Here is a 72,089-nt window from a genome sequence, read left to right as displayed (position 1 = left end):
ATGCATATATATATATATATATATATATATATATATATATATATATATATATATATATATATATATATATATATATATATATATATATATTTGTAAATTTCATTTTGAGCGGCTTCCCTGTGTAAAAACGGAACTTTGTGCGACGGCCATTAGCCCTGTGTTCCGCAGCGCTCTCAGCTGTAAATAATTCAGTCCACCGATTCTCAAAGCTTATTTGTTGTTTAATGGTGGAGATGAATGACCGTGTGGGGGGGAGGAGAGGTGTGAAAGAGAGCAGGAGAGAGGATGGGGAGGTGTGAGAGGAGAGGAGAACGAAAAGAGGAGGAGAGCGAGGATGAGGAAGAAGACAGCGAATGGGTGGGAACGCATAAGGATTAGGAGGAGGAGGAAAGGGAAGAGGAATATAAGAAGAAGTAGGAAGAATAAGAGAAGGAAGAGGAAATAGGAGGAGGAAGAGAGAGGGAGGAGAGGAGGGAGGAGGAGGAAAGGAAGGAGGAGGAGGAGGAGGAGGAGGAAGAGGAGGAGGAGGAGGAGGAGGAGGAGGAGGAGGAGGAGGAGGAGGAGGAGGAGAGGACCCGTACCAACATGCGCCTTACACAACCGTCATTCCAAGGTCTTTCAGGGATCATTCACATATCTCCTTTTGCTTCTAAAGGTTTCAGTAGTTGCTGCATGTTATGCTTCATATCTCTAGTGGTCTTACAATGAACGATCTGTCCATGTCTTTTCTATCAGGAATCCTGTCGATTTCTCTCTGATATCTTTGTCGTAAAAATCCTGAGTGGTATTGAGGACTTGATAATTCTTCATCTTCCTCACAGAAATGCTTTCAGATCTAACACGTTATTCACAATGCCCTCAACCTGCCATCAAAGATGTCATCATGTATAATTCCCTTCTTTCTAGGCTGTAAAGCTTGAGCTCCTTTTCAAAACCTCTCATGGTACTTGATTTGTTCCTCACCATCAATTTTTTGTACTTTGTGAAGTGTTTCTGACTTGTCTCTAACTTGTTTTTATGTTCATTTCTTTCACTGGCGACCATTCGGGGTTAGGTTATTAAATTTTGCGTTTGTATACATTAGATATTCAAAACTTATCTTGCTTTCACTTGTTAAAGTTCTCATTATCATACCACTCATTGTTTGGCTTGATAGTACCATCCCATCGTTGTGCTCCCTGAATTCATGTCTCTCATTTATGATGATGAAACCAAGATATTTGACCTTTTCTTCACCTTCTCGTTTAACCCTGTTGGCCTCTGAAGGGAGTTGCCAATATACTGTTGATCGTTTAGTGACAAATTTGCTTGAAATTCCTTTCATTAAATTCTGTCGAGCTCTCTTCTGTCATTTTTTTCGTGTTAGCCGAGACAGCATGGGGAAAAATCTCTTTGTATAAAGGGCTAATTGTGGAAGAAAGGCGACCTCCCATGGAAATACCAAATTTTTTGTGAGCAAGACTCACCATTAAATTCAAATTTACCATCCTTTATGTCGTCTAATAAGTCTAAGAAAATTGCGTCAGATATTGGTGAATCAACATCAGGCAGAGAATTCAAGAAATCATCCACAGGAACATCAGTGAATAGAGAAGTAACATCAAAACTGACCACATCAACAGCATTAAGCTTCCTCTCTGGTCGATGTATCTCTGTGGTTGTTGATGGATCAGCCTACCCCCTTTTCTCCTTCAACATCGGTGTCCCTCAAGGTTCTGTCCTGTCCCCTACACTTTTACTCCTTTTTTTTCAATGATTTCCTCTCCTTCACAAATAATCAAATGAATTCATATGCTGACGACTCAACACTGCATTCATCCACATCCTGCAATTTTGCTCCCTCTTCTCTCACTCGATCTGCATCTCGTCTTAACACCGCTTCCTCAATACATTCAGACTTGGACAGGATATCTCAGGAGGTAGACGAAATCTTGTTAGGTTTAATGCCTTTAAGACCCACTTTCTTCCCATCTCTCTATCTCAAACTCCATACAAATCTCGTCTCTCTTTTGACGGTTCTGTAATTCCACCTCTTGACTCAATGAACATACTTGGTATTACTGTAACATCCACTCTTTCTTGGAAACCCACATTACAGGAATAGCTACGTCTGCCTTTAGGCCACTGGGAGTCCTGTTGAAATGTGGAAAGTTCTTCTCTTCTGAATATTTGTCCCGTTTATAAAAGGGATTGATTAAAGCTTGTATAAAGTACTGCTCTCACATTTGAGAGATACTCTGTATCCTTACTTGACAGAATCGAGTCGAAAGCTTCCCGACTTATCAACTGTCCAAGGGTAACTTCCAAACTTGTCCCCCTTACCCTACGCCGAAATGTTGGTTCACTTTCCCCTCTTCTATAGGTATTACTTTGGTTTTTGATCCCGAGAGCTGGCTGCTTGTGTACCCCCACCACTAGCTAGACCACGTAATACTCAGCAAACTGCAGCGTCACATGATAATTGTGTGGCCATCAGCTACTCAAGGGTCGGCCGTTTTGATACCTGCTTCTTTCCTTACACGTCGAAGCTTTGGAACTCTACCCTCTCATGTCATTCCGAATTAGTACGACCTGGCACATTTCAAAAGACAGGTCTGTCACTTTTGCAAAATTTCGTTAATACTTCCCCCTTGTCTTTTCTTTTCCCGTGTCATAATTCTCTCTATATTTCAGTTAAGATCGGACTTAAAGTGGGCTTTTGTCGGTTTTTGGAGCCTTCGACATCAAAATATCAACTAAGTCGACACCATATCTAATATGAGAACTAGAGATTGTTCCAAATAAAAGACCGAGCAAGGACACTAGCCATTTGGATAAATTTACTTGAGACAGAACCAGCTGAACTGAAAATAGGTCGAGGTGGAATGTTGGTTTTATTAGCCTTGATTACACCTTACTTAAATGGTAAAGTAGGGGACCTTGAGGAAACATTTTCATTAATTGGTCGCTGCCTTTGAGTAAGTGTTTGAAGTAGAGGAAGACTGTTCACTGCTTTTTCTGGACTGTCAGATCCACTGGGTTGGCAGCTAGTTTAGATTTGACATTTTTTCGGGGATCTACAAGTAATAATTTCTCATATGCACGTTATCATTCTGCACTTCATGAAAGGACTAAACGCTCTGTTTTGTCATCGATTTGTTTAAGAGCTTCATGCATATGTGACGCTACATTCCTGGATAAAGAAACTGATACCATGCACAGTATTGGCAGTAAATTGCAGTACCCTAAGTGGTTTATTGAAGAAAATCCCTCTCAAATGCTAAGAAGACAATTTCTTGAATTAAACCTATAACTGAGAACTCTACAAAGAATAAAAAGGACACTATCAGTTTTAGTTTATGATGACCGTCCGTCAAAAATTAATCTATTGCTGGAAAAATTTAATGTACATGTATGCAAAAATAATTGCTATTTCAAAGGTAGAGTTATTAAGAATTCTCTTGTTGAGGTCACTGGGTTCAGTGTACGAATAACGGTTACAGAAATATAATAACATCCAGTATGATCAAACATCATGATCATGATATACTAGACGTGAGTCAAGGCACCTACGAATTGGGTTCAAATTGTAAAACGCCTTACTGCCTGTTCCTAAGTTTATGTTGCGTTATGTAAGTCAATCTAATATCCGGTTTTACCCTAGTGACGTCATCTGGGAGATGTCAGGTCAAGGTCAGGGTAAAGAGTGGGTTACGCAGACCCTTAGGTTAACCTTCTCTCGCACTAATTACAAGGTTATTTGACCCTATTCCACGTTTCCTCAGGTTCTGTATACATAACCTCAGTTTTATCCATTTTCCTTCTCTGTAACTAATGGGGAGGTAATAACAAGTAGTGGTGATGTGAGAAGGAGATATAGTGAGTATTTTGAAGGTTTGTTGAATGTGTTAAATGGTAGAATGGCAGATGTAGGGTGTTTTGGTCGAGGTGATGTGCGAAGTGAGAGGGTCAGGGAAAATGATTTGGTAAACAGAGAAGAGGTAGTAAAAGCTTTGCGGAAGATGAAAACCGGCAAGGCGGCGGGTTTGGACGGTATTACAGTGGGATTTATCGAAAAAGGGATTGACTGTGTTGTTGACTGGTTGGGGAGGATATTCAATGTGTACATGCCTCATGGTGAAGTGCCTGAGGATTGGCGGAATGCATGCATAGTGCCACTGTACAAAGGCAAAGGGAATAAAGTTGAATGCTCAAATTACAGAGGTATAAGTTTGTTGCGTATTCCTGGGATATTATATAGGAAGGTATTGAGTGAGAGGGTGAAGGCATGTACAGAGCATCAGATTGGGGAAGAGCAGTGTGGTTCCAGAAGTGGTAGAGGATGTGTGGATCAGGTGTTTGCTTTGAAGAATATATGTGTGAAATACTTAGAAAAGCAAATGGAATTGTATGTAGCATTTATGGACTGGGGAACACATATGATGGAGTTGATAGAGATGCTCTGTGGAATGCATTAAGAGTATATGGGATGGGAGGCAAGTTGCTGGAAGCAGTGAAAAGTTTTTATCGAGGATGTAGGGCATGTGTACGTGTAGGAAGAGAGGAAAGTGATTGGTTCCCAGTGAATGTAGGTTTGCGGCAGGGGTGTGTGATGTCTCCATGGTTGTTTAATTTGTTATTGGATGGGGTTGTTAGGGAGGTGAATGCAAGAGTTTTGGAAAGAGAGGCAAGTATGCAATCTGTTGTGGATGAAAGAGCTTGGTAAGTGAGTCATTTGTTGTTCGCTGGTGAGATAGCGCTGGTGGCTGATTCATGTGAGAAACTGCAGAAGCTGGTGACTGAGTTTGGTAAAGTGTGTGAGAGAAGAAAACTGAGAGTAAATGTGAATAAGAGCAAGGTTATTAGGTACAGTAGGGTTGAGGGTCAAGTCAATTGGGAGGTGAGTTTGAATGGAGAAAAACTGGAGGAAGTGAAGTGTTTTAGATATCTGGGAGTGGATCTGGCAGCGGATGGAACCATGGAAGCGGAAGTGGATCATAGGGTGGGGGGAGGGGGCGAAAATTCTGGGAGCCTTGAAGAATGTGTGGAAGTCGAGAACATTATCTCGGAAAGCAAAAATGTGTATGTTTGAAGGAATAGTGGTTCCAACAATGTTGTATGGTTGCGAGGCGTGGGCTATGGATAGAGTTGTGCGCAGGAGGATTCTTTTTCACTCCATCTTTCCACCACCAATTTGGTCTCCCACTTCTCCTCGTTCCCTCCACCTCCGACACATATATCCTCTTAGTCAATCTTTCCTCACTCATTCTCTCCATGTGCCCAAACCATTTCAAAACACCCTCTTCTGCTCTCTCAACCACGCTCTTTTTATTTCCACACATCTCTCTTACCCTTACGTTACTTACTCGATCAAACCACCTCACACCACACATTGTCCTCAAACATCTCATTTCCAGCACATCCATCCTCCTGCGCACAACTCCACCCATAGCCCACGCCTCGCAACCATACAAAATTGTTGGAACCACTATTCCTTCAAGCATACACATTTTTGCTTTCCGAGATAATGTTCTCGACTTCCACACATTCTTCAAGGCTCCCAGGATTTTCGCCCCCTCCCACACCCTATGATCCACTTCTGCTTCCATGGTTCCATCCGCTGCCAGATCCACTCCCAGATATGTAAAACACTTTACTTCCTCCAGTTTTTCTCCATTCAAACTTACCTCCCAATTGACTTGACCCTCAACCCTACTGTACCTAATAACCTTGCTCTTATTCACATTTACTCTTAACTTTCTTCTTTCACACACTTTACCAAACTCAGTCACCAGCTTCTGCAGTTTCTCACATGAATCAGCCACCAGCGCTGTATCATCAGCGAACAACAACTGACTCACTTCCCAAGTTCTCTCATATATATATATATGATTTGGTAAACAGAGAAGAGGTAGTGAAAGCTTTGCGGAAGATGAAAGCCGGCAAGGCAGCAGGTTTGGATGGTATTGCAGTGGAATTTATTAAAAAAGGGGGTGACTGTATTGTTGACTGGTTGGTAAGGTTATTTAATGTATGTATGACTCATGGTGAGGTGCCTGAGGATTGGCGGAATGCGTGCATAGTGCCATTGTACAAAGGCAAAGGGGATAAGAGTGAGTGCTCAAATTACAGAGGTATAAGTTTGTTGAGTATTCCTGGTAAATTATATGGGAGGGTATTGATTGAGAGGGTGAAGGCATGTACAGAGCATCAGATTGGGGAAGAGCAGTGTGGTTTCAGAAGTGGTAGAGGATGTGTAGATCAGGTGTTTGCTTTGAAGAATGTATGTGAGAAATACTTAGAAAAGCAAATGGATTTGTATGTAGCATTTATGGATCTGGAGAAGGCATATGATAGAGTTGATAGAGATGCTCTGTGGAAGGTATTAAGAATATATGGTGTGGGAGGCAAGTTGTTAGAAGCAGTGAAAAGTTTTTATCGAGGATGTAAGGCATGTGTACGTGTAGGAAGAGAGGAAAGTGATTGGTTCTCAGTGAATGTAGGTTTGCGGCAGGGGTGTGTGATGTCTCCATGGTTGTTTAATTTGTTTATGGATGGGGTTGTTAGGGAGGTAAATGCAAGAGTTTTGGAAAGAGGGGCAAGTATGAAGTCTGTTGGGGATGAGAGAGCTTGGGAAGTGAGTCAGTTGTTGTTCGCTGATGATACAGCGCTGGTGGCTGATTCATGTGAAAAACTGCAGAAGCTGGTGACTGAGTTTGGTAAAGTGTGTGGAAGAAGAAAGTTAAGAGTAAATGTGAATAACAGCAAGGTTATTAGGTACAGTAGGGTTGAGGGTCAAGTCAATTGGGAGGTTAGTTTGAATGGAGAAAAACTGGAGGAAGTGAAGTGTTTTAGATATCTGGGAGTGGATCTGGCAGCGGATGGAACCATGGTAGCGGAAGTGGATCATAGGGTGGGGGAGGGGGCGAAAATTCTGGGAGCCTTGAAGAATGTGTGGAAGTCGAGAACAGTATCTCGGAAAGCAAAAATGGGTATGTTTGAAGGAATAGTGGTTCCAACAATGTTGTATGGTTGCGAGGCGTGGGCCATGGATAGAGTTGTGCGCAGGAGGATGGATGTGCTGGAAATGAGATGTTTGAGGACAATGTGTGGTGTGAGGTGGTTTGATCGAGTGAGTAACGTAAGGGTAAGAGAGATGTGTGGAAATAAAAAGAGCGTGGTTGAGAGAGCAGAAGAGGGTGTTTTGAAGATGTTTGGGCACATGGAGAGAATGAGTAAGGAAAGATTGACCAAGAGGATATATGTGTCGGAGGTGGAGGGAACGAGGAGAAGAGGGAGACCAAATTGGAGGTGGAAAGATGGAGTGAAAAAGATTTTGTGTGATCGGGGCCTGAACATGCAGGAGGGTGAAAGGAGGGCAAGGAATAGAGTGAATTGGAGCGATGTGGTATACCGGGGTTGACGTGCTGTCAGTGGATTGAATCAAGGCATGTGAAGCGTCTGGGGTAAACCATGGAAAACTGGGTAGGTATGTATATTTGCGTGTGTGGACGTATGTATATACATGTGTATGGGGGGGGGGTTGGGCCATTTCTTTCGTCTGTTTCCTTGCGCTACCTCGCAAACGCGGGAGACAGCGACAAAGTATAATAAAAAAAAATATAATATATATATATATATATATATATATATATATATATATATATATATATATATATATATATATATATATATATATATATATATTACCCCTGGGGATAGGGGATTAAGAATACTTCCCACGTATTCCCTGCGTGTCGTAGAAGGCGACTAAAAGGGGAGGGAGCGGGGGGCTGGAAATCCTCCCCTCTCTTTTTTTTTTATTTTCCAAAGGAAGGAACATATATATATATATATATATATATATATATATATATATATATATATATATATATATATATATATATATATATATATATATATATATATATATATATATATATATATATATATATATATATATATATATGGTGTGGGAGGCAAGTTGTTAGAAGCAGTGAAAAGTTTTTATCGAGGATGTAAGGCATGTGTACGTGTAGGAAGGGAGGAAAGTGATTGGTTCTCAGTGAATGTAGGTTTGCGGCAGGGGTGTGTGATGTCTCCATGGTTGTTTAATTTGTTTATGGATGGGGTTGTTAAGGAGGTGAATGCAAGAGTTTTCGAAAGAGGGGCAAGGATGAAGTCTGTTGGGGATGAGAGAGCTTGTGAAGTGAGTCAGTTGTTGTTCGCTGATGATACAGCGCTGGTGGCTAATTCATGTGAGAAACTGCAGAAGCTAGTGACTGAGTTTGGTAAAGTGTGTGAAAGAAGAAAGTTAAGAGTAAATGTGAATAAGAGCAAGGTTATTAGGTATAGTAGGTTTGAGGGTCAAGTCAATTGGGAGGTGAGTTTGAATGGAGAAAAACTGGAGGAAGTAAAGTGTTTTAGATATCTGGGAGTGGATCTGGCAGCGGATGGAACCATGGAAGCGGAAGTAGATCATAGGATGGGGGAGGGGGCGAAAATTCTGGGAGCCTTGAAGAATGTGTGGAAGTCGAGAACACTATCTCGGAAAGCAAAAATGGGTATGTTTGAAGGAATAGTGGTTCCAACAATGTTGTATGGTTGCGAGGCGTGGGCTATGGATAGAGTGGTGCGCAGGAGGATGGATGTGCTGGAAATGAGATGTTTGAGGACAATGTGTGGTGTGAGGTGGTTTGATCGAGTAAGTAACGTAAGGGTAAGAGAGATGTGTGGAAATAAAAAGAGCGTGGTTGAGAGAGCAGAAGAGGGTGTTTTGAAGTGGTTTGGGCACATGGAGAGAATGAGTGAGGAAAGATTGACCAAGAGGATATATGTGTCGGAGGTGGAGGGAACGAGGAGAAGAGGGAGACCAAATTGGAGGTGGAAAGATGGAGTGAAAAAGATTTTGTATGATCGGGGCCTGAACATGCAGGAGGGTGAAAGGAGGGCAAGGAATAAAGTGAATTGGAGCGATGTGGTATACCGGGGTTGACGTGCTGTCAGTGGACTGAATCAGGGCATTTGAAGCGTCTGGGTAAACCATGGAAAGCTGTGTAGGTATGTATATTTGCGTGTGTGGACGTATGTATATACATGTGTATGGGGGTGGGTTGGGCCATTTCTTTCGTCTGTTTCCTTGCGCTACCTCGCAAACGCGGGAGACAGCGACAAAGAAAAAAAAAAAAGAATATATATATATATATATATATATATATGTATGTATGTATGTATGTATATACATGGTTTAAAATACACAGTTGAGGTATTACAGATATTACAGAACTGGGAGGCCATGATGGTCACTACTAATTATACAAGACCGTAAGATTAGGATGAGCTGGATAGTTCCACACTTTGGATAAGCACATGGTTGAGGTACAGCCAGATGGCCAGGCTGGCAGAGATACAGGAATGTTTACAGAGTAAATGGTATGGTTTATACGTTACGAACTTGACTGAACATGAAGCGTTGTATTGTTACAGTAATGCAGTATTGACTAATACAGTTGCCTGTAGTACTCCCGATGGAGTAGGAGGGGGAGAGGAAAGGGAGATAAGGGAGGATAGGAGAATGAGGGGTGGGACAAGGGGACCTGGGTGGGATGACTCGTTGGGGGAGGACTTGGAAAGGTATGAATGGATGGGGGAGGACTGGGTCGGGGAGGGAGAAGGGACAAGAAGGGGAGAATTGGGAGGGAGGAAAGAAGGGATGAGAAGTTGGAGAGAAGGAAGAGGAGAGCAGGGAAGGGAAGAGAGTGGGAGAAAAGGGTAGGGAGAAGAGGAAAGTGGAGACGTGTTTTAGCGTCTGTACGCACATATTTTTTGTCATTTTTATAGCGGGAGAAGAGGAAAGGGGAGATTATGGAGCGGGAGAAGAGGTAGGGGAAGCAGTGGGAGGGGTCGGGGGAGAGGAAATGGGTCAAGTGACATAATGTAGAGGAATGGGGTTGGATGAGTGAGGAGATGAGAGGGGATCAGTGTTGTAGGGAGGAGGGAGAGTAATCATTGGGAGAGGGGATGAAGAGGGAGTGGGGTTGGTGTATAGGAAGAGGGAGCTGGTGGGACAAGTAACAGGGAAGGGTCAAGGGTTAAAGAGTCAATGTGAGGATGGAATGGGTGGTGTGAATGGGATGGGAGTCGACGGCTGGGAAGCGGTTGGAGGATGGGGGCACAGGTCAGGAGAGGGGTCGTGGGAAGGTCGTGGTAGAGGCTGTGGGAGGAGAGGTTGGCTTCCTGCAGGAGGCAGGTCTCTCCCTTCCCTCTAGTACCATGTATCGCTTAAAAACGTAATTTTCGGAAAACGTTTCAGAATAAAGGAAAAATTACTCTTGTAATTCCTTATCATACGAAGTCGTCAGGAGGCTAATAATTCAGTAATCGGACACCATGAAAGCCAGAGTGGTAGGAAGGGGGGGGGGGGTTTGATGGGGGGTTTGAAACTGTTGTATATTTGAGTCGTTACCTCATCTGGGAGCATGAATGGCCAGAAACCTGTACTGAATTACCAAGTCTATCTATTCATGGAATGTGGACGATACAGTGAGAGCGGAGGGTGAGGGATCCACTCAGGTAGAGGAGAGGTGGAGTGCGGGTGGAGGTGGTGGAGACTGTCAGAAAGGGTAGGAGTGGGAGACGGAGGTGGTAGAGGGTGACAGGTTATGAGGGTAGAGGGGGACTGGAGGTGAAAATGGAACGGGGAAGGAGAGGATGTATTGGGGTGGAGGAAGGTAGAGAGGATGGGTGGAAGATGAAGATAGTGAAGATGCATTATGATGGAGGTGGAGGTGGTGAGGATAGGGAAGGGGTAGTCAGGTGGTGGAGGTGGAGGTAGTGAGGATAGGGAAGGGAGTGACAGAGAGAGGTTAATGGCGGACGGTAGCTAATTATCCTTGACGATAATTGTTTTAGACGGAGACAATTATCTGCTGGCAGGAGCGTCCGGGTTCAGAGGGATCTGTTTTTTCCCCGAGAGTCTGTTTTTTCCTCCCAAAGTTATCTGTTTTTTTTTTCTTGGGGACTAGTTTTCCGGTTCTTTTCTTTGCAGAAGTCAGTTTTTCCCTGACAATAATTTCTTTCTCCCGAGGGTCAGTCTTTTCTCCAGGGCTTACCTTTTGCCGCAAACTATTTTTTCTCCACCACATTTAGCATTTCGGTAAGTTAATCCTTCAATTTATATACTCTTTAGACTGTAGTGTTTCCAGGGACATCAACTTTCTCTGCAACTCTTGAAAACCTCGGCTCAAGGTGCGTCAGACACAACTAGTGTACGTCGTTACAAATACCTACCAAAGTAGCGAATATCATACCCAGAATCCAAATTCAGGTATCGGTTTCTAGTTGACACTCGTAATCGATTCTTGGGGTTCGACTCCCAGCTGTCTATTTCTGAACCCTCACTTCAGAGGTCTGAGTACCAGTAGTTACGGAAACTTGACGATCATGAGTTTAGTTCACAGTTGTCACCAGTACTTGATTTCAGAGGTTGGATTTCCAGTCACCACCCACAGTCGCCATCAGGGGGTTCGAACACTCACTGGCACTCGACATCAAGGGTTCGCGTCTCAGTAAAATAATTGCCAACACTGTCTGAAGGTCATGACTCTGACCCCCATGTGATGCTTCTGGCGGGAGGGATGTCTAATGCAGTCAGCGTTCACATAAAGAGAAATGTTCCCCATAGACAGTGCACCATTTTTAGGGATATTCACTCGAAGTCAGTGCCTCATCTTATGGAATGTCGATAACAGTCAGTGTTTTATCTGAAGGGATGTCCACAACAGCCACGGGCCTTATCTTAAGAGATGTGTACAACAGTCAGTGTATATCATACGGATGTCCATAACAGTCAGAGCTTTATCTTAAGGGATGTCCACAACAGTCAGTGTGTCATCTTCGGAGATGTTTCACAATGGCATTGCCTCATTTTAAAGGATGTCCACAACTGCCAGCATCTGCTCATCTTAAAGGATGCCCATGACAGCCAGCGACTCACCTTATTGGATGCCCACGACAACCAGTGCTGAACCTTATGGGAAGCTTGTCAACATCCATCAGTTACCTGACCATGATATCACTGAAGACCCGTTATCTTCGTTATTCAACAAGGACAGGTGAGACCCCCAAGATGAGTGAGTGAAACCGAACGCTGAATGCTGACGAGTGTCAGTGTCAGTGACTTCACCTCCGCCTCCTAGTCTTGGAAAGGCGACCCTCGGAAGGAGGGTCTACGTCTACGTCGTGCTGTTCCTGTTGTTAGTGCCTCTCTCCACTCTGTTGCTGTCCTACATTTTCCGATTCTTTCTGAAAGCCACAGATTATCACTGCCTGTAATAATTGTTTACCCTTACTAAAGACATAAAATGACATACATGTTCTTTTCATTCTAACTCTCTCTCTCTTCCATTTGTGCGGAGCTTTGCTGAGCAAATAGATTCTTCACCGCAACACGTGCAGCTCTGCTAGGGCTGAAGGGCATCTGCTATGTGTACCTCCGATGCGAAACGATTTGTGAGGACCTTCTAGTCTCGTGTGGATCGCTCTTTCGGGGTCGTTATAGACTTGGGTGGAAAGCCCACCAGTGTGTGTGTATAGGGCATTCTACTATCGGTTACGTAGAAGTGTGCTCAACCTCTTGACCTCTAATGACTTTGGATCTGTAAATATGGTCATGATGAAACGACAAAAAAAAAAAAAGTTGTGCCAGCACTGCACCGTTCTTGCAATGGCGCAAAAAACCAGGGTGAAAAAAACCCTTTATTACCCGTGTGTACTCGCTGATGACAACCGAATGATATGAGCAGCAGTATTTTCTGACAAGGTATATGCCTCAGGCTGGGCTGTGAGGAGAGCTAGGCAGCCAGATTTAGAGCTCCACATTTTTACTGCGTGTATTAGGATAATTGTGTTTGACGTTACATATATGATAAACTTCATTTACAGCTTCCTCGGTCCGTAAACGAGACTAAGCGTGTGGTTGGATACCTCAAAATCCCTGAAATATACTCCCATAACAGTCATAACATTCATATAACCCTCTAGGTTATATTCTCTGACACAGACATACCTTTGCATCTATTGGACTCGTCGCCTCTGAGCAGTAGGCTTGCCACTCACGTCCAAACGTTTAGGAAAACAAATAATCTTCGTCGATGTCGAGCGCTGCTTCATCGTCTTTACTTATCCTTTCTTACGTGTTTATGGTTGTTGTTTCTCTTTCTGGCCTTCTGCTTCGTCTTATTATTTCTCCACTCTCCTCTGACTTACCGAAGCAGCTCCAACTGTTTTGTTCTCTTTTCGCTTTCCCCCAAGATGCACCCCCTTCTTTCATCCTCATTCCTCATCTTCACCTAAAAAGTGACCTTTTACGATGATTCAGCCAAACATTAACTTTCATTTTTCAAACATGTGAGAGAGTGCGAGTTACAGACGTCTCCTGAAGGCACACAGAAGCTTTCCTCGTCTGCGTTAAGACCCAGCCAGAACTTGTAACAGATCAGGTTCACTTCCTGTTGTAAATTATTTACTTTTTCACTCCAAAGTTCTAATGAGCAGAATTTTCCGGGACACATAAGAGTTCCGTAACAATCTTCCCAGTTCCAGGTCATTAAAAACGGAATAATAGACTTGAGGTAATTTGGAAACTTTTTAGTCTCCACAATGATGCGATTTGGAGAGCCTCGTCCCGATTCGAAAAAGCAGCATAAACCAGCTTACACTGGGACACAATTAGATGCACCTTTGGATCTGATACCACGAACTGACTCCAACGGAATTATCATTATTCTGTCTCCAACCAACTTGATTAACATTCGAGTTGAAAGGTGTTGTCAGGTCTTCAGTGCTGACGTCAGCCCTTTGAAGGATGGATCTTTCTGTTATCAAAGAATTCCGGGTAACGCTGTTGCCTAGTGCGAAACACATAGTCAAGGCAAAGCCAATCGATGCCCCTTCTTCCACTGAAGCGAATACTGAATGCAGCAACCTCTCCCTTCCATTAATCTTTTTGAATATGAATGATACGGAGAAATCGAAGTTTCCCATGAATCCTCTAGGAATCAATGCGTCAGTATGCATCACGAAGGAATGGAAATGAAAGATGTACCACGGTAGATATGCGGAATCATGATGTACTGTAGGTAGTGCGATACGCGGCAGGGATGACAGAAAGTGTCAGTTGCATCGTAGAGCAATGGAATTAACGTACAACGTCAAGTCATACTAAAGGACATTATCCAACACATCTCGAAAATTATATGCATGCTTTTGAGGATTGATTCTGTTTAAACTAATAAATCATTATTATTATTATTATTATTATTATTATTATTATTATTATTATCATTATTATTATTATCATTATCATTATTATCATTATCATTATTATCTTTTATTCTATTATACTTTGTTGCTGTCTCCTGCGTTAGCGAGGTAGCGCAAGGAAACAGACGAAAGAATGGCCCAACCCACCCACATACACATGTATATACATACACGTCCACACACGCAAATATCCATACCTATACATCTCAACGTATACATATATATACACACACTCAGACATATACATATATACACATGTACATAATTCATTATGTCTGCCTTTATTCATTCCCGTCGCCACCCCGCCACACAAGAAATGACAACCCCCTCCCCCCTCATGTGCGCGAGGTAGCGCTAGGAAAAGACAACAAAGGCCACATTCGTTCACACTCAGTCTCTAGCTGTCATGTATAATGCACCGAAGCCACAGCTCCCTTTCACATCCAGGCCCCACAAAACTTTCCATGGTTTACCCCAGACGCTTCACATGCCCTGGTTCAATACATTGACAGCACGTCGAACCCGGCACACCACATCGTTCTAATTCACTCTATTCCTTGCACGCCGTTCACCCTCCTGCATGTTCAGGCCCCGATCGCTCAAAATCTTCACTTCACTTCCTCCAGTTTTTCTCCATTCAAACTTACCTCCCAATTGACTTGTCCCTCAACCTTAATGTACCTAATAACCTTGCTCTTATTCAAATTTACTCTCAACTTTTTTCTTTCAAACACTTTACCAAACTGAGTCACCAGCTTCTGCAGTTTTTTACACGAATCAGTCACCAGCGCTGTATCATCAGCGAACAACAACTGACTCACTTCCCAAGCTCTCTCATCTACAACAGACTACATACTCGCCCCTCTTTCGAAAACTCTCGCATTCACCTCCCTAACAACCCCACCCACAAAGAAATCAAACAAACACGGAGACATCACGCACCCCTGCCGCAAACCAACATCCACCGAGAACCAATCACTCCCCTCTCTTCCTACACGTACACATGCCTCACATCCTCGATAAAAACCTATCCACTGCCTCTAACAACTTGCCTCCCACACCATATATTCTCAATACCTTCCAAAGAGCATCTCTATCAACTGTATCATATGCCTTCTCCAGATCCACAAATGTTACATACAAATCCATCCGCCTTTCCAAGCACCTCTCACAAACACTCTTCAAAGTAAACAACTGATCCACACATCCTCTACCACTTCTGGAACCACACTGCTCTTCCCCAATCTGATGCTCTGTACATGCTTTCACCCTCTCAATCAATAGCCTCCCATACAACCTCCCAGGAATGCTCAACAGACTTATACCTCTGTGATTTGAGCACTCACTCTTATCCCCTTTGCCTTTGTACAATGGCACTATGCAAGCATTCCGCCAATCCTCAGGCACCTCACCATGAGTCATACATACATTAAAGAACCTTACCAACCAGTCAACAATACAGTCACCCCTTTTTTAATACATTCCACTGCAATACCATCCAAACCCGCTGCCTTGCCGGCTTTCATCTTCCATAAAGCTTTTACTACCTCTTGTCTGTTTACCAAATCATTCTCCCTAAACCCCTCACTTTGCACACCACCTCGACCAAAACACCCTATATCTGTCAAACACATTCAACAAACTTTCAAAATACTCACTCCATCTCCTCACATCACCAGTACTTGTTATCACCTCTCCATTAGCCCCCTTCACTGAAATTCCAATTTGTACCCTTGTCTTGCGCACTTTATTTACCTCTTTCTAAAACATCTTTTTATTCAATGATACTCTTTCACTCCAACTCTCATTTGACCTCTTTTCACCTCTTGCAACTTTCTCTTGACCTCCTGCCTCTTTCTTTTATACATCTCCCAATCATTTGCATTTTCCCTGCAAAAATCGTCCAAATGCCTCTCTCTTCTCTTTCACTAATAATCTTACTTCTTCATCCCACCATACATGTCCACACACGCACAATATACATACCTATACATCTCAATGTACACATATGTATACACACACAGACATATACATATATACACATGTACATAATTCATACTGTCTGCCTTTATTTGTTCCCATCGCCACCTCGCCCCACATGGAATAACAACCCCCTCCCCCCCTCATGTGTGCGAGGTAGCGCTAGGAAAAACACCAAAGGCCCCATTCGTTCACACTCAGTCTCTAGCTGTCATGTAATAATGCACCGAAACCACAGCTCCTTTTCCACATCCAGGCCCCACACACTTTGCATGGTTTACCCCAGACGCTTCACATGCCCTGGTTCAATCCATTGACAGCACGTCGACCCCGGTATACCACATCGTTCCAATTCACTCTATTCCTTGCACGCCTTTCACCCTCCTGCATGTTCAGGCCCCGATCGCTCAAAATCTTTTTCACTCCATCTTTCCACCTCCAATTTGTTCTCCCACTTCTCCTCGTTCCCTCCACCTCTGACACATATATCCTCTTGGTCACTCTTTCCCCACTCATTCTCTTCATGTGACCAAACCATTTCAAAACACCTTCTTCTGCTCTCTCAACCACACTCTTTTTATTTCCACACATCTCTCGAGTAAGTAATGTAAGGGTGAGAGAGATGTGTGGATTATTATTATTATCATCATTATTATTATCATGGTTAACATTATTATCATTATCAATATTATCATTATCATTATTATCATGATCATCATAATTATATTGCTAACAGTAATCATTCTGATCGCGTGATATCATTATTCATTCTGATCATGTGTTATCATTAATCATTCTGATCACGTGTTTTCATTAATCATTCTGATCACGTGTTATCATTAATCATTCTGATCAGGTGTTATCATTAATCATTCTGATAATGTGTTACCATTAATCATTCTGATCATGAGCTATCATTAATCATTCTGATCATGTGTTATCATTAATCATTCTGATCATGTGTTCTCATAAATCATTCTGATCATGTGTTACCATTAATCGTTCTGATCACGTGTTATGATTAATCATTGTAATCACAAGTTATCATTAATAATTCTGATCATGTGTTATCATTAATCATTCTGATCATGTGTTATCATTAACCATTCTGGTCATGGGTTATCATTAATCATCCTGATCACGTGTTATCATTAATCATTCTGATCATGTGTTATCATTAATCATTATGATACAGTGTTAGCATTTCTCATTCATCTATTTGCCAGGTTACGCATCTTGTTTGAGTCCATATTATCCAATTACTCGACTAACATCGACTAAACAGAGAGAGTTTTGCATATGACAAGTATAGAGCCAAGTTTCTCTAAATTCCTCAAATGTTTCAGTATGCATCGCAGCAGAAGCAGCGGGAACTAAAAACATTCCTGGTCACTGCTGGGGCAACTTAAAAGCTCTCGTCTGGTGCACCTTCCTACCAATGTCTTCATTTCCTGGATATACAAACGAATACAAATGTAGCAACACACCAGTGGGTCCTAACGAGTGCTGTTTGTGGTAATGGAAGAGAACAGAAGCTCCTCGATTAGTGTGGCAGGAGTAGAAAGACATGCAGAATTTTCAAAGAGGAAGACGTGTTAACTTTTCATGTAGGTAAGCAGGCGCAAGTGATGTCAGTCATGGACCTGAAGCAAAATATTCAAGTCATTATTTAAACGTATCTCTGGTACTGTTCGCAACTACTTTAACTGTGAAACATAAACGTATGACGTGACGTTGCGTCTTGATTACCTACGTGTCCTTGGAGATGTCGTACTAATCTTTACATGGAAGACAACTATCGCACTCTGATTATGTCGTGATGGCTGAAACTCTGAATTAGTGAAGACAACCACCACACTGAAGCACCTGAAACATTACGATGACGGTTAGCTGAGAGAGAGACACTTGAGATATCTCAACTGGAACATTTCAAGCTACGTATCAGGCAACTCAACAGTAAGAAACACTTTGAGAGACTGAAGTGATGGTGGTCGTCCAGAAGAACTACAAGCACTCCACTGACAGACGCCAACACAAACTGCTTGAAACAGTACGTTTACAACTACAGGAATACCACCACTTGAAGAATGACAGTGATACAGAACCAGTCAATCGCCTAGAACACTACAGTGGCAACTAGCCAACAGAATCGCTTGAAAAATGACAGTGACAATGGGAGACACTGAAGCAAATGGCTTACAGGCGTTTAAATGAACGTCTTCAGACACAGACGACCGAGATTGTTGCCAAAAATATTCTTAACTTTAGTCGATCTAGCGAAGCAGCTGCCTCTTCGGCTGCATGAAAAGAGGAGAATTTTTTTAAATCTGAAAAAGACTGATAAGGACTGAAAGGGGAGAGTAAGGCAGGTGAGAGGAGGAGGAGGAGAGGTAAGAGGACGAAAAGGAGGAGGAGGAGGAAGAGGAGGTGGGTGAGGAGGAGGGGGAAGAGGGGGGGGGGTAGGACGAGGAGGATGAGGAGGAGGAGAAGGAGAAGAAGAATGATATGCAGTGCGTCCAAGAGTAGATAAAAAACGAACAAATGAAGGTGAAATGTGAATGTGAACAATAGTAGCCAACTGGGAGAAAAGAAATTACCAGAGAAGTTCTTCCTCCTGCCGGTCTGATGAGACCTTCCTAACGTCAGGTCACAGCAGGTGACGGGAGCAGTCCATCTGCTGCCATGTTTCCTTATTGCTTCCTGTAGTGTTGGAGGAAAGGCTGATTACCACGGAACATTAGGGGAACATTTACTCTCTCTCTCTCTCTCTCTCTCTCTCTCTCTCTCTCTCTCTCTCTCTCTCTCTCTCTCTCTCTCTCTCTCTCTCTCTCTCTCTCATGTCTTCCCATGCATAACAATTAACAACACGTGTAACTCACGCGACTAGGTCTTCGTAACTGCGGAGAGCACGAAAAATTTCATCGTAGGTACCCTGAGCAGCCGATATGGCAAAAACCACGTAGGTATTAATATGAGCTTCACGAGTGTACGTAGACCTAACCTTTAATGCGGTAAGGTTACAGAAACAAGCAGAAACGATAGAGGGAGAGAAGAGAGAAGGAAAGGAATTCCATAGCTTCTTTGCTAGAAAAAATGAAGAAGCATCATAAGAGTCCTTGTGTGCCTGGCCTCTACAGAAAATCTATGAAAGCAGCTGTCAGGTGCGTGCTGCCGGTGCAGGACACACAAAGACATCTCACGAGAGCATTGGCTGAGAGAAATGGTTGAAGAGAGGTGATTACAGCGTCCGCAAAAAACCTTGTCCACCTCAATACATTGCGGGAATAAGCATATGACGCTCTCAGGGTAAAAACATCGTGCATCTGGTCGGTGACATTAGTATTTGTATCGGTATAAGCACTAGAAAATCACCTCGGTGTGCCTCAGGCCTTCTGTAGGGGAGGATGGTCTTTCTTTACTCCCTTGGTTGTCACTTCATTTGGAAATTTCGCTTCTTTCACCTGTGCTTCAAGATAGTTGGCACTTACCTATCTAAGGGGCAGAATGCACTAATTCTTGCCTGGAAGCAAGAAAATGTGGGCACACGAGAGATTTCTAGGTGGACAGGCGCTAAGAACGGACGATCAGACAGGCAGCTGATTGGCAGAGCTCATGGCCTCCCTAAGAACTTACCCTTGTCACCCAAGATGATATCTAGATCTACAGATAACCTTCTAAGACGAAAGGTATTGAAGCAACTACGCATTTCAGCCGCCAAACTCAAGAAAAGCCATCTAAAATTTCTAGGAAACGTTCCTCAAAGCACCATTCAACATTCATCGCCTGCAAAAGAACCTTCACATTCCCTCCCTCAAATCAGCTGCCAAACCCCTGCTTACGAAGGAAATGAAACACAAACGACTCGCCCTTACCAAGAAATACAAGGCTTGGAGTGAGCAACAGTAATGTGAGGCAGAGAATGGTGAGGAGACCGAAGGGTACCAGCCGGTACGGGTCTCGTTTCACAGTGAAGATGATGAAACATCCAGATAGTGTGACGATCCGGGGCTGCTATAGTGGTGCAATGGGTAGGGTAGGGCTGTACTTCTTACCTAAAACACCACAATAAATGGAGACCGGTACATCAAGGTGCTAAAGGCCCGTCTGCTTCCTCTTTTTATAAAGTTCACGGGTGTGGTCACGCTATGTAGATAGTGTTCCCTGCCATAAGGCCAGAAAGGTGATGATATGAAGACCAGAGAATTTTTTCAACTACTGGAGTCCCCTGAGAACTCCCAGACCTCATCTCAATCAAAAACTACTGGAACCAGATGCGAGTCAAGCTTGCATCCTGCAACACCTGATCAGGGCCTCGCCTCATTCAGATCAAAACCTTTTGGACCCATAAAGTGGACCTAGAATGCTCCAGGAAGCTTGCCAATTTTTTGCCAGACGTTTGCAATTGGTAAGCTTGGCCACGGGAGACATGACAAAGTACCAAGATGTAAGTGTGACATTCTATTGTTTATTTTTGTGGTATTGTGAGGGAGAGGGAAGATGGACAAGGTTCTTTTGTGGACACGGAATTTTTAATTTCATAATGAATATGAGAAATTCGGCTGTGTGAGCATACTTCATTTCTATACAATGCCCCCGGCATTTAGGGAAGCGGTTTTTGTGATAAACATTATGTGGAGTTTCCAGGATGGAGATGAGGATTTGGTTATGCTCAACATGTTTATGTTATTGCAGGGATGTATTGTGGTGCTCTGAAATTGAAGAGCAAGAAACGAGTGTGATTTGAAAGAGATATGGGATCAATTTTGCTTTTGCATTGTTCAGGTTAATCAGTTTACTGCTTTCCAGTTTCGAGATGCTGCACATGTCTGGATTAAGGGAGAAAATATTGACTGCCATAAAAAGAATGAATATTTAGAGTCATGAGGGAAGGAAAAATGGGTTGAAGTATGGAGACTGGAATTCTTTGCCTTAGAATGAATAGAATTTGAGCAAAGAAAGGAAGAAATTCCAAAGGAAGAAAGTTAAGAAAGCAAAGACTTATAACAGACCCTGTTAAACTGTGTGAAGATATCGAAGGCCACAACTAAAGATTCACCAAAATTCTTCAGTAAGAAGGACCAGAAATGAGGAACAAAGGCGAGGTCATCGTAGGATCTTACATGGCGACTGCCGAATTGGTGATTTGAAAGAAAGCAATGAGATTCTAAGAGTATAAAAAAGTGAGAGTCAAGGCGAGTTTGAAAAGGCTTTGTTTGCAAATACTTAAAATTTGGCAGAAGTAAGAGCGTCGGGGCGATAGTTAAAAGGATTAGAACGCACTCCTTCCAAAGGAGTGGGTTGCTCCAAGACATGCTTCCAAGATGAAGGGAAAAGTTTCGAATTTTAGAAAAAGATGAAAGAGGTCAGAACATATGCTTTAACCACTCGTTACTGAACGAGTACGAGGACGACTTCGAGAAAGGAAGATATTGAAGGCATAGGCTCTGTGTGAGGAGGCTGGGGTCGTGTTGGGAGAAATAAGAAAAGGAAAATAAGAGAGGCTTGGAATGTTAGCGCTAGACTAATCAGGTCAGAAGAGCAAGCGCATTATCCGTTAGGCGAAACGTTCCTTTATTCAAAGGCAGTGCGATAACCTCTCCTCGTCATTTGCTGATAGGTCTTTTTTGGTTTTTAGCTAAGGGAATCTCTAATAAACTTTTGTCGCTCTAACTTTCCTTTACTTTTCCGTTCTGACGGTACTATAGATGTCTCTCTCGTAGACAAATCAACTCTCTTTGGTTCCCTTATCTCCTCTAACTCCACCTTGGATAACTCTAACATTCCTTCGCCCCCTGATGCTCCTCTTACTAATACTATGCCCCTTCCCATAATCTCTTTTCGGAATATCCGATAAGCCCTTCTTCCTTTGGATACAAGCAAGGCTTATGGTCCTGATGGCATCCATCTCCGTGTACTGAAAGAGTGTGCCTCAACTTCAATATCCTTAAACACTTCGAAAATCACAGTCTTCTCTCTGATCACTAGTATGGCTTCCGTATGGCGAGATCCTATCTTACTTAGTCTGGTCATCATCCCTGAAAGATTTTGGAGTCATGTGTATTTTCCCTTTACATATCTAAGACTTTAGACACAGTGTGACATCGGGGTATCATCCCTTAAGTTTCTCTCTTTTGGCTTTCCTCCCTCACTCTGCTCCTTCATATCTGGCTTCCTCTCAGGCCAATCTATCTCTGTAGTTGATGGATCAGCCTCCCCCCTTTTCTCCATCAACAGCAGTGCCTTTCAAGGTTCTGTCCTGTCCCCTACACTTTTTTTTTCTTTTTTCAACGATTTCCTCTCCTCCACAAATAATCCAATGCACTCACACGCTGACGACTCAACACTACATTCATCCACATCCTTCAATTCTGCTCCCTTTTCTCTCACTAGATCTGCATCTCGTTTTGACACAACTTCCTCAATAAACACGGACAGGATATCGCAGTGGGGTAGACAAAGTCTTATTAAGTCTAATGCCCCCAAGACCCAATTTCTACCCATCTCTCTATCGAAAACTCCTCACAACTCGTCTCTCAGACGGTTCCGTAATTCCACCTCTTGACTGAATGAACATACTTGGTATTACTGTAACATCCACTCCTCCTTGGAAACCCCATTACAGGAATAGCTAAATCTGCCTCTAAGAAAATGAGTGTCCTGTTTAGATGTCGAAACTTCTCCGCATAACAGTTGCTCCGTTTATACAAGGGATTGATTCGTCCTTGTATGGATCACTTGACAGAGTCGAGTCGAAAGCGATCCCACATATAAACTGTCCTAGGCTAAGCTCCAGACTTCGTCCCCTTGCCATATGCCGCAATGTCGGTTCATTTACCCTCTTCTATAGATATTACTTAGGTTTCTGCTTCCGAGAGCTGGCTAGACCACACAATACTCGGCAAGCTGCTTCGTCACATTATTGTGTGGCCATCGGCAACTCATGTCTTTCCGAATAACTATGACCTGGCACATTTCAAACGACATGTCTTTCACTTCCTCAAAAATTCGTAAATACTTTCCCTTGTTTTTTTTCTGTTTCATAATTCTTTCTACATCTCAATTAAGGCCCGGCCTTGATGTGGACTTTCGTCCGGGATTGGTACCTTCAACACAAAGAGAATTTAAAAGTTATTGAAGATGGTTTTAGTTAAGGACCAGAGAGATTCACCAGTTCAAGAGGAGGCCACATTAGTGTAATTTCTTTTTATGAGGCTGCTTATCTATGAAATACAGCTTTGCAATGATTTTGAACAGAAATGACGGTAGAATTAGATTCATGAGAATAGTACAATGGCCTGATATACTGTCTCTGATGCACAAACATTAAACCTTAAGCTATCAAATCATTGCTAGGGGGATAAAGATTTAGTACAAAAAAGACATACGACTCCATCCCAGCCATGATGGCCTCTGCTATACGATCAGCACAGCTGAATACATGCTTGGCAAGTCAAGCAGCACATATTTCATGGAAATTTAGCATAAAAGCTGTGCATGAATAACCAGTGAGCTTTCCAAAACTCCCAAAGTCAGCATTTCACGTGGTGTAATGCGTGGATTGTGCTGAAGTGTGAGAGAGATAAGACTGTGGCCAAAAGATTTACTTTAGGGGATGCAAACTTCATGTATGATGGGAAGATTCAGAAGTATAAAAAAGGTCAAGTATACTGGACGTGTGGTCATGACGATCAGGAACTCGTGTTAGGCGCTTAATCATTTGTTGCATATCATTAGGGAAGGGGAAAGAAAGAACCTCATTCTACCAGGATCATTTCAGGAAGAGCCAATTGCTTGTAGTGTACATTGAAAGTTCCTGCATGAGGATATCAGTGTATGGGTGTGGAAAGAGTAATACCTCGAGGCATAAGGTCAAAGAATAATCGAAAAGTTATACATAGTTGGAAGAACTACAGAGAACATACAGGAAACAAAAAAGCAAAAGTTATGGAGGATAAAGAACTTTTGAGCTCAATGGCTTCAAAGTTGGGAGACTCAAGATCCATGAGGCGAGCAATAGGTGCTACGTACAAGCGTAAGCACAAACACCAACCTTGAAGAGGAAACGATGATTGAGATTATAGAGATCTGAAAGTGAAGTAGGGAAGAAGTTTTGGACAGTTGGGGTTCCAGTGAACAGATGCTTAGTTGAGGAAGTAGGCATATGGTGTTCAAAAGAGGGAGGTTTGGATCTAAGACCACGAAAATTAGATCCATGGATAGAGGAAGAGCCAATTCTAGGGCATGATTGGTGAAGCTGAGATGGGACCCAATCACCTGCTCACAAGAATCATTCAGCCCACCGACTTACCGCTGAGGAAGCATTTCTAAACAAATAGATAAATAAATAAGAACTGTTATCTAAATTTAGACCCATTCGGCTGAGAATATACAGCTGAGTTATTACAGAAATGGTGGAGGGGAGGGGAGGGGGGTTGCTAATGATTGTAACTAATCTAAATAATCAGAAAAAAGCATAAGATCAGCATATGGATAAGGTATATAATACAAAACGTCTTACTGAGCAATTTCTATGGTTTTATACATTATGCATTTAGTGGTGATTAGTTAAACATTAAGTAATGAAAGATTGGCTACACGTTGGTTTCATTGTAGTAATACTGATGTGACATACGTTATGTATCTAATGATGAACATTCAAGTGACGAACAGGCTCTCGCTGGTTGCGTGAGTGATATAGTAGTTTACATACACATAACTAAGAGAATCTTAAGCAAAATGCTTGCTTAACTGTGCACTTGTTCATGGACAGTTTGTGACATTCACAATAGTATGTATATGACGACGGTCATCAGTGGAGGTTAGGCCGGAGGAGGTCTCGGTGATAGGGGCGACATCGTGAGGTCCGTGGTGGTGTTGGTAATTCTCAATATCATAATGCCTACACAGGGTGAAACAAAACGTATCTTTAAACACACGAGAAGAGTCGCAATGACTCGCTAGTTTATTGACTGGAGGGTCGGAATGTTGGTCAGTGTCATGGTGTTTAGGCTAGGCGACCGCAGCTTCGACAAAGGACCCACTAGAAATTCTCACTGAGGTGCGGGGTTACTATTTAACTGGTAAAGTTACCTTATATATATATATATATATATATATATATATATATATATATATATATATATATATATATATATATATATATATATATATATATATATATATATATATATATATTGGAATGGATCACAATTTTGCGCGTGATCAAGATATTCCTATGAGTCCACGGGGAAAATGAAATACGAAAAGTTCCCAAGTGCACTTTCGTGTAATAATGACATCATCAGGGGAGACGCAAGAGAGAAATATAACAGTCAGTTGATATACATCGAAGAGACGAAGCTAGGACGCCATTTGGTAAACATGTGATTGTCCAAAACATACAACGAGCGTTCATAAACTTATCATTTTACAAATCTTATCAACAATAAAGTTATCTAATTTGTACAGACCATCACTAATATTAAGATTATAATTCTTTGTGTATTTAATGATAGAAGATTCAATGATACTTCTCTTGGTAATAGAGTTAGAGTTAACAACTGAGATGGCGTTACTCCAGTCAATACAATGATCATAGTTTTTAACATGATTAAACAAGGCATTTGATTCTTGTCCCGTTCTTATACTATATTTATGTTGCTTAAGTCTAACAAAAAGATCCTTACCAGTCTGACCAACATAAAATTTATCACAGTTTCCACAAGGAACTTTATAAATGCAACCAAGAGAATTTTCTGGTGAATTCCTGATTAAGATATTCTTTATAGTAATATTGTTGCTAAAGGCAACATTTACATTAAAGGATTTAAGCAACATGGGAAGCAAAGTAAAATTATTATTAAAAGGGAGAACTAAAGATTCTTGGTGTCAATGGGAGGTTTGGGCTCAACTCTATAAAATGATTACTTTGCTAACTTAATGGATTTATCAATGAAAGATCTAGGGTATTTCAACTTAGATCCAATAGAATATATCTTCTCAAACTCATCATCAATAAGCTCTGGACTGCAAATACGTAATGCCCTTAGGAACATAGATTGAAATGATGATAATTTAACTCTGTCATGTTGAGATGAGTAATAATGGATATATGAGCATACATTGGTGGGTTTTCTGTATATGCTAAACTTAAACTTGTTTCCTTGTCTATGGATCATGCAATCTAAAAATGGTAAAAATGGTACCATTACTTTCATTTTCTACAGTAAATTTGATGGAAGGTACTAAATTGTTAAGTAAGGGGAGAAATATTTGTACATTTTCATTTGTTGGCCAAACACAAAGAACATCATCTACATACCTAAACCAAATTGCATTAGAAGGTAAGATATCCTTTAGTAATTGTGTTTCAAAAAATTCCATATAAAGATTACTTAGTACAGCTGAAAGAGGGTTACCCATTGCCATACCAAATTTTTGAGCATGATAATCTCTAATAATCTCCATTAAATTAAAATACACAGTCTTTTATACACAATTTTATCAGTTCAATGAAATTAGACTTTGAAACAGGTAACTGAATATCATCCAAGACATCAAATAAATATTCTAAAAGGTCATCAACTGGAACTTTAGTGAAAAGTGAGGAAACATCAAAGCTAACTAGTTTGAAATCAAAATCAATATTGATATTGTTTAGCTTGTTGACTAAATCTACATTGTTCATGATATTAGAATTTGATACCTTACCCACTAAAGGGCTTAATAAGGAAACTAACCATTTTGATAATTTATATGTGATGGAGCCTACTGAACTCACTATAGCTCTTGCTGGAAAATTTTGTTTATGTGTTTTGATAAGTCCATACATATATGGCAATGAAGGGGACAAAGATGACATATTTTTGATAAGAGAAATGTTACCTTTCAACAACAACTTCATTTCTTTATTGAAGTGAGAATTAACTGCTTCTAAGGGATTTTTACTAAGTTTAGAATATGTTGTGTTACCATTTAGAAGATCATTCATTTTAGATAAATAGTTACTTTTGTCTAAAATCACAAGAGTGTTAGCCTTATCTGCTTTAGTAATATGTATATCCTTGTCTTTTTTTTAAGGTGTTAACAGCTCTTATGAATCTTTTAGGGCAATTAGCTTCCACTGGTTTTGATAAACTGGCATACACTAAACCCTTGCAAATATCAATATCATCATTACTTAAATTACTGTATTTTTCTAAATTACAAAAAGGCTTTGTGACATCAACACAGCTGGCTTCTCTGTTAGAGCATACAAAACTTAAACCATAGCCTAATGCACACAAGGAATCTTTATCTAGTTGTTTATTAGACAGGTTTACCACAAAAGATGGGTTTGTGTTCTTGGTCCAGTCGCTGTTTTCAGTAAGATGGTCCAACTTACGGTTTAGTGACACTTGTAGCCTATCGCGTTCTTTCCTTAATTCATCATAGCAATAGTCCAACATCCGGTTCTTCCAGTGTGTCGGTATTGTCATTTGAAAGGCACGTTTCTTCTCTCTTGAAATGCGAAAAGCCTCCTCCATTTCAAGTTTCTTTAATTCAATATTTTTCTTTAAAATGATATTTTGAAATTGGTCAAATGGTCGACCAGACAGCTTCAACAAACGTTAAGGTAGGACAGATCTTGGCATCACTTGTTGATCAAGGCATTTCCTAAGGAATCCAAGTCGTAACTTCAGTTGGTGGGCCTTGATTAGCGATTTGGAGAAAGCAGTAACGAAAGGAGAAAGCCCAGGACAGCTTGTAGAGAAGTAATAGAAGAGCCGTGTGGAATCCATGTTGGAAAGGATCACAATTTTGCGCGTGATCAAGATATTCCTATGAGTCCACGGGGAAAATGAAACACGAAAAGTTCCCAAGTACACTTTCGTGTAATAATCACATCATCAGGGGAGACACAAGAGATGAATATAACAGTCAGTTGATATACATCGAAGAGACGAAGCTAGGACGCCATTTGGTAAACATGTGATTGTCCAAAACATACAACGAGCGTTCATAAACTTATCATTTTACAAATCTTATCAACAATAAAGTTATCTAATTTGTACAGACCATCACTAATATCAAGACTATAATTCTTTGTGTATTTAATAATAGAAGATTCAATGATATTTCTCTTGGTAATAGAGTTAGAGTTAACAACTGAGATGGCGTTACTCCAGTCAATACAATGATCATAGTTTTTAACATGATTAAACAAGACATTTGATTCTTGTCCCGTTCTTATACTATATTTATGTTGCTTAAGTCTAACAAAAAGATCCTTACCAGTCTGACCAACATAAAATTTATCACAGTTTCCACAAGGAACTTTATAAATGCAACCAAGAGAATTTTCTGGTGAATTCCTGATTAAGATATTCTTTATAGTAATATTGTTGCTAAAGGCAACATTTACATTAAAGGATTTAAGCAACATGGGAAGCAAAGTGAAATTATTAATAAAAGGGAGAACTAAAAGATTCTTGGTGTCAATGGGAGGTTTGGGCTCAACTCTATAAAATGATTACTTTGCTAACTTAAGGGATTTATCAATGAAAGATCTAGGGTATTTTAACTTAGATCCAACTTAAACACGAACGAATTGGAACGATGAACTCTCATTTGCCCTCTTTTTCACCTCTTGCACCTTTCTCTTGACCTCGTGCCTCTTTCTTTTATACCTCTCACACTCATTTGCATTTTTCCCTGCAAAAATCGTCCAAATGCCTCTCTCTTCTCTTTCACTAATAACCTTACTTCTTCATCCCACCAGTGGGGGAGGGAACGAGGAGAAGTGGGAGACCAAATTTTAGGTGGAAAGATGGGGTGAAAAAGCTTTTGAGTGATCGGGGCCTGAACATGCAGGAGGGTGAAAGGCGTGCAAGGAATAGAGTGAATTGGAACCCGTGTTAGCGAGGTAGCGCAAGGAAACAGACGAAAGAATGGCCCAATCCACCCACAAACACATGTATATACATACACGTCCACACACTCAAATATACATACCTATACATGTCAACGTACACATATATATACCTACATAGACATATACATATATACACATGTACATAAATCATACTGTCTGCTTTTATTCATTCCCATCGCCACCCCGCCACACACGAAATAACAACTCCCTCCCCCCCAAATGTTCGCGAGGTAGTGCTAGGAAACGACAACAAAGGCCACATTCGTTCACATTCAGTCTTTAGCTGTCATGTATAATGCACTGAAACCACAGCTCCCTTTCCACATGCAGGCCCCACAGAACTTTCCATGGTTTACCCTAGACGCTTCACACACCCTGGTTCAATCCATTGACAGCACGTCGAACCCGGTATACCACATCGTTCCATTTCAGTCTATTCCTTCCACGCCTTTCACCCTCCTGCATGTTCAGGACCCGACCACTCAAAATCTTTTTCACTCCATCTTTCCACCTCCAATTTGGTCTCCCATTTCTCCTCGTTCCCTCCACCTCTAACACATGTATCCTCTTGGTCAATCTTTCTTCACTCATTCTCTCAATGTGACCAATCCATTTCTAAACACCCTCTTCTGCTTTCTCAACCACACTCTTTTTATTACCACACATGTCTCTCACCCTATTATTACTTACTCGATCAAACCACCTCACACTACACACCACCTCAAACATCTCATTTCCAGCACATCCACCCTCCTCCGCACAACTTTATCTATAGCCCATGCCTCGCAACCATGTAACATTGTTGGAACCACTATTCTTTCAAACATACCCCTTTTTGCTTTCCGAGATAGGTTCTCGCCTTCCACACATTTTTCAACGCTCCCAGAACTTTCGCCCCCTCCCCCACCCTATGATTCACTTCCGCTTCCATGGCTCCATCCGCTGCCTAATCCACTCCCAGACATCTAAAACACTTCACTTCCTCCAGTTTTTCTCCATTCAAACCTACCTCCCAGTTGACTTGTCCCTCAACCCTACTGTACCTAATAACCTTGCTCTTATTCACATTTACTCTTAGCTTTCTTCTTTCACACACTTTACTAAACTGACTCACCAGCTTCTGCAGTTTCTCACATGAATCAGCCACCAGCGCTTTATCATCAGCGAACAACAACTGACTCACTTCCGAAGCTCTTCCGTCCACAACAGACTGCATTCTTTCCCATCCTTCCAAAACTCTTGCATTTACGTCCCTAACAAACCTATCCATAAACAAATTAAACAACCATGGAGACATCACACACCCCTGCCATAAACCAACAATCACTGAGAACCAATCAGTTTTCTCTCTTCCTACACGTACACATGCCTTACATCCTCGATAAAAACTTTTCACTGCTTCTAACAACTTGCCTCCCACACCATATATTCTTAATACCTTCCATAGAGCATCTCTTCCAACTCTATCATATGCCTTTTCCAGATCCATAAATGCTACATACAAATCCATTTCCTTTTCTAAGTATTTCTCACCTACATTCTTGAAAGCAATCACATGATCCACACATCCTCAACCACTTCTAAAACCGCACAGGCCTTCCCTAATCTGATGCTCTGTACATGCCTTCATCCTCTCAATCAATACCCTCCCATATGATTTACCAGGAATACTCAACAAACTTATACTGTAATTTGAGCACTCACTTTTATTCCCCTTTGCCTTTGTACAATGGCACTATGCAAGTATTCCTCCAATCCTCAGGCACCTCACCATGAGTCATACATACATTAAATAACCTTAACCAGTCAACAATACAGTTACCCCCTTTTTTAATAAATTCCACTGCACTACCATCCAAATCCGCTGCCTTGCCGGCTCTCATCTTCCGCGAAGCTTTTACTACCTCTTCTCTGTTTACCACATTTTCCCTAACCCTCTCACTTTGCACACCACCTCGACCAAAGCACCCTATATCTGCCACTCTATCATCAAACACATTCAACAAACCTTCAAAATGCTCATTCCATCTCCTCACACCACCAGTACTTGTTATCACTTCCCCATTAGCCCCCTTCACTGAAGTTCCCATTTGTTTCCATGTCTTACGCACTTTATTTACCTCCTTTCGAAGCATCTTTTTATTGTCCTTAAAATTTAATGATACTCTCTCACCCCAACTCTAATTTGCCCTCCTCTTCACTTTTTGTACCTTTTTCTTGACCTCCTGCCTCTTTCTTTTATACATCTCCCAGTCATTTGCGTTATTTCCCTGCAAAAATCGTTCCAATGCCTCTCTCTTCTCTTTCACTAATAATCTTACGTATTCATCCCACCCTTTCTAATCTGCCCACCTCCCACGCTTCTCATGCCACAAGCATGTTTTGCGCAAGCCATCACTGCTTCCCTAAATACATCCCATTCCTCTATTACTTCTCTACAAGCTGTCCTGGACTTTCTCCTTTCGTTACTGCTTTCTCCAAATCGTTAATCAAGGCTCACCAACTGAAGTTACGATCTGAATTCCTTAGGAAATGCCTTGATCAACAAGTGATGCCAAGATCTGTCATACCTCAACGTTTGTTGCAGCTGTCTGGTCGACCATTTGACCAATTTCAAAATACTATTTTAAAGAAAAATATTGAATTAAAGAAACTTGAAATGGAGGAGGCTTTTCGCATTTCAGGAGAGAAGAAACGTGCCTTTCAAATGGTAATACCGACACATTGGAAGAACCGGATGTTGGACTATTGCTATGATGAATTAAGGAAAGAACGCGATAGGCTACAAGTGTCACTGAATCGTAAGTTGGACCATCTTATTGAAAACTGCGACTGGACCAATAACACATACCCATATTTTGTGGAAAACCTGTCTAATAAACAACTAGATAAAGATTCCTTGTGTGCATTAGGCTATGGTTTAAGTTTTGTGTGCTCTAACAGAGAAGCCAGCTGTGTTGATGCCACAAAGTCTTTTTGTAATTTAGAAAAATACAGTAATATAAGTAATGATGATATTAATATCTGTAAGGGTTTAGTGTATGCCAGTTTTCAAAACCAGTGGAAGCTAGTTGCCCTAAAAGATTCATAAGAGCTATTAACACCTTAAAAAAAGACAAGGATATACATATTACTAAAGCAGATAAGGCTAACACTCTTGTGATTTTAGACAAAAGTAACTATTTATCTAAAATGAATGATCTAAATGATAACACAACATATTCTAAACTTAGTAAAAATCCCTTAGAAGCAGTTAATTCTCACTTCAATAAAGAAATGAAGTTGTTGTTGAAAGGTAACATTTCTCTTATCAAAAGTTTGTCATCTTTGTCCCCTTCGTTGCCATATATGTATGGACTTATCAAAACACATAAACAGATTTTTCCAGCAAGACCTATAGTGAGTTCAGTAGGCTCCATCAAATATGAATTGTCAAAATGGTTAGTTTCCTTATTAAGCCCTTTAGTGGGTAAGGTATCAAATTCTAATATCATGAACTATGTAGATTTAGTCAACAAGTTAAACAATATCAATGTTTATTTTGATTTCAAACTTGTTAGCTTTGATGTTTCCTCACTTTTCACTAAAGTTCCAGTTGATGACCTTTTAGAATATTTATTTGATGTCTTGGATGATATTCATTTACCTGTTTCAAAGTCTAATTTTATTGAACTGATAAAATTGTGTGTAAAAGACTATGTATTTCAATTTAATGGAGATTAGGTATATAGGTATGTAGATGATGTTCTTTGTGTTTGGCCAAGAAATGAAAATTTACAAATACTTCTCCCCTTACTAAACAATTTAGTACCTTCCATCAAATTTACAGTAGAAAATGAAAATAATGGTATGTTACCATTTTTAGATTGCGTGATCCATAGACAAGGAAACAAGTTTAAGTTTAGCATATACAGAAAACCCACCAATGTATGCTCATATATCCATTATTACTCATCTCAACATGACAGAGTTAAATTATCATCATTTCAGTCTATGTTCCTTAGGGCATTACGTATTTTCAGTCCAGAGTTTATTGATGATGAGTTTGAGAAGATATATTCTATTGGATCTAAGTTAAAGTACCCCAGATCTTTCATTGATAAATCCCTTAAGTTAGCAAAGAAATCATTTTATAGAGTTGAGCCCAAACCTCCCATTGACACCAAAAAGAATCTTTTAGTTCTCCCTTTTGATAATAATTTCACTTTGCTTCCCATGTTGTTTAAACCCTTTAATGTAAATGTTGCCTTTAGCAACAATAATACTATAGAGAATATCAGGAATAAAGAATATCAGGAATTCACCAGAAAATTCTCTTGGATGCATCTATAAAGTGCCTTGTGGAAACTGTGATACATTTAATGTTGGTTAGACTGGTAAGGATCTCTCTGTTAGACTTAAGCAACATAAATATAGTATAAGAACGGGACAAGAATGAAATGTCTTGTTTAATCATGTTAAAAACTATGATCATTGTCTTGACTGGAGTAACGCCATCTCAGTTATTAACTCTAACTCTATTACCAAGAGAAGTATCATTGAATCTTCTATTATCAGATACAAAAAGAATTATAATCTTAATATGGTCTATACAAATTAGATAACTTTATTGATGATAAGATTTGTAAAATGATAAGTTTATGAACGCTCGTTGTTTGTTTTGGACAATCGCATGTTTACCACATGGCGTCCTAGCTTCGTCTCTTCGATGTAAATCAACTGACTGTTATATTTCTCTCTTGTGTCTCTCCTGATGATGTGATTATTACACGAAAGTGCACTTGGGAACTTTTCGTGTTTCATTATCCCTCTGGACTCATAAGAATAACTTGATCACGCGCAAAATTGTGATCCTTTCCACCATATATATATATATATATATATATATATATATATATATATATATATATATATATATATATATATATATATATATATATATATATTATTATATTATATTATACTTTGTCGCTGTCTCCCGCGTTTGCGAGGTAGCGCAAGGAAACAGACGAAAGAAATGGCCCAACCCCCCCCCATACACATGTATATACATACGCCCACACACGCAAATATACATACCTACACAGCTTTCCATGGTTTACCCCAGACGCTTCACATGCCTTGATTCAATCCACTGACAGCACGTCAACCCCGGTATACCACATCGCTCCAATTCACTCTATTCCTTGCCCTCCTTTCACCCTCCTGCATGTTCAGGCCCCGATCACACAAAATCTTTTTCACTCCATCTTTCCACCTCCAATTTGGTCTCCCTCTTCTCCTTGTTCCCTCCACCTCCGACCCATATATCCTCTTGGTCAATCTTTCCTCACTCATCCTCTCCATATGCCCAAACCACTTCAAAACACCCTCTTCTGCTCTCTCAACCACGCTCTTTTTATTTCCACACATCTCTCTTACCCTTACGTTGCTCACTCGATCAAACCACCTCACACCACACATTGTCCTCAAACATCTCATTTCCAGCACATCCATCCTCCTGCGCACAACTCTATCCATAGCCCACGCCTCGCAACCATACAACATTGTTGGAACCACTATTCCTTCAAACATACCCATTTTTGCTTTCCGAGATAATGTTCTCGACTTCCACACATTCTTCAAGGCCCCCAAGATTTTCGCCCCCTCCCCCACCCTATGATCCACCTCCGCTTCCATGGTTCCATCCGCTGCCAGATCCACTACCAGATATCTAAAACACTTCACTTCCTCCAGTTTTTCTCCATTCAAACTCACCTCCATATTGACTTGACCCTCAACCCTACTGTACCTAATAACCTTGCTCTTATTCACATTTACTCTTAACTTTCTTCTTCCACACACTTTACCAAACTCAGTCACCAGCTTCTGCAGTTTCTCACATGAATCAGCCACCAGCGCTGTATCATCAGCGAACAACAACTGACTCACTTCCCAAGCTCTCTCATCCCCAACAGACTTCATACTTGCCCCTCTTTCCAAAACTCTTGCATTTACCTCCCTAACAACCCCATCCATAAACAAATTAAACAACCATGGAGACATCACACACCCCTGCCGCAAACCTACATATATATATGTATATATATATATATATATATATATATATATATATATATATATATACATATATATATATATATATATATATTTTTTTTTTTTTTTTTTTCATACTATTTGCCATTTCCCGCGTTAGCGAGGTAGCATTAAGAACAGAGAACTGGGCCTTAGAGAGAATATCCTCACCTGACCCCCTTCTCTGTTCCTTCTTTTGGAAAATTAAAAAAAACAAGAAAGGGGAGGATTTCCAGCCACCCGCTCCCTCCCCTTTTAGTCGCCTTCTACGACACGCAGGGAATACGTGGGAAGTATTCTTTCTCCCCTATCCCCAGGGATAATATATATATATATATATATATATATATATATATATATATATATATATATATATATATATATATATATATATTGAATTTCTTACTAAAATAGCTTACAGGATGGTCAACTTTGTTTTCGTTCTTCTGTAAGAGGACAGCACCAGCTCCCACATTACTGGCATCTACTGCTAACTTGAATGGCTGGTCAAAATCATGAGACTGCAAAATAGGACTATTACAAAGTATGGATTTTAAATGATGAAAGGCTGTCTCACACTGCTCATTCCAAACATATCTAACATCTTTCTTTAATAAATCTATCAGAGGGGCTGCAAGGGTTGCAAAATTAACAATGAACATCCGGTAGTACCCAAAACGTGTCAGTTCTCTTCTAGATCGGGAGGCACCCATTTGGGATAAAACCTGGACTTTTACAGTAGGTGCGCAAGCTCACGTTGACCGATCACATAACCAAAATACTGCACCTTGTCCTTAACAAACTTGCATCTGTTCTAATTGAGAACAAGTTTAGCCTCATTTGAGACCGTCAGAACGTTGTCAGGTCTCTATAGATGTTCGTCCCAACTCTAACTGTATATCACAATATCATCCAGGTAGACGATACAACCAGGCAGGTCTCTGATGAGGATGTCCATAAGTCGTTGAAATGTGGCAGGGGCATTCTTCATGCCAAAAGGCATCACTTTACATTTATAAGTCCGTCTTAGCACTGCAAAGGTGATGATGTCTTGTGCCTTCTCTGTTAATCAAATCTGCAAGTAACCTTTTCTGAGATCTAGTTTGGACAAGTAGCGAGCATTGCCGACACGATCTATGCAGCCTTCCACCCGCGGCAGGGGGTAACTATCAGTTCTCGTCACCTCATTAACCCGGCGGTAGTCAATACAGAACCGGTAGGTCCCATCGGGTTGGGTACGTGAGTAACAGGGGAGTTTCGCTCTGACTGACATGGCTCAATTAGGGTCGTTCTCAAGCATATAGTTCAACTCAGTGTGAAGGATGGCATCTCGTTGTGGGCTCATCCGGTAAGGAGCTTGTTTGACAGGCCGGGTATCTCCCACGTGAGCGAGGTCTGCCAGGTGTGCTTCGGAAAAGCGGACATCTGCACACGTTGTTCCTCCATTAGATGCGAAAGTTTCGCCTTCCACTTCCCGTCCGCGCCTCCGTCCGGTTCCCAGGTCTCCAAGGCACCCGCACCCGTCCTCGTCACATACAGCCACCGCTGGACGTAGGGTGATGCAGACTGGCACGGTCGGCTCCAAAGAGGGAGGGTCATGATTGAAATATCTTTTAAGCATGTTGACGTGGCATAATCTCCGGCTTCTAAGCCTGTTGGGGGTAGAAACAAGATAATTTGAGTTTCCTACACTCCGGATAAGGGTGTAAGGACCCTGAAAACGGGCAGCCAAGGGCTGTCTTGGCTGGGGTAGTAGAAGCAACACCTCATCCTCCACCTCAAACCTTCTCAATCGAGATCGTTTGTCCTACCATTTCTTCATTCGTACTTGGGTCTCCGTTAAATTCTGCCGAGCGGCTTCCCAACACCTCTGGAGTTTCTCCTTTAACTCGCTAACGGAGTCCAACAGGCCGACACTCTCACTCTTGTTCAGCCACACGTCTCTCAGTAACTTAGAGGCCCTCGGACCTCGTGGGCAAACAGCAGCTCAAAAGGGGAAAAACCTAGAGATTCATTATGCACTTTTCTTGTGGCGAAGAGAAATGGGAGTCCCTTATCCCAGTACTTAGTGTTGTCAGCACAATACTTCTTTAGCATGGACTTCAGGGTGGAATGGTAACGTTCCAGTGCTCCCTGACTCTGAGGGTGGTAAGCAGTGGAAGTAATCTTACCGATACCCAGCTCCCTCAGGGATTGTTGAGAAGTGCTGGACATGAAATTGGACCCCCGATCAGATTGCACTTTTTTGGGCATTCCAAACTTTGTGAAGAAGCTAAGCAGCTCCTGGACAGCAGTCTTGGCATTCATGCTTCTTAATGGTATTGCCTCGGGATATCTCGTGGACATATAAATAATACTTAAAATGTAACACTGGCCAGGGGAGGTTCTTGGTAATAGGCCCACACTGTCAACTATGACCCGGTCAGACGGAGCTTCAAATGGTGGAATAAGAACCAAGGGAGCAGCCTTAAGCTTCTGATTAGGCTTTCCCATCAATTGACATGTATGACACGTCTTCACACACAGAGCCACATACCGGCGGACACTAGGCCAATATACATTCCGCCACACTCGGTCCAGGATCTTTTTCACCCCTAAATGACCGGTGAAGCTTGAGTCATGCGCAAGCTTCAAACTCTCCCTTCGTTAGGGACGTGCACCACAACCTAGTCGATTGCCTACCACTCATCTTCTTCCCCATTACATGACACTGGACACCACCTCCTCATTAACAACCCATCCCAGAGGTAATAACCGTCAGGCGATTCTTCAGCTGAATCAAACAGTTTCTCAAACTCTGGTTCGGCTCTCTGTAACTTCTTCAGATTCTGCCGAGACAAATCATCAGCCTCATTCGTCGACTGTGGTTCAGAGTCTAAACAAGCAAAGAAGGTATCAACGAGCTCCACCTCACTCGTCTTACTCTCGGAGAGTGATTGCAGTCTTTCCGCCTTAAGCTCTGTCTCCTGGGGCCTACAGCCTGCTTTCTTAGCGGACATGGACCGGGTAACTGCGCACACGGGGAATATCCCTGGTACCTCTTCCTGAAGTCGCTCTGTCTCTGCGGATTCCACTGGTCTCACCGACACCACTGGTGCTGGACCCATGTTTCCTCTCGCTGGGTCATTGCCTAACGCAAAGTCTACTCCTGAGACAGGCAACCGATATACAACCCCCACCTGGGCAGGGCCCGTGAAGAGATCTGTTTCCACACTCACATCGGCTAGTGGAACTGCTTTGGGACCCAACATCCCATCTAGCAAGACTTCGTGCTTAGATTCTCATACCGGCACCAAGCCATCCAACATCAGGGGTTGCAGCGCACCAGAATCACGCAATACAGTCACTTCTCTTCGGGTTCCACCGCTACTAAGATAGCCCTTAGACAGAAAAGCGTTATAGTTTCCACGAAACGGATCCTTAGCTACAGATTGATTAACACTCTCGCAGCCCCTCACTTTTCCTAAGAGCAGGGATAGTCTCACATTACTAGGTGGCCCTAAAGTTGAGAAGAGACTCACCGGCCTACGCTTGGTAGAGTCTCTGGATTCCTTCACCCTAGCCCAGCAGTCCTTCACCTGGTGCCCAACCTTGCGACAGTGAAAACAAGCCTTAAATCTCTCGGAGTTGTTCCCCTGACTTTCATGAGTTACCGGCAAGGGAGCAGATTCAGGTGGGACTACATGATTTGTGGATTTCCCTCTGCCGTCAAAACCCTTTGAACGTCTCTCCGCGTCAAGTTTGAGATTTAGGACGTTCTCATCTGTTAGTTTCCCAGCCTTCTCAACAGTCTTCGCCCCTTTAGTCACTATGTACTTCAGTACATCATGGGGTATACCGTCCTTTCATTCCTCGAGTACCATTAGTTCTGCAATCGCCTTCGCATCACAAGCTTGTTCGGAGCGTAGCCACTGCGCGTATAACCTGACCTTTTCACGAAAGTAATCTATGTAGTCTTGATCAGGACGCTTATTTCTGGCTCTAAATTTGAGTCGGTATGCTTCCGGATTTAAATGATTAGCACTCAGCGCTACCTGTTTCACAACCTCATAATCATTACACTGGTCATCAATCAACCATGGAGACATCACACACCCCTGCCGCAAACCTACATTCACTGAGAACCAATCACTTTCCTCTCTTCCTACACGTACACATGCCTTACATCCTCGATAAAATCTTTTCACTGCTTCTAACAACTTTCCTCCCACACCATATATTCTTAATACCTTCCACAGAGCATCTCTATCAACTCTATCGTATGCCTTCTCAAGATCCATAAATGCTACATACAAATCCATTTGCTTTTCTAAGTATTTCTCACATACATTCTTCAAAGCAAACACCTGATCCACCATCTCAATCAATACCCTCCCATATGATTTACCAGGAATACTCAACAAACCTATACCTCTGTAATTTGAGCACTCACTCTTATCCCCTTTGCCTTTGTACAATGACACTATGCACGCATTCCGCCAATCCTCAGGCACCTCACCATGAGTCATACATACATTAAATAACCTTACCAACCAGTCAACAATACAGTCACCCCCTTTTTTAATAAATTCCACAGCAATACCATCCAAACCTGCTGCCTTGCCGGCTTTCATCTTCCGCAAAGCTTTTACTACGTCTTCTCTGTTTACCAAATCATTTTCCCTAACCCTCTCACTTTGCACACCATCTCGACCAAAACACCCTATATCTGCCACTCTATCCTCAAACACATTCAACAAACCTTCAAAATACTCACTCCATCTCCTTCTCACATCACCAATACTTGTTATCACCTCCCCATTAGCGCCCTTCACTGAAGTTCCCATTTGCTCCCTTGTCTTACGCACTTTATTTACCTCCTTCCAGAACATCTTTTTATTCTCCCTAAGATTTAATGATACTCTCTCACCCCAACTCTCATTTGCCCTCTTTTTCACCTCTTGCACCTTTCTCTTGACCTCCTGTCTCTTTCTTTTATACATCTCCCACTCAATTGCATTTTTTCCCTGCAAAAATCGTCCAAATGCCTCTCTCTTCTTTTTCACTAATAATCTTACTTCTTCATCCCACCACTCACTACCCTTACTAATCAACCCACCTCCCACGCTTCTCATGCCACAAGCATCTTTCGCACAATCCATCACTGATTCCCTAAATACATCCCATTCCTCCCCCACTCCCCTTACTTCTATTGTTCTCACCTTTTTCCATTCTGTACTCAGTCTCTCCTGGTACTTCCTCATACAAGTCTCCTTCCCAAGCTCACTTACTCTCACCACCCTCTTCACCCCAACATTCACTCTTCTTTTCTGAAAACCCATATAAATCTTCACCTTAGCCTCCACAAGATAATGATCAGACATCCCTCCAGTTGCACCTCTCAGCACATTAACATCCAAAAGTCTCTCTTTCGCGCGCCTGTCAATTAACACGTAATCCAATAACGCTCTCTGGCCATCTCTCCTACTTACATACGTATACTTATGTATATCTCGCTTTTTAAACCAGGTATTCCCAATCACCAGTCCTTTTTCAGCACATAAATCTACAAGCTCTTCACCATTTCCATTTACAACACTGAACACCCCATATATAACAATTATTCCCTCAACTGCCACATTACGCACTTTTGCATTCAAATCACCCATCACTATAACCCGGTCTCGAGCATCAAAACCACTAACATACTCATTCAGCTGCTCCCAAAACACTTGCCTCTCATGATCTTTCTTCTCATGCCCAGGTGAATATGCACCAATAATCACCCATCTCTCTCCATCCACTTTCTGTTTTACCCATATTAATCGAGAATTTACTTTCTTACATTCTATCACATACCCCCACAACTCCTGTTTCAGGAGTACTGCTACTCTTTCCCTTGCTCTTGTCCTCTCACTAACCCCTGACTTTACTCCCCAGACATTCCCAAACCACTCTTCCCCTTTACCCTTGAGGCTCGTTTCACTCAGAGCCAAAACATCCAGGTTCCTTTCCTCAAACATACTACCTATCTCTCCTTTTTTTCACATCTTGGTTACATCCACACACATTTAGACGCCCCAATCTGAGTCTACGAGGAGGATGAGCACTTCCAGCGTGACTCCTTCTGTTTCCCATTTTTTAGAAAGTTAAAAATTACAAGGAGGGGAGGATTTCCGGCCTCCCGCTCCCGTCCCCTCTAGTCACCTTCTACGACACGTGAGGAATGCGTGGGAAGTATTCTTTCACCCCTATCCCCAGGGATAACATATATATATATATTTATATACACATACATACACACATATACACACACACACACACACACACACACACACACATATATATATATATATATATATATATATATATATATATATATATATATATATATATATATATATACATATATATATATATATATATATATATATGAAAAATGTAAGAAATAATTTAGAAAACTGAAACTTCTAGCTTGAAATGAAATGAAAAATGAATGTCACATAATGGTTCAACCTCTGGCTATGGAAAAGGGAAATGTATAATTAATTTACAGAAACCTCAATAGTAGTTTTCATCAATTTAACCACTGTATTATACTGCCTGGTCCATGCAATAATGCCCGAAACCACAGCTCCCTTTCCACATCCAGGCCCCCACACAGCTTTCCATGGTTTACCCCAGACCCTTCACGTGCCTTGATTCAAATCCACTGACAGTACGTCAACTACGGTAAACCACATCGATCCAATTCACTCTATTCCTTGCCCGCCTTTCACCCTCCTGCATGTTCAGGCCCCGATCACTCAAAATCTTTTTCACTCCATCTTTCCACCTCCAATTTGGTCTCCCACTTCTCCTCGTTCCCTCCACCTCCGACACATATCCTCTTGGTCAATCTTTCCTCACTCATTCTCTCCATGTGCCCAAACCATTTCAAAACACCCTCTTCTGCTCTCTCAACCACGCTCTTTTTATTTCCACACATCTCTCTTACCCTTACATTACTTACTCGATCAAACCACCTCACACTACACATTGTCCTCAAACATCTCATTTCCAGCACATCCACCCTCCTGCGCACAACTCTATCCATAGCCCACGCCTCGCAACCATACAACATTGTTGGAACCACTATTCCTTCAAACATACCCATTTTTGCTTTCGGAGATATTGTTCTCGACTTCCACACATTCTTCAAGGCTTTCAGGATTTTCGCCCCTAAACCATGGAAAGTTGTGTGGGGCCTGGATGTGGAAAGGGAGCTGTGGTTTCGGGCACTATTGCATGACAGTTAGAGACTGAGTATGACGAATGGAGCCTTTGTTGTCTTTTCCTAGCGCTACCTCGCACACATGAGGGGGAAGGGGGATGTTATTCCATGTGTGGCGAGGTGGCGATGGGAATGAATAAAGGCAGACAGTGTGAATTGTTTGCATGTGTATATATGTATGTGTCTGTGTGTGTATATATATGTGTACATTGAGATGTATGGGTATGTATATTTGCGCGTGTGGACGTGTATGTATATACATGTGTATGGGGGTGGGTTGGGCCATTTCTTTCGTCTGTTTCCTTGCGTTACCTCGCAAGCGCGGGAGACAGCGACAAAGGAAAAGAAAAAAAAAGAATAAATATATATATTTCTAAATCAGGTATTCCCAATCACCAGTCTTTTTTCAGCGCACAAATCTACAAGCTCTTTACCATTTCCATTTACAACACTGAACACCCCATGTACACCAAAAATTCCCTCAACTGCCACATTACTCACTCGGTTTCGTGCATCAAAACTGCTGATACACTCACTCAGCTGCTCCCAAAACATTTGCCTCTCATGATCTTTCCTCTCATGCCCAGGTGCATACGCACCAATAATCATCCATCTCTCTCCATCCACTTTTAGTTTTACCCATATCAATCTAGAGTTTACTTTCTTACACTCTATCACATCCTCCCACCACTCCTGTTTCAGGAGTAGTGCTACTCCTTCCCTTGCTCTTGTCCTCTCACTTACCCCTGACTTTACTCCCAAGACATTCCCAAACAACTATTCCCCTTTACCCTTGAGCTTCGTTTCACTCAGAGACAAAACATCCAGGTTCCTTTCCTGAAACATTGTACGTATCTCTCCTTTTTTCTCATCTTCGTTACATCCACACACATTTAGACACTCGAATCTGAGCCTTCGAGGAAGATGAGCACTCCCCGAGTGACTCCTGTTTCCCCTTTTAGAAAGTTAAAATACAAGGAGGAGAGGGTTTCTAGCCCCCGCTCCCGTCCCCTTGGCCTCTCACTAACCCCTGACTTTACTCCCAAGACATTCCCAAACGACTATTCCCCTTTACCCTTGAGCTTCGTTTCACTCAGAGACAAAACATCCAGGTTCCTTTCCTGAAACATTGTACGTATCTCTCCTTTTTTCTCATCTTCGTTACATCCACACACATTTAGACACTCGAATCTGAGCCTTCGAGGAGGATGAGCATTCCCCGCGTGACTCCTTATTCTGTTTCCCCTTTTAATAAGTTAAAATACAAGGAGGGGAGGGTTTATATATATATATATATATATATATATATATATATATATATATATATATATATATATATATATATATATATATATATATATATATATATATATATATATATATATATATATATATACTAAGTACTCAAATACCCTTCGAATAGTTGTTTCCTATTATACAGTCCCTCAGCCTAGCGGTTACATGCCTGCCTCTTGCACAAGGGGTCTCAGGTTCGATCCTGGCTGTTGGAGCTTTGTATGTTCTATGAAGGTGCGCGTTCATATACACTTTATTCGTATTCATATAACTCCACGTTGTACAAGTCAGGTTCGGTAAAACGCTATCAGCTGGCTATGTGTTCTGTTCGGAAACAACCGATAGACCCCGTTGCTCACCATTGTGAGACGAAGGGTATTCGAGTACTTAGTATTTCGAATAGTTGTTTCCTATTATACAGTCCCTTAGCCTAGCGGTTAGCATGCCTGCCTCTTGCACAAGGGGTCTCAGGTTCGATCCTGGCTGTTGGAGCTTTGTATGTTCTATGAAGGTGCGCGTTCATATACACTTTATTCGTATTCATATAACTCCGCGTTGTACAAGTCAGGTTCGGTAAAACGCTATCAGCTGGCTATGTGTTCTGTTCGGAAACAACCGATAGACCCCGTTGCTCACCATTGTGAGACGAAGGGTATTCGAGTACTTAGTATTTCGAATAGTTGTTTCCTATTATACAGTCCCTTAGCCTAGCGGTTAGCATGCCTGCCTCTTGCACAAGGGGTCCCAGGTTCGATCCTGGCTGTTGGAGCTTTGTATGTTCTATGAAGGTGCGCGTTCATATACACTTTATTCGTATTCATATAACTCCGCGTTGTACAAGTCAGGTTCGGTAAAACGCTATCAGCTGGCTATGTGTTCTGTTCGGAAACAACCGATAGACTCCGTTGCTCACCATTGTGAGACGAAGGGTATTCGAGTACTTAGTATTTCGAATAGTTGTTTCCTATTATACAGTCCCTTAGCCTAGCGGTTAGCATGCCTGCCTCTTGCACAAGGGGTCCCAGGTTCGATCCTGGCTGTTGGAGCTTTGTATGATATATATATATATATATATATATATAAGGTATAAGTTTGTTGAGTATTCCTGGTAAATTATATGGGAGGGTATTGATTGAGAGGGTGAAGGCATGTACAGAGCATCAGATTGGGGAAGAGCAGTGTGGTTTCAGAAGTGGTAGAGGATGTGTGGATCAGGTGTTTGCTTTGAAGAATGTATGTGAGAAATACTTAGAAAAGCAAATGGATTTGTATGTAGCATTTATGGATCTGGAGAAGGCATATGATAGAGTTGATAGAGATGCTCTGTGGAAGGTATTAAGAATATATGGTGTGGGAGGCAAGTTGTTAGAAGCAGTGAAAAGTTTTTATCGAGGATGTAAGGCATGTGTACGTGTAGGAAGAGAGGAAAGTGATTGGTTCTCAGTGAATGTAGGTTTGCGGCAGGGGTGTGTGATGTCTCCATGGTTGTTTAATTTGTTTATGGATGGGGTTGTTAGGGAGGTGAATGGAAGAGTTTTGGAAAGAGGGGCAAGTATGAAGTCTGTTGTGGATGAGAGAACTTGGGAAGTGAGTCAGTTGTTGTTTCGCCGATGACACAGCGCTGGTGGCTGATTCATGTGAGAAACTGCATAAGCTGGTGACTGAGTTTGGTAAGGTGTGTGAAAGAAGAAAGTTAAGAGTAAATGTGAATAAGAGCAAGGTTATTAGGTACAGTAGGGTTGAGGGTCAAGTCAATTGGGAGGTAAGTTTGAATGGAGAAAAACTGGAGGAAGTAAAGTGTTTTAGATATCTGGGAGTGGATCTGGCAGCGGATGGAACCATGGAAGCGGAAGTGAATCATAGGGTGGGGGAGGGGGCGAAAATCCTGGGAGCCTTGAAAAATGTGTGGAAGTCGAGAACATTATCTCCGAAAGCAAAAATGGGTATGTTTGAAGGAATAGTGGTTCCAACAATGTTGTATGGTTGCGAGGCGTGGGCTATGGATAGAGTTGTGCGCAGGAGGGTGGATGTGCTGGAAATGAGATGTTTGAGGACTGTGTGGTGTGAGGTGGTTTGATCGAGTAAGTAATGTAAGGGTAAGAGAGATGTGTGGAAATAAAAAGAGCGTGGTTGAGAGAACAGAAGAGGGTGTTTTTGAAATGGTTTGGGCATATGGAGAGAATGAGTGAGGAAAGATTGACCAAGAGGATATATGTGTCGGAGGTGGAGGGAACGAGGAGAAGTGGGAGACGAAATTGGAGGTGGAAAGATGGGGTGAAAAAGATTTTTTGTGATCGGGGCTTGAACATGCAGGAGGGTGAAAGGCGGGCAAGGAATACAGTGAATTGGATCGATGTGGTATACCGAGGTTGACGTGCTGTCAGTGGATTAAATCAGGGCATGTGAAGCGTTTGGGGTGAACCATGGAAAGTTGTGTGGGGCCTGGACGTGGAAAGGGAGCTGTGGTTTCGGGCATTATTGCATGACAGCTAGAGACTGAGTGTGAACGAGAGGTGCCTTTGTTGTCTTTTCCTAGTGCTACCTCGCACACATGAGGGGGGAGGGGGATGGTATTCCATGTGTGGCGAGGTGGCGATTGGAATGAATAAAGGCAGATAGTGTGAAATATGTGCATGGGTATATATGTATGTGTCTGTGTGTGTATATATATGTGTACATTGAGATGTATAGGTATGTATATTTGCGTGTGTGGACGTGTATGTATATACATGTGTATGGGGGTGGGTTGGGCCATTTCTTTCGTCTGTTTCGTTGCCCTAACTCGCAAACGCGGGAGACAGCGACAAACCAAAATAAATATAAATAAATAAATATATATATATATATATATATATATATATATATATATATATATATATATATATATATATATATATATATATATATACATACATATATGTAAGGTCACATACAAGGAACGTCATGTCGAAATGACATTCGGGTTGTATCTGGCCAGTGCGACAAATGTTGAACTTCCTGACAGTAAAACCACAGGAGGCGCAGAGCTGCCTTAACATGTGGAGCAGCGGCCGAGTGCTCACACACACACACACACACATAAGGTTATCTGTAAGTCATCAAAGCCAGGCACCTGGTTCCGAGTTGCTCACTCCTTGATAACGAGAGAAAGTATCAGTCGTCAGGGAGTTACAATGGAGGTTTTTAGTACTCGGTCGACGCAAAAAGACTGACGGATATTTACATGTGAGCCCAGCGGAGGAGGTGAGTTTGTAAAGCGATGGACGATTTAGTGGGGTAGCAAGTGACGGCACACAGGTGAGGGCGGAGCTGCGCAGGTGTGAGATAAAGTGGAGGTGTTCATAGTTGAGCGGCACCGGGACGCCGCCACCTGCTGGGTACCTTCCTCCTGGTAATGGATACATCACACCATAAAGGGCCACCATACAGCCACCACCACCACACTTCCACGGTCTCAAGACACCCAGGCAATTACCACCACATTTGAAAGACACTCACGATACCACTGTCACAACCACGACATGATACAACCACTATCATCGCCACTATTGCCATCAACTCTCCAACAAGGTTAATGTACGACCATCAGCAAGGCCAGACTACCACCTGGCAACTCCTCCTCCGTCCACGACCATAACACTTCCTTACAGCACAGGACACCACCTGCATCACAAGACCATAACAAAACCATCATCATGTCCACACCAACGACAACTGCACTCATTCAACTATGGTACACATCAGCACCAACACCACCACACATCAGCACCACCATCATCAACCACCACAACCGCCACCACCACGCTGAAGGTAATCACACCACCACGAACATAATTCAATCATGCAGACAGAGATGGATAGATAGATAGATAGATGATTGATAGATAGACAGATAGGGAGAGAGAGAGAGAGAGAGAGAGAGAGAGAGAGAGAGAGAGAGAGAGAGAGAGAGAGAGAGAGAGAGAGAGAGAGAGAGAGAGAGAGAGAGAGAGAGAGAGAGAGAGAGAGAGGTTGTACCATAGTACGCCCATATGACCAGAACGCAACCCATGATTACCTCCAATGCCACAACTCAACCCATAAATACTTCTAAAGCCACCATGCGACCCATGAATATCTCTAAAGCCACCACAAAGCTATTAATACTTCCATTGCTACTACACAACCCCTAAATACTTCTAAGGCCACTATACAACCCATGAATACCTCCATGTCCACATCGCAACGAATATATATTTCACAGCCCATGGATACATCAAGGCCCCTACATAACTCATGAATACTTCCACGGACGCCACACAAACACCTACCGAGTCAAAAAGTGACAGTGATAATGAGAGAAAAGTTAGGGTTCTTGGGTGCAAGGCAGATCGTATCTGACATATCTGGAGGAGAACTGACTAGTTGCAGAGTGATGCACTTACTGAACGGGTGAGTTCCAACGAGAGTCGTACACAAGTGTACAACACAGAGTTGTAGTAATGTCCGGGTCCACTCCATGCGGTATGCTAACACTCCGGAGCGAGTTCCTGCTGAAGACTAAAAATAAATACACAGATTCAGGTACACACATGTGCACAAACAAACACACACGTGCGAACACGAACGCTTGCTACATTCATGTTACGCTGAGATACACTTTGCAGTGTAGAATGATACAGCAGTCTTTACAGTGGTAGTAGGAAAAATGTAGCATGTTCAGTCTTTCCAAATCTTTCTTGGATACAACAGGATCGCGACGAAAAGGGGTTCACTGTCCCTATTCCTCCCTCTGTACCTTACTCCTTCTCTCAGGTTACAATATGTACATGAGAAGAGTTTTTTCAGGCAGGCTGGGTAATCAGGTGGCGCTCACATTACGGAGCAAGAGGCCTGACTGTGTGATGGAAGGGAAATACCCGCACCTCATGTTCTGTCGGAAGAGTGGGGTGGGGGTGGTCGGGAGGTGCCCCGGAACTCCACATCCAACCTGGTCGCGTCGTTGTACCCTGATTGCCACACTCGACCCGTACAGTCCATCATGGTAATGACCCTCCTGATGGCGGTCGGCACCCTTGTGTTGTGACCAAGGACCTCTCCTGCACGGCGTCACCTTCCCATGGCAGGCAGAGATGTGGCGGCTCTGGCTAGGGCTGCTGGGCCTGCCTGCCTGGCTACCTACACATCTACGAGGCTACCGACGCATCTATGTGGTCCCCACAGCTGAAAAGCTAAAAATGAACATATTGCCACAACTTATCATTTCTATAGTGAAATTCTACAGGAAAATCACTATTTACCGATCACCCCACATCGCCCGCTAGAGCACCATCAGTCACTGTATCATGGATGGAATCCCCCTTAAACTTGAGGTCAAATTTCTGAAATCTGAATCTGAAATCAATCCTACGAGAATTACGGATACAATTGTTCTTACAAGATTCATGGGTCTACGTGTTACTGCTTGTGATCCGTCAGGTGAGAAAGAACAGCGCACGACCTCAACCAACGCGTGTCATAAGTGCGAAGTAAAGAGAAACATGATTAAACATTCCGACAAAACACCACTTCTTAAAGTCTGTGAACCCTGGTGTTTCTCTCCCTCCTCACGCAGTTGGGAGTCAAGTAATCTTTACAGCTGTGGCCAGAACGTGAAACGGCTCTGAAAATTCTCTCCTACAAGGTTGCCGTCACAGTTATTGTACTTTAGTAACTGTTTATACACGTCATAAACTCTCCCTAACCTAGATACTTCCATGGTGTTCATTGGCATGGCCCTGACATGGCATGTACAATATCTGTATAACATGGACAGTAATGACACGATCTGGACAATTCTGACATGATATGGAGAATATATGTATGACTTGGACAACAATGATATGATCTGGTCAATACCGATATGAACTGAGCAATACTGACATGATCTGGACAATAATTGCATGACCTGGACAAAAAAGAAAATAATATGATCTGGGCTATAATGACATGTCTTGGACAATGCTGTCGTGACCTGGATTATACTGGCAAGACCTGAGCAACATTTCACGACGTTGACAACTTCAACATGACCTCAATGATACTGGAATGACCCGAACAAGATCAACATGACCTCAACAATAGTGGAATGACTTGAACTGCATTGGCATGATCTGTACAGTACTGGCATCAACATGAACTGGGTAATACTGGCATGAACAGGAAAATATTGGCATGACCTGGATGGTGCTGGAACCATAATTTTTTATTTTTTCATGTTGGAGGCTCCAGTCCCGAGCAAAAGTCCACATGACGGCCGGGCCTTTATTGAAATATAGAGAGGTTAACAGAACGGAACAAAAAGAGACGAGGGAAATTATTTACGAATTTTTGGAGGATGTGATGAACCTGTTCTTTTTTTTTTTTCAAAGTGGCAAGTCATAGGCACTGGGAACGACATGAGAGGGTAGAGAGTTCCAAAGTTTCAGGTGTAGGGAAAGACACAGTTATCAAAATGGCCCACGCTTGTGTTGCCAACGGTCACACAGTAATCATGTGATGCAGCAGCTTGCCGAGTATTGCATGGTGTAGCCAGTAGTGGGGGCACACGAGCAGCCAGCCTGCAGAGCAGTGTTTCATACACGAACAATTCTGGTGTAACCTGGACAGCATCAACATGACCGGGACAATAATGTCTTGAATCGGCCCCCCACTTCAGGACAAGTTTGGGCCAAATGCTTAAGATACAGTTCGCTGTTGATGATCATGCCCCAAAGTGTGGAACGCCCGCAGTTCCCTTTATCTGTGCCACATCTACATCTCCCATTATATGTGCCACACTGAAAATTTATGTTATCATTACCACAGCCACGTATCTCCCTTTATCAGTGCAACGCCAAAACTTTCCTTTATCTGTACCAAGACCCCATATCTCTTTGTCTGTGTCACATCCTCACTTCCCTTTACCTTTACCATGACCACACTTACCCTTCTTTATCCGTGCTACACCCACTCCTGTGCTACCTGCGTCACGGTTTACATTCCCCTCCCCCACAAGTATCAAGTCCGTACCCCCACCTAACCAGTGTGACGCTTGCACTCCCTCACACGTGTCACTCTCACAATTGCCTTGAGCTGTGCTCGACCATCGACAGTTATTAAAAGATCTGTGTTTCACAGGCCCCTTACCCGACATCCCTTCTCCCTATACGACTCTCACAATCCTGTCAGCACCATATATATATATATATATATATATATATATATATATATATATATATATATATATATACATATTATCTATTTTTTATTTTGCTTTGTCGCTGTCTCCCGCGTTAGCGAAGTAGCGCAAGGAAACAAACGAAAGAATGGCCCAGCCCACCCACATACGCATGTATATACAGACACGTCCAAACACACAAATATACATACCTATACATCTCAATGTACACATATATAAACACACAGACATATACATAATTCATACTGTCTGCCTTTATTTATTCCCATCGCCACCTCGCCACATATGGAATAACAACCCCCTCCCCACTCATGTGTGCGAGGTAGCGCTAGGAAGAGAAAACAAAGGCCCCATTCGTTCACACTCAGTCTCTAGCTGTCATGTAATAATGCACCGAAACCACAGCTACCTCCACATCCAGACCCCACAGAACTTTCCATGGTTTACCCTAGACTCTTTACATGCCCTGATTCAATCCATTGACAGCACGTCGACCCCGGTATACCACATCGTTCCAATTCACTCTATTCCTTGCACGCCTTTCACCCTCCTGCATGTTCAGGCCCCGATCACTCAAAATCTTTTTCACTCCATCTTTCCACCTCCAAATTTGGTCTCCCACTTCTCCTCGTTCCCTCCACCTCTGACACATACATCCTCTTGGTCAATCTTTCCTCACTCATTCTCTCCATGTTACCAAACCATTTCAAAACACCCTCTTCTTCTCTCTCAACCACACTCTTTTTTATTTCCACACATCTCTCTTACCCTTATATTACTTACTCGGTCAAACCACCTCACACCATATATTGTCCTCAAACATCTCATTTCCAGCACATCCACCCTACTGCGCACAACTCTATCCATAGCCCACGCCTCGTAACCATACATCATTGTTGGGACCACTATTCCTTCAAACATACCCATTTTTGCTTTCCGAGATAATGTTCTCGACTTCCACACATTCTTCAGTGCTCCCGGGATTATCGCTCCCTCCCTCATCCTATGATTCACTTCCGCCTCCATGGTTCCATCTGCTGCTAGATCTACTCCCAGATATCTAAAACACTTTACTTCCTCCAGTTTTTCTCCATTCAAACTTACCTCCCAATTGACTTAACCCTCAACCCTACTTACCCAATAACCTTGCTCTGATTCACATTTACTCTTAACTTTCTTCTTTCACACACTTTACCAAACTCAGTCACCAGCCTCTGCAGTTTCTCACATGAATCAGCCACCAGCGCTGTGTCATCAGCGAACAACAACTGACTCACTTCCCAAGCTCTCTCATCCACAACAGACTACATACTTGCCCCTCTCTCCAAAACTCTTGCATTCACCTCCCTAACAACACCATCCATAAACAAATTAAACAACCATGGAGACATCACACACACCTGACGCAAACCTACATTCACTGAGAACCAATGACTTTCCTCTCTTCATACACGTACACATGCCTTACATCCTCGATAAAAACTTTTCACTGCTTCTAACAACTTGCCTCCATATATTCTTAAAACCTTCCACAGAGCATCTCTGTCAACTCTATCATATGCCTTTTCCAGATCCATAAATGCTACATACAAATCCATTTGCTTTTCTAAGTATTTCTCACATACATTCTTCAAAGCAAACACCTGATCTACACATCCTCTACCACTTCTGAAACCACACTGCTCTTCCCCAATCTGATGCTCTGTACATGCCTTCACCCTCTCAATCAATACCCTCCCATATAATTTACCAGGAATACTCAACAAACTTATACCTCTGTAATTTGAGCACTCACTCTTATCCCCTTTGCCTTTGTACAATGGCACTATGCACGCATTCCGCCAATCCTCAGGCACCTCACCATAAGTCATACATACATTAAATAACCTTACCATCCAGTCAACAATACAGTCACCTCCATTTTTAATAAATTCCACTGCAATACCATCCAAACCTACTGCCTTGCTGGCTTTCATCTTCCGCAAAGCTTTTACTACCTCTTCTCTGTTTATCAAATCATTTTCCCTAACCCTCTCACTTTGCACACCACCTCAACCAAAACACCCTATATCTGTCACTCTATCATCAAACACATTCAACAAACTTTCAAAATACTCACTCCATCTCCGTCTCACATCACCACATAGCCCCCTTCACTGAAGTTCCCATTTGCTCCCTTGTCTTACGCACTTTATTTACCTCCTCCTAAAACATCTTTTTTATTCTCCCTAAACTTTAAAGATACTCTCTCAGCCCAACTCTCATTTGCTCTCTTTTTCACCTCTTGCACCTCTTGACCTCCTGCCTCTTGACCCTGCCTCTCTTGACCTCCTGCCTCTTTCTTTTATACATCTCCCACTCATTTGTATTTTTTCCCAGCAAAAATCATCCAAATGCCTCTCTCTTCTCTTTCACTAATAATCTTACTTCTTCATCCCACCACTCACTACCCTCTCTAATCATCCCACCTCCCACGCTTCTCATGCCACAGGCATCTCTTGCGCAAGCCATCACTGTTTCCCTAAATACATCCCATTCCTCCTCCACTCCCCTTACGTCCTATGTTCTCACCTTTTTCCATTCTGTACTCAGTCTCTCGTGGTACTTCCTCACACAAGTCTCCTTCCCTAGCTCACTTACTCTCACCACTCTCTTCATTCCAACATTCTCTCTTCTTTGCTGAAAACCCCTACAAATCTTCACCTTCGCCTCCAAAAGATAATGATCAGAGATCCCTCCAGTTGCACCTCTCAGCACATTAACATCCAAAAGACTCTCTTTCTCGCGCCTATCAATTAACACGTAATCCAATAGCGCTCTCTTGCCATCTCTCCTACTTACATACGTATACTTATGTATATCTCTTTTTTAAACCAGGTATTCCCAATCACCAGTCCTTTTTCAGCACATAAATCTACAAGCTCTTCACCATTTCCATTTACAACACTGAACACCCCATGTATAACAATTATTCCCTCAACTGCCACATTACTCACCTTTGCATTCAAATCACCAAACACTATAACCCGGTCTTGTGCATCAAAACCACTCACACACTTATTCAGCTGCTCCCAAAACACTTGCCTCTCATGATCTTTATTCTCATGCCCAGGTGCATATGCACCAATAATCACCCATCTCTCTCCATCCACTTTCAGTTTTACCCATATCAATCTAGAATTTACTTTCTTACACTCTATCACATACTCCCACAACTCCTGTTTCAGGAGTAGTGCTACTCCTTCCCTTGCTCTTGTCCTCTCACTAACCCCCGACTTCACTCCCAAGACATTCCCAAAAAACTCTTCCCCTTTACCCTTGAGCTTCGTTTCACTCAGAGCCAAAACATCCAGGTTCCTTTCCTGAAACATACTACCTATCTCTCCTTTTTCTCATCTTGGTTACATCCACACACATTTAGACATCCCAATCTGAGCCTTCGAGGAGGATGAGCACTCCCCGTGTGACTCCTTTTTCTGTTTCCCCTTTTAGAAAGTCAAAATACAAGGAGAGGAGGGTTTCTGGCCCCCCGCTCGCGTCCCCTTTAGTCGCCTTGTACGACACGTGAGGAATGCGTGGAAAGTATTCTTTCTCCCCTATCCCCAGGGATATATATATATATATATATATATAATATATATATATATATATATATATATATATATATATATATATATATATATATATATATATATATATATATATATATATATATATATATATATATATATATATATCTGGTTGATAAGGTTATTTAATGTATGTATGATTCATGGTGAGGTGCCTGAGGATTGGCGGAATGCTTGCATAGTGCCATTGTAGGAAGGCAAAGGGGATAAGAGTGAGTGCTCAAATTACAGAGGTATAAGTTTGTTGAGTATTCCTGGTAAATCATATGGGAGGGTATTGATTGAGAGGGTGAAGGCATGTACAGAGCATCAGATTGGGGAAAAGCAGTGTGGTTTCAGAAGTGGTAGATGATGTGTGGATCAGGTGTTTGCTTTGAAGAATGTATGTGAGAAATACTTAGAAAAACAAATGGATTTGTATGTAGCATTTATGGATCTTGAGAGGGCATATGATAGAGTTGATAGACATGCTCTGTGGAAGGTTTTAAGAATATATGGTGTGGGAGGCAAGTTGTTAGAAGCAGTGAAAAGTTTTTTTCGAGGATGTAAGGCATGTGTACGTGTAGGAAGAGAGGAAAGTCATTGGTTCTCAGTGAATGTGGGTTTGCGGCAGGGGTGTGTGATGTCTCCATGGTTTTTTAATTTGTTTATGGATGGGGTTGTTAGGGAGGTGAATGGAAGAGTTTTGGAAAGAGGGGCAAGTATGCAGTCTGTTATGGATGAGAGAGCTTGGGAAGTGAGTCAGTTGTTGTTCGCTGATGATACAGCGCTGGTGGCTGATTCATGTAAGAAACTGCAGAAGCTGGTGACTGAGTTTGGTAAAGTGTGTGAAAGAAGAAAGTTAAGAGTAAATGTGAATAAGAGCAAGGTTATTAGGTACAGTAGGGTTGAGGGTCAAGTCAATTGCGAGGTAAGTTTGAATGGAGAAAAACTGGAGGAAGTAAAGTGTTTTAGATATCTGGGAGTGGATCTGGCAGCGGATGGAACCATGGAAGCGGAAGTGAATCATAGGGTGGGGGAGGGGGCGAAAATTCTGAGCCTTGAAGAATGTGTGGAAGTCGAGAACATTATCTCGGAAAGCAAAAATGGGTATTTTTGAAGGAATAGTGGTTCCAACAATGTTGTATGGTTGCGAGGCGTGGGCTATGGATAGAGTTGTGCGCAGGAGGATGGATGTGCTGGAAATGAGATGTTTGAGGACAATATGTGGTGTGAGGTGGTTTGATCGAGTAAGTAATGTAAGGGTAAGAGAGATGGTGGAAATAAAAAGAGTGTGGTTGAGAGAGCAGAAGAAAGTGTTTTGAAATGGTTTGGTCACATGGAGATAATGAGTGAGGAAAGATTGACCAAGAGGATATATGTGTCAGAGGTGGAGGGAACGAGGAGAAGTGGGAGACCAAATTTGGAGGTGGAAAGATGGAGTGAAAAAGATTTTGAGTGATCGGGGCCTGAACATGCAGGAGGGTGAAAGGTGTACAAGGTATAGAGTAAATTGGTACGATGTGGTATACCGGAGTCGATGTGCTGTCAATTTATTTTGCTTTGTCGCTGTCTCCCGCGTTAGCGAGGTAGCGCAATGAAACAGACGAAAGAATGGCCCAACCCTCCAACATACACATGTAAATACATACACATCCACACACGCAAATATATATACCTATACATCTCAACGTATACATATATATACACGCACAGACATATACATATATACGCATGTACATAATTCATACTGTCTGCATTTATTCATTCCCATCGCCACCCCGCCACACATGAAATAACAATCTCCTCCCCCCGCAGGTGCACGAGGTAGCGCTAGGAAAAGACAACGAAGGCCACATTCGTTCACACTCAGTCTCTAGCTGTCATGTATAATGCACCGAAACCACAGCTCCCTTTCAACATCCAGGCCCCACACAACTTTGCATGGTTTACCCCAGAAGCTTCACATGCCCTGGTTAATCCATTGACAGCACGTCGACCCCGGTATACCACATCGTTCCAATTTCCTCTATTCATTGCACGACTTTCACTGTCTTACGTATTCGGGCCCCGATTACTCAAAATCTTTTTCACTCCATCTTTCTACCTCCAATTTGGTTTTCCATTTCTCCTCGTTCCTACCACCTCTGTCCCTCAACCCTACCGTACGTAATAACCTTGCTCTTATTCACATTTACTCTCAGCTTTCTTCTTTCACACACTTCACCAAACTCAGTCACAAGCTTCTGCAGTTTCTCACCCGAATCAGCCATCAGCGCTATCATCAGCAGACAACAACTGACTCACTTCCCAAGCCCTTTCATCCACAACAGACTGCATACTTGCCCCTCTCTCCAAAATTCTTGCATTTACCTCCCTAAAAACTCAATCCATAAACAAACTAAACAACCGTGGAGACATCACGCACCCTTGTCGCAAACCGACATTCACTGGGAACCAATGACTTTCCTCTCTTCCTACACGTACACATGCCATACTTCCTCGATAAAAACTTTTCATTGCTTCTAGGAACTTGCCTCCCACACCAAATACTCTAAATACTTTCCACAGAGTATCTCTATCAACTCTATCATATGCCTTCTCCAGATCCATAAATGCTACATACAAATCCATTTGCTTTTCTAAGTATTTCTCACATACGTTTTTCAAAGCAAACACCTGATCCACACATCCTCTACCTTTCTGAAACTACACTGCTCTTCCCCAATCTGATGCTCTGTACATGCCTTCACCCTCTCTATCAATACCCTCCCATATAATTTTCTAGGAATATTCAACAAACTTATACCTCTGTAATTTGAACACTAACCTTTATCCCTTTTGCCTTTGTACATTGGCAGTATGCATGCATTCCATCAGCCCTTAAGCACTTCACCATGAGCCATACATGTACTGAATATCCTTACCAACCAGTCAACAACAAAGTCATCCCCTTTTTAATAAATTCCTCTGCAATACCATCCAAACTCACCGCCTTGCCGGTTTTCATCTTCCGCAAAGCTTTCACTACCTCTTCTCTGTTTACCAAACCATTCTCCCGGACCTTCACACTTCGCACAGCACCTCGACCAAAACACCCTATATCTGCCACTCTACCATCTAACACATTCAACAAACCCTCAAAATACTCACTCCATCTCCTTCTCACATCACCACTACTTGTTATTACCTCCCCATTATCCCCCTTGACCGATGTTTCCATTTGTTCTGTTGTCTTACGCACTTTATTTACCTCCTTCCAAAACATCTTTTTATTCTCCCTAAAATTTATTCATACTCTCTCACCAAAAACTCTCATTTGCCCTATTTTTCACCTCTTTCACCTTTCTCTCGATCTCCTGCCTCTTTCTTTTTTACATCTCCCAGTAATTTTCACTATTTCCCTGCAAAACTCGTCCAAATGCTTCTCTCTTCTCTTTCTCTAATAATTTTACTTCTTCATCCCACCACTCACTACCCTTTCTAACTTGCCCAACTCCCACGCTTCTCATGCCACAATCATCTTTTGCGCAAGCCATCACTGCTTCCCTAAATACATCCCATTCCTCCCCCATAGGGGGATAGGGGAGAAAGAATACTTTCCACGCATTCCCTGCGTGTCGTAGAAGGCGACTAAAAGTGATGGAGCGGGGGACTAGAGATCTTCCAGTCATTGCATTTTAACTTTCTAAAAGGGAAAACAGAAGAAGGAATCATAAGAGGAGTGTTCATCCTCTTCGATGGCTCAGATTGGGGTGTCTAAATGTAGGTGGATGTAACCAACATGAGAAAAAAGGAGAGATAGGTAGTATGTTTGAGGAAAGGAACCTGGATGTTTTGGCTCTGAGTGAAACGAAGCTCAAGTGTAAAGGGGAAGAGTGGTTTGGGAATGTTTCGGGAGTAAAGTCAGGGGTTGGTGAGAGGACAAGAGCAAAGTGCAAAGATTTGTGGGAGTATGTGAGAGAGTGTAAGAAAGTAAACTCTAGACTGATATGGGTAAAACTGAAAGCGGATGGAGAGAGTTGGGTGATTATTGGTGCCCATGCGCCTGGTCATGAGAAGAAAGATCATGGGAAGCAAGTGTTTTGGGAGCAGCTAAGTGAGTGTTAGCAGCTTTGATGCAAGAGACCGGGTTACAGTGATGGGTGATTTGAATGCAAAAGTGAGTAATGTGGCAGTTGAGGGTAAAATTGTTGTACATGGGGTGTTCAGTGTTGTAAATGGAAATGATGAAGAACTTGTAGATTTGTGTGCTGAAAAAGGACTGGTGACTGGGAATACCTGGTTTAGAAAGAGAGATATACGTAAGTATTCGTATGTAAGTAGGAAAGATGACCAGAGAGCGTCATTGGATTACGTGTTAATCTATATTCGCGTGAAAGAGAGACTTTTGGATGTTAATGTGCTGAAAGGGGCAAGTGGAGGGGTGTCTGATCATTATCTTGTGAAGATGAAGGACAACATATGTAGAGGTTTTCAGAAAAGAAGAGAGAATGTTTGGGTAAGGAGAGTGGTGAGAGTAAGTGAGCTTGGAAAAGAGACTTGTGTGAGGGAGTACCATGATAGTTTGAGTGAGGAATGGAAAAAGATGAGAGGAAATGACGTAAAGGGGGTGGGGGAGAAATGAGATGTATTTAGGGAAGCATTGATGGCTTTCGCAAAAGATGCCTGTGGCATGAGGAAGGTGGGAGGTGGGCAGGTTAGAAAGGGTAGTGAGTGGTGGAATGAAGAAATAAGATTGTTGGTGAAAGAGAAGAGAGAGGCATTTGGACGATTTTTTGCAGGGAAATTGTGAAAAAGAGGGAAAATGAGAGTTAGGGTGAGAGAGTATCATTAAATCTTAGGTAAAAATAAAAAGATGTTTTAGAAGGAGGTAAAGAAAGTGCTTAAGACAAGAGAACAAATGGGAACATCGGTGAAGGGGGTAAATGGGGAGGTAATAACAAGTAGTAGTGAAGTGAGAGGGAGATTAAGTGAATATTTTGAAGGTTTGTTGACTATGTTTGATGATAGAATGGCAGGTATAGAGTGTTTTGTTCGAGGTGTTGTGCAAAGAAAGAGGGTCAGGGAGAATGATTTGGTAAACAGAGAAGAGATAGTTAAATCTTTGCGGAAGATGAAAGCCGGCAAGGCGGCGGGTTTGGATGGTATTGCAGTGGAATTTATGAAAAATGGGGTGACTGCGTTGTTGATTGGTTGAGATCTTACATCTCATATTGTCCTCAAACATCTCATTTCCAACACACCTACCATCCTCCGCACAACCCTATCTATTGCCCATGCCTAACAGCCACATAACATTGTTGGAACCACTATTCCTTCAAATATACCCAATTTTGCTCTCCGAGATAACGTTCTCCCCTTTCACACATTCTTCAACGCTCCCAGAACCTTCACCCTTCCCACACCCTGTGACTCACTTCCGCTTCCATGGTTCCATCCCCTGCTAAATTCACTCCCAAATATCTAAAACACTTCACATCCTCCAGTCTTTTTCCACTCATACTTACCTCCCAATCGACTTGTTCCTCAACCCTACTGAAACTAATACCCTTGCTGTTATTCACATTTACTCTCAGCTTTCTTCTTTCACACACTTTACCAAACTCAGTCACCAACTTTTGTAGTTTCTCACACGAATCAGCCACCAGCGCTGTATCATCAGCGAACAACAACTGACTCACTTCCCAAGCCCTCTCATCCACAACAGACTGCATAGTTGCCCCTCTCTCCAAAACTCTTGCGTTTACCTCCCTAACAATCCCACCCATAAACAAATGAAACAACCATTGAGACATCACGCAACCCTGCCGCAAACCGACAATCACTGGGAACCAATCACTTTCCTCTCTTCCTACGTGTACACAAGCCTTACATCCTCGATAAAAGTTTTTCACTGCTTCTAGCAACTAACCTCCCACACAATATACTTTTAATACCTTCCAAAGAGCATCTCTATCAACTCTATCATGTGCATTCTCCAGATCCATAAATGCTACATACAAATCAATCTGTTTTTCTGAGTATTTTCCACATACGTTCTTCAAACACCTGATCCACACATCCTCTACCAATCTGATGCTCTGTACATGCCTTCACCCTCTCAATTAATACCCTTCCATATAATTTCCCAGGAATACTCAACAAACTTATACCTCTGTAATTTGAGCACTCACCTTTATCCCCTTTGCCTTTATACAATTTCATTATGCATGCATCCCGCCAATCTTCATATATAAATATATCCTCATCAACCAATCAACAACGCAGTCACCCCATTTTTCATAAATTCCACTGCAATACCATCCAAACCCGCCGCCTTGCCGGCTTTCATCTTCCGCAAAGATTTAACTATCTCTTCTCTGTTTACCAAATCATTCTCCCTGACCCTCTTTCTTTGCACAACACCTCGAACAAAACACTCTATACATGCCATTCTATCATCAAACATAGTCAACAAACCTTCAAAATATTCACTTAATCTCCCTCTCACTTCACTACTACTTGTTATTACCTCTCCATTTACCCCCTTCACCGATGTTCCCATTTGTTCTCTTGTCTTAAGCACTTTCTTTACCTCCTTCTAAAACATCTTTTTATTTTTACCTAAGATTTAATGATACTCTCTCACCCTAACTCTCATTTTCCCTCTTTTTCACCTCATGCACCTTTCTCTTGACCACTTGCCTCTTTCTTTTATATATCTCTCAGTCATTTGCACAATTTCCCTGCAAAAAATCGTCCAAATGCCTCTCTCTTCTCTTTCACCAACAATCTTATTTCTTCATTCCACCACTCACTACCCTTTCTAACCTGCCCACCTCCCACCTTCCTCATGCCACAGGCATCTTTTGCGAAAGCCATCACTGCTTCCCTAAATACATCTCATTTCCCATCTCCCCCACCCCCTTTGATCGAGTAAGTAATGAAAGGGTAAGAGAGATGTGATGTGTGGTAATAGAAATAGTGTAGTTGAGAGTGTAGAAGAGAGTGCATATAAATGGTCTGGTCACATGGAGAGAATGATCGAGGAAAGATTGACAAAGAGGATATATGTGTCAGAGGTGGAGGGAACGAGAGGTGGGAGAGCAAATTGAAAGAGGAGGGATGGAGAGACAAAGATTTTGAGCGACCGGGCGTAAACATACAGGAGGGTGAAATGCGTGCAAGGAATAAAGTGACCTAGAATGATGTGGTATACCGGGGTCGACTTGCTATCAATGGATTGAACCAGGACAAGTGAAGCGTCTGGGGTGAGCTATGGAAAGTTGTGTGGGGCCTGGATGTGGAAAGGGAGCTGTGGTTTCAGTGCATTATACATGACAGTTAGAGACTAAGTGTGAACGAATGTGGCCTTTGTTGTCTTTTCGTAGTGCTACCTCGCGCCCAAGTGGGGGTATGGGGGTGGCGGTGAGAAGGGATGAAGGCAGCTTGGATGAATATGTACATATGTATATATGTATATATCTGTGTATGTTTATGCATGTAAACGTTGAAGTGTATAGGTATGTATATGTGCGTACGTGGGCGTTTATGTATATACATGTGTAGTGATTTGGTTGGGCTTTCTTTCGTCTTTTTCCTTGCGCTACTTCGCTAACGAGGGAGACAGCGACAAAGTATAATAAAGATATTGAGGACAATGTGTGGTGTGAGGTGGTTTGATCGAGTGAGTAACGTAAGGGTAAGAGAGATGTGTGGAAATAAAAAGAGCGTGGTTGAGAGAGCAGAAGAGGGTGTTTTGAAGTGGTTTGGGCACATGGAGAGGATGAGTGAGGAAAGATTGTCCAAGAGGATATATGTGTCGGAGGTGGAGGGAGCAAGGAGAAGAGGGAGACCAAATTGGAGGTGGAAAGATGGAGTGAAAAAGATTTTGTGTGATCGGGGCCTGAACATGCAGGAGGGTGAAAGGAGGGCAAGGAATAGAGTGAATTGGAGCGATGTGGTATACCGGGGTTGACGTGCTGTCAGTGGATTGAATCAGGGCATGTGAAGCGTCTGGGGTAAACCATGGAAAGCTGTGTAGGTATGTATATTTGCGTGTGTGGACGTATGTATATACATGTGTATGGGGGGGGGGGGGGGGTTGGGCCATTTCTTTCGTCTGTTTCCTTGCGCTACCTCGCAAACGCGGGAGACAGCGAGAAAGTATATATATAAAAAAAAAAAAATGAATACATATAATGAAGAAGGTCCGCAGGAGAACAAAAAAAAAAAAAAAAGATGGCACCACAATCATGAGAGCCATTTGACAGTGAATGGCCAGAAGCCTTAGTTTTGTCAACCATAGGCGATAAATGAGCAAGGGATGACCAGATAACATCCTGTCTTTTAACAACTTGATGATGTAAACAGTAAACAATTCTTCGAAAGATGGAGGATTAGACAAGCCATAGCAAATAATATGAAATTAAGGAAGATGCTAAGAAGCATTTTTTTTTATCATCAGAGTGGAGGGAGAATGGAGTGGACTGAATGTGAACAACATAAAGAAATGTAAAATGTATATGAAATTAGAGAATTTTCAAGAGATGACGCCCCATGAACGTAAACCTCCCTCCCCTGTACGGTAAACCACCCTCCCCTGTACAGTAAACCTCCCTCCCCTGTACAGTAAACCTCCCTCCCCTGTACAGTAAAACGGGTAATCACAAATACGTAATTATATGGTACGTACATACGAGGATGAGAAGACGGGCAACAAGAATGTAAACTCTCTCCCAGTAACACACAAATAGTAATCACATGTAATCACTCATTATGCGTTCCCTTATTTGCATGTCAAAATCGGTGGAAGAAGCAGGGCATGTGAACAGACCTGAATCATTGTCACACATCAGCACAAGTGTGATAAGCACGTCTTGGGAACAAACCCACAGTGTATTGTTCCGTCTAATGAATTGTCCTAATCGCTCTCTTACACGAAGCTATGACAAACAAAGCTGTTCACTATGAAGGTAAGAGTTGGAATGGTCCGCTTTGATGATATAGTTAGGATAGACTCTGAGTGTCGACTTCAAAGACTGTTTTTAATAACAGATCTGAGGCATCCTGTGGACATGATGAGAGCCTCCCGCTCTGTTCCACCCAGCTGGGAGGCAGGTGTGAGAGCAAACTCCACTGGTTAAAAATACAGCCAAGGTAGGCAGTGGCTGCATCATACCGTCTGGCTGATGTTAAAACGAGTAGGAAAAAACTTCGTGAAGAAATACACCTTACCGGTCAGTGAAGACGAACGTATAGCCTTCTTACATAAAGGTTGATGTTACTAAACCCGGACAGGTATGATAATGTGCTCCTCATCAACCAAAGTACTGAAGATGCCATGTTTTGGCAGCAAAAAGTTACGAAGTAAATGATCAAACGTAGGAGAGGAGATGGGACTAATTTGTGAGGGTAGGACGAACGGGAGAGTGTCCCCAGGAGCGTCGGAGCTAGTGAGTCTGGTGCCGCCGTAGCCTGGCTATTGATTCCACACCATTTCCATGACAATTGTTTTAAACGCGTGACCGCTCCAGTAGTCGCCGGTCAGCCCACGCCCGACACCTCTAGTTTGGGATTCTCCACTCCATTCATGGCACAGGAACATTTACCGCTCTGTTTCCGTGCTGGTGGAGCATTGCCTGTACGGTGACGTAGGCATGGTTGAGGAGTTGTCGCTGGTGGAGTGGTGCGAAGGCATCAGCTACCAAAGCAACGTCCATTACAAACACTGCGTTCCGCATCGGCAATTACTGATTTCTAAAGTTATTTCTGTCGTTAACCTCGGTGCCCTGCGATACAATTACCACGACAACGACGTGCATGTCATTCCACAACTCGCAACAAGAGACACATCAAGCAAGCAGGTCCTGGACGCTTCTTTGAGGGATGGGAGCACGGGCAACCGAGTCAGTTCTTGTTTGCTGTTTAAAGAGGTGGAGAAAGAAAAGATGTGGAGTTTATGGACACAGCTGGAGAGAGAGAGAGAGAGAGAGAGAGAGAGAGAGAGAGAGAGAGAGAGAGAGAGAGAGAGAGAGAGAGAGAGAGAGAGAGAGAGAGAGAGAGAGAGAGAGAGAGAGAGAGAGAGAGAGAGAGAGAGAGAGGAAGCAGTTAGGAAGTGTGAGAGTGGGACGTAGAAGGCTCTGTAGGTAAGTACGGCGTGAAAAGCTATCGAAGCTGTGGTGTTTGAGGAGAGAGAGAGAGAGAGAGAGAGAGAGAGAGAGAGAGAGAGAGAGAGAGAGAGAGAGAGAGAGAGAGAGAGAGAGAGAGAGAGAGAGAGAGAGAGAGAGAGAGAGAGAGGAGAGAGAGAGAGAGAGAGAGAGAGAGAGAGAGAGAGAGAGAGAGAATGTTCCTGTTTCCCGACAATGCCCTTTGACTCTCTCTCAATCTTCCTGTTCCTCTTTCACACGACCATTCAGCAACTAAGCAACCTTCTCACACCAATTGGAGCTACGTCGTAAGTGTGCATTACACTTTACCCCTGAATCGTCTGAATTATCATTTTCCTTGTTTTTATTTCTGACAGGGCATTTGGCTATGCTGCTGCACAGTCATTCTGATTTAGCTTTCCAATGTGCTCTTCCTCTCCTTCCATCCACGAGGGAGCACTTCTATTGACAGTGCCAGCAACAGAGTCACTACAACATATTGCCATTAAGTTAGACGCGGCTGCAATTTTCCGTCCGATCGGACAAGCTTATCAGCTGGATTACGAAAATACCTTCACGAGGGAAAATCTTCCGGCTCAGAAACACTGATTTCAGGCTCTCTGAAGATCTATAAGGCTGTTGTTTTGGAGAAGAGGAAGGGATGGAGGACGGGTGAAGATAGGAACACAAGAGCACGGCTGAGGTCATCGCCTCTACAAAGCTCCAGCAGAAAGGCAGTCATAGAACGCAGACATTCCAGCAGAAAACCAGGCATGGAACGCAGACATTCCTCAACAATTAGCAATTGTTTCAGTAATACAAATGAAGACATAGAAACAGAGAGAACCTGGAGAGACAGGGTTTATGAAGAAGAGAATTGAACAACACCTCCCGGACTGTCTAATGACATACGTCAACAGAAAACAACTCGAGGAGTAAACACTAACTACACGAAAATACGGAATGATGGGAGCAGTCTCGGCCACCGACCTCACACCAGGATGCAGGATACATTCTCAAGGACGCTGTAATGAAGGAGCTTCCTTATCTCATCCCAGAAAAGTAAATGAACTCGCACGGAGTCTCAATGACTTGTGAGCACAAGCAATTAGGACCAGAGAACTTATAGTGAGAGAGTAGGTAAAGATGAGAAGCCACAGTGAGTGAGTGAAGTGAGATCTTTTAATGAGGTTATCGTGAGGGTCTACAAAGAAAAACTCTCCTAACAGTTAACAAATACAATTTAATGTAACACTGTAGAGTAAGAGTTACAGTTGAGGGGATACCGTAACACGTTACAGTGAGAGTTTGGAGAGAGGGTCTGTCGAGAGTGAGGCAAGAGCTGGGTAGTACAGGAACCACAGGGTGAAAATCAACAATGATTCTTGAAAGTATAAGCCTAAGTTTACAGTGACAATATACACAAAGTTTATTGTTAGAGCCTTTGATGATGTCTCCAGTCCCTGTGATGAACAGTGCACCAGTACGACCTTCAAGTCACCTCCATCAATTACTACCTTCTACCAATGTTAATACGACCCCTGTACCAGTGTTATGACGACCACCTCCTTCGTTTTTCACGACCCTTCAGTAGTGTTACCACGACCCCTCTACCAGTATTGCTACGTCTAATAAACCAGTGCTACCATAATCTTCCCTTATTGCCACCACCCTCTACCAGAGCTTCCACAATCCTCGAGTTTCCGCAAGTGCTCCCATGACCCTCTTCCAGTGCTACCACGACTCCAACTTATCTCATTACGACCCCTTCCCAATGCTATTACGACATTCAAGTAGTGCCACCACCACCGTCTACCAGTGTCACCACGACTTCCCGTCCCTAGTGCTACTACGATTCTTCTCTACCAGTGTCACCACGACTATTGCCACCACCACTAACCTTCACTGCTACTACCATTACATGACCTCTATCAAGGGGTACACCATCAGAGCCCATGAATAAGATGCCACACTCCACAGAACAGTGTTATGCCTATATGACCTCCTCCTCTTCCCCTCCCTCCGCCCGTCACAACACACACAGTCTCCCCTGCTTCATACATACCAATGTTTGCCTTCCACCTGCTTCCTCCCGTTCTCAGACAATCTCATTTTTCGCCTATTATAACCAAAATATTGTCTCCCAAAGCAATATTTTTTTTTTATTGAGTGTGGAACGGCGTGAAATGGATGAATTTTGTCTATATTGAGTTACGAAGAAGGAGACACTTTTTTTTATTCTTGCCTGGAGATGGATTATAAAAACTCCATTGTGTTTTTCTGAGTGTTGATTACCGAAACTAGTATCAAGTGCATGTAACAAAAGAGAACACCAAACCCCAATTAACCCACATGAGAGCTTTAGATTTAGTTCATGAACAGGCACTGTATTCAGCCATATAGATGAGTAGGAAGGTATAAACGTTTGCTCACGAGTGCTCGTGGAGCATCAGGCATGCCAGTGGAAAGCACGATCTAAATAAAACAGGTTTGTGTCCCCGAGGAGCGCCACCACTGCCACCAACACCAGCAGCTGACGTCGGTGTCATGGTAACGGTGAGTGAAGTGCACCTCCCACGCGCCATCCTCCCCCAGCCCAGACAGACCCCCAGCCTCATCAGACCCTCTTATCACTTCCCCAGCAACGCCCTACTTCACCACCTTCCTTTCACTATTCCGCCACAAGCAACCTCTGTTATTTCCCTGCCACAACAATTTCCATTACTATTCTACTTCAAATATTTCCATAACTACTTTACCTTAGCACCTTAGCAATCACCACTACTAATGTGCATTATCATATCCACTGCTCATATCTATGCTTCTCCCTCAGTCTACTCCCATTCCCGTACCATACTGAGTAACCAGACAAATTAGAGAGAAGATAGTCTACGGGTTCGACTAGCCATGCTCCACTCACAGGGAAGTGTTGCCACCCAAGTGCCGAAGAAGAATAGTGGGTGAGTAGCGAGGCGGGAGTGAGGTTAGTCACGAAGACGCAATAGGATACCATAACATATTCTCTGTCATTTTTACCTTATGGCGATATTTCTGAAACATGCTTGAGAATGCTAGAGTAGAATATACAGGAAGTTGTCCATTAGAGAATACAGAAGCAGACTCCCCATTAGCTCCCTTCACTGATGATCCTATTTGTTCCCTTGTGTTACGCACTTTATTTACCTCCGTCCAAAACATCTTCCTATATTCCCTAAAATTTAAGGATATTCTCCCACCCCAACTCTCATTTGCACTCTTTTTCACCTCTTGCACCTTTATCTTGACCTCCTGTCTCTTTCTTTTATACATCTCCCACTCATTTGCATTATCTCCCTGCAAAAATCGTCCAAACGCCTCTCTCTTCTCTTTCACTAATAATCTTACCTCTTCATCCCATCACTCACTACCCTTTCTAATCTGCCCACCTCCCAGGCTTCTCATGCCACAAGGATCTTTTGCGCAAGCCGTCACAGCTTCCCTAAATACATCCCATTCCTCCCCCACTCCCCTTAGGTCCTTTGTTCTCACCTTTTTCCATTCTGTACTCAGTCTCTCCTGGTACTTCCTCACACAAGTCTCCTTCCCAAGCTCACTTACTCTCACCACTCTTTTCACCCTAACATTCTCTCTTCTTTTTTGAAAACCTCTACAAATCTTCATCTTCGCCTCGACAAGATAATGATCAGACATCCCTCCAGTTACACCTCTCAGCACATTAACATTCAAAAAGTCTCCCTTTCGCGCACCTATCAATTACCATGTAATCCAATAACGCTCTCTTGCCATCTCTCCTACTTACATACGTATACTTGTGTATATCTCTTTTTTTAAACCAGGTATTCCCAATCAACAGTCCTTTTTCAGCACATAAATCTACAAGCTCTTCACCATTTCCATTTACAGCATTGAACACCCCATTTACACCAATATATATATATATATATATATATATATATATATATATATATATATATATATATATATATATATATATATATATATATATATGTGTGTGTGTGTGTGTGTGTGTGTGTGTGTGTGTGTGTGTGTACGTATATGAGCGTTCATGTATATGCATATATATGTGTATGCGAGAGGTTGGGTTCTTCTTTGTCTGTTACCATGCGCAACATCGCTGACGCGAGAAACAACGGTTAATAAGAAAATAGTACACACACACACACACACATATATATATATATATATATATATATATATATATATATATATATATATATATATATATATACATGGTGAGGTGCCTGAGATTGGCGGAATGCTTGCATAGTGACATTGTACAAAGGCAAAGGGGATAAGAGTGAGTGCTCAAATTTCAGAGGTATTAATTTGTTGAGTATTCCTGGATAATTATATGGGAGGGTATTGATTGAGAGGCTGAAGGCATGTACAGAGCATCAGATTGGGGAAGAGCAGTGTGGTTTCAGAAGTGGTAGAGGATGTGTGTATCAGGTGTTTGCTTTGAAGAATGTATGTGAGAAATACTTAGAAAAGCAAATGGATTTGTAGGTAACATTTATGGATCTGGAGAAGGCATATGATAGAGTTGATAGAGATGCTCCGTGGAAGGTATTAAGTTTATATGGTGTGGGAGGCAAGTTGTTAGAAGCAGTGAAAAGTTTTCATCGAGGATGTAAGGCATGTGTACGTGTAGGAAGAGAGGAAAGTGGTTGGTTCTCAGTGAATGTAGGTTTGCGGCAGGGGTATGTGATGTCTCCATGGTTGTTTAATTTGTTTATGGATGGGGTTGTTAGGGAGGTGAATGCAAGAGTTTTGGAAAGAGGGGCAAGTATGCAGTCTGTTGTGGATGAGAGAGCATGGGAAGTGAGTCAGTTGTTGTTCGCTGATGATACAGCGATGGTGGCTGATTCATGTGAGAAACTGCAGAAGCTCGTGACTGAGTCTGGTAAAGTGTGTGAAAGAAGAAAGTTAAGAGTATATGTGAATAAGAGCAACGTTATTAGGTACAGTAGGGTGGAGGGTCAAGCCAACTGGGAGGTAAGTTTGAATGGAGAAAAACTGGAGGAAGTGAAGTGTTTTAGATATCTGGGAGTGGATGTGGCAGCGGATGGAACCATGGAAGTGGAAGTAAATCATAGGGTGGGGGAGGGGGCAAGAATTCTGGGAGCCTTGAAGAATGTGTGGAAATCGAGAATGTTATCTTAGAAAGCAAAAATGGGTATGTTTGAAGGAATAGTGGTTCCAACAATGTTGTCTGGTTGCGAGGCGTGGGCTATGGATAGGATTGTGCGCAGGAGGGTGGATGTGCTGGAAATGAGATGTTTGAGGACAATATGTGGTGTGAGGTGGTTTGATCGAGTAAGTAATAATAGAGTAAGAGAGATGTGTGGCAAAAAAAAGAGCGTGGTTGAGAGAGCAGAAGAGAGTGTTTTGAATTGGTTTGGTCACATGGAGAGAATGAGTGAGGAAAGATTGACCAAGAGGATGTATGTGTCAGAGGTGGAGGGAACGAGAAGTGGGAGACCAAATTGGAGGTGGAAAGATGGAGTGAAAAAGATTTTGAGTGATCGGGGCCTGAACATGCAGAAGGGTGAAAGGCGTGCAAGGAATAGAGTGAATTGGAACGATGTGATATACCGGGGCGACGTGCTGTCAGTGGATTGAACCAGGGCATGTGAAGCGTCTGGGGTAAACTATGGAAAGTTCTGTGGGGCTTGGATGTGGAAAGGGAGCTGTGGTTTCGGTGCATTATTACATGACAGCTAGAGACTGAGTGCGAACGAATGGGGCCTTTGTTGACTTTTCCTAGCGCTACATCGCGCACATGCGGGGGGAGGGGGTTGTTATTTCATCTGTGGCGGGGTGGCGATGGGAAGGAATATGGGCAGACTGTATGAATTATGTACATGTGTATATATGCATATGTCTGTGTTTATATGTATGTATACCTATACATCTCAACGTATACATATATATATATACACACATAGACATATACATATATATACATGTACATAATTCACACTGTCTGCCTTTATTCATTCCCATCGCCACCTCGCCACACATGAAATGACAACCCCTCCCCCCCGCATGTGCACGAGGTAGCGCTAGGGAACGACAACAAAGGCCACATTCGTTCGCACTCAGTCTTTAGCTGTCATGTATAATGCACCGAAACCACAGCTCCCTTTCCACATCCAGGCCCCACAGAAGTGTCCATGGTTTACCCCAGACGCTTCACACGCCCTGGTTCAATCCACTGACAGCACGTCGACCTGGGTATACCACATCATTCCAATTCACTCTATTCCTTGCACGCCTCTCGCCCTCCTGCATGTTCAGGCCCCGATCAATCAAAATCGTTTTCAATCCATCTTTCCACCTCCAATTTGGTCTCCCACCTCTCCTCGTTCCCTCCACTTCTGACACATATATCCTCTTGGTCAATCTTTCCTCACTCATTCTCTTCATGTGACCAAACCCTTTCAAAACACCCTCTTCTGCTCTCTCAACCACACTCTTTTTATTACCACACATCTCTCTCACCCTATTATTCCTTACTCGATCAACCCACCTCACACCATATGTTGTCCTCAAACATCTCATTTCCAGCTCATCAACCCTCCTTCGCACAAAACTTTTCTATAGCCCACGCCTCGCAACCATATAACATTGTTAGAACCGCTATTCCTTCAAACATATTCATTTTTGCTTTCCGGGATAATGTTCTCGACTTCAATATATTCATCAACGCTCCAAGAACTTTAGCTCCCTCCCCCACCCTATGACTCACTTCCGCTTCCATGGTTCCATCTGCTGCCAAATCCGCTCTCAGATATCTAAAACACTTCACTTCCTCCAGTTTTTCTCCATTCAAACTTGCCTCCCAATTGATTTGTCACTCAACCCTACTGTACCTAATAACCGTGCTCTTATTCACATTTACTCTAAGCTGTCGTCTTTCACACACTTTACCAAACTCAGTCACCAGCTTCTGCAGTTTCTCTCACGAATCAGCCACAAGCGCTGTATCATCAGCGAACAACAACTGACTCACTTCCCAAGCTCTCTCATCCACAACAGACTTCATACTTGCCCCTCTTTCCAAAACTCTTGCATTCACCTCCCTAACAACCCCATCCATAAACAAATTAAACAACCATGGAGACATCACACAACCCTGCCGCAAACCAACATTTAATGAGAACCAATCATGTTGCTCTCTTTCTACACGTACACAAGCCTTACATCCCCGATAAAAACTTTTCATTGCTTCTAACAACTTGCCCCCCAACCCATATATTCTTAATACCTTTCACAGAGCATCTCTATCAACTCTATCATATGCCTTCTCCAT

The sequence above is a fragment of the Panulirus ornatus genome, chromosome 3 (genome assembly GCF_036320965.1).
Source record: "Panulirus ornatus isolate Po-2019 chromosome 3, ASM3632096v1, whole genome shotgun sequence".
Lineage (NCBI taxonomy): Eukaryota > Metazoa > Arthropoda > Malacostraca > Decapoda > Palinuridae > Panulirus > Panulirus ornatus.
This window is presented reverse-complemented; position numbering follows the sequence as displayed.